The following is a 72089-nucleotide window of genomic DNA, read 5'->3' on the forward strand; positions in this document are numbered from 1 at the left end:
CCCAATGGGTACATAGCTGTCAAGTTTTCCCTTTTCTCGCAAAGAAGCCTATTCAGCATAAGGGAATTTCCCTTAAAAAAAGGGAGAACTTAACAGCTGTGAATGGGTATCCAAACAAGATTGGAAAGTCTGGGCTAGACGAGATGCAGGACCTCTTGCAATTAGCAGTCCGTGGGAAAATTCTACTCTATAAAATACATGGAAAACCAAGCTTCCAAGAGGATTTGGCATCACTGAGTAATACCTACGAATAGAAGCAGTGGGAGGCTCAGTGCAGGGATGGAAACATCCCCAACATGATGGATGCTAATCTGGGACTTCAGCAGGGCACTGACACTCATTTATCCTAACGGCCTAACCCTTCTCCGAACTAGCCAAATTCTTCCTATAAAGTCCCCTTGGAGTCCACTGGACCCATGCATTCAATTCCCTCCTACTAGATTTTTTCAGCCAAGGGATAGACAGGGATTGAGAAGGCATGTAGTCAGTTTCACCACTGCAAAGATATTGTCTACAGCCTCATTATGTATCCTGCCCTGCATGTCTGTGCATCAGGCTGGTCCAAATAACTAATCCGAAGGACTCAGAAAATCTTCTAATCGATAAGGAGTGACCTTTAGTGTAAAGCTTTGCCTTACATTTATGTAGAAAAGGTGCAGAAGTTGTTTCCATTTGATGGAAGGTTTTGATAGAATTGCTGCTTCACAACTTTGTGAATGGATATATTACATGAACAGAAATAACTCATTCTGTATGGGTTTCACCTTTCTAGTTTCACCATGCTTTCTGAAGACAGGTTTATTGTGGGGCTGATCCAGCGTGCGACCTCATCTTTCTATGCTGCTCATGTGTGCCCTGCTCAACACGTGGGGAATCTGTTTTCCACATTAAAACAAGGACTATTGGAAGTGAGACAACCCTCCTAAGATGGGCTCATTAGCACACATATTTAGTTCAGTGTAGTTGTTTTCAAGTACCAGCACTACATCTGCCCTTCATGCTCTGAAAACTCAATAGCATTTCTTTGGGATATAATTAAATGCCGAATTTCTATGAAGTGTAGCCTCTCTCAATGGCACTGAGTCACACGGCAGAGTAAATATCTTTCTGGATGATAAATATTCTCTACAGAACTTCTGCCAAAGTGAATTGGTTGTTTCTTACTGGTTTTTGGTTAAGTTAAAAATAATGTGGCAATGATTCAACCAGTACAGAAACATATGGGGACGAAAGAAAAGGAAACAACTCTAGAGGCTTATATTTGCTTTCCATTTTTTTAAAAGCAATGTCAGTTTTCTCGCCCTGTGCAATTTGGGGTACTTCTGTAAAGATGATGAGGCAAATTGCATTGCAGTGCCACCCTCTTCCTTGAGTGCTTCAAGGGTAGGACTTGCCAATTAAAAGGATCAATACAAGATGTTACAGTGCCCATTTTCACTGAAGTAAGGTGTCCTTTCTTTTCTTTTGTTAGTGATGGAATGCATTACATTTTCCTGGAAATCACACACAGCGCTAAAAGGAGAGAGTATTCCCCCCCCCCCCGCCGCCGCCCCTGTGCTGGATTTCTTTAATGCTGAAAGTGGAGGTTTGGGGTTGCTTCTAATGTTAGTGCTAGTCAGAATAGACTCAAAGTAAAGTTCATTCATTTAAGTGGATCCACACTGAGTTTAACTTGGTCAGAAACAACCTTTGGAAATGCAGTCAGGTTTGTTCTGGGTTTGTTGGGTTTGGGGGCAAATTCTGATGTTGCCTACAGGCCAGTAGTGCTGCTTTTACTTGATGCTTTTTCATGTAAGTCTCCAGTGGTTTCTGCTTCTGCCCTGCAAATATATGGAAAACCAAACCCTGATTTTTCAATTAATGCCTTGAGCTTCTGGCTGCCCAGGGAAAGGGGAGCAATAAAAACCTCTCATGCAATCCTGTCCATTTACTCAGATCATCACTAGAGGCCAGGCAGTTAACAGCCTGGAGACAGGGCCTTTTCTGTGTTGGTGCTGTGCCTCCGAAACACCAGTCCAGCAGAAGTCAATCTGGTGCCTGCAGTGTTATTTGATACTCCCGTATTTTTGTTGAAACTGTACTGTTTCTGCTTCCTATTTCACTTGCGATTTTAATCTAGATCATGATTTTCTGATCTGGTAAAAATAAAATTACTTGTGGAATTCAACATCCTGTCAGTGATAGCATTCTAGCTTGCCAAACAGAACAATCTCCCTTCTGCTCCCCCCACATGCTCTTCTTGGGGTTCTCATGCCCCACCAAAAAACCCAGTTTTGGGGGTGCCAGGAGAGGGAGAAAGCCCCATTTGTGCAAGTGGAAGCCCTCATGCAAAGTTTGTGCTGATGGGACTCTGGGAATCCCACCCTACATGTTTAAGGGATGGGAATTGCACCCTATATGTTTGTTTATTTTTATTGTCTTGGAGTTTTTAATTCTGGTTGTTTCAATTCATTACATGCTTTGTACTGTCTGGAAAGCAGAGTACTGTATAAGTGTTTTAACTAAATACAGGAGCATTTGCTCATGCTTCCTCCCAGTTGGCATATACCGTGTTTCCCCCTTTTTAAGACACCGTCTTATAACTTTTTTCCCTCAAAAAACCACATGGTGTCTTATTTTCAGGGGATGTCTTATTTTTATTATGTTTTTATGGTACCTATGGTTCCGGGCAGTGGGGCGGCAGGCCTCCTCGGCATGGCCAGGAAGAGGCCAGGCCGCTGGCTCGGCGCTCCGCCCGGTGATGCCTTTCTTGTGGTTTTTAAAATCTTTCTCCCACCCATCCCCCGCCAACCGCCCTGAGGTTCCTGCTGCTTTATTTTGGGGGGGGGCGTGTTTCATGAAATAAACACATGAGGATGAGGAGGGCTGAGGGATCCCGCCTGGCCTTAGACAGGCCACCCGCGCGCCTTCCACCCACCGCATGAGGCCGGCCTCTGGGGAATGCGGGGCCCGGGCAAGGCAGCACCGAGAGCCCCCACGGCCGCCGGGAGACGTGACACAGCCGCCGCCCGCGCAGCCATCACCCTCGTCGCCGCGTCCCTTTCATGCCTCTTGCTCAAAGCGAGGCGCGGCGTTCACTGTGCTTGGAAGGAGCCGGGTGCCCATGGCTCATGCAGCAAGGGCCCTCCCGACTCCTTCCCAGGCGCCCCTTTCTCCTCCTCCTTGCCGGTTCCGGGCGGTGGGGTGGCAGGCAGGAAGAGGCCAGGCTGCTGCGGCGCTCTGAGCGTTCGGCGCTCTGCAAGGCGCTGCTGGGCGCTCCGAGCGCTCGGTGCGGCAGAGCGCTCCGCTCTGCAGCCGCCGGTTCCGGGCGCTTGGGAGGCAGGCCTCCTCGCCGGGTGCTCCGGCGGCGCGGAAGGGGCCAGCAGCGCTCCCGCCGCCGCCTGTTGCCCCGGTGGTGCAACACCGCTCTGCCTTGGGCCATGCAGCTCACGACGCTCCGGCGGCGCGGAAGGGGCCAGCAGCGCTCCCGCCGCCGCCTGTTGCCCCGGTCTCACAACACCGCTCTGCCTTGGGCCATGCAGCCCACGATGCTCCGGCGGCGCGGAAGGGGCCAGCAGCGCTCCCGCCGCCGCCCGTCACTCCAGTCGTGCAGAAGCGCCCGCGGGCCTCCCGCCGCCGCTCAGCCTTGGGCCATGCAGCCCCCAGGGGCGAGCAGCGGCCTCGCCTCCGCCTGGCCCAGCAGCAACAGCAACAGCAGCGGGAGGACAAGGACAGCGCTGCTGCTGGGTCCCGCTGCCTCAAGGCGAGCGGCGCTGCTGCGTGGAGGTATGGCTTATTTTCAGGGGGTGTTTAATATTGAACAAATGCTTTAAAAGCCTGCTATGGCTTACTTTCTGACTACGTATTAAAAAGGGGGAAACACGGTACTAAATGCATACAAGCCAAAGCTTTCACCTATTTACCCTTGGGGATTTCTTTGTTGGCTTTTCATTCTTTCCCTTCCTCTCCCCCCCCCCCCCGCTTGACACCACTAAGGCCAGGCACCTCCAAACTCAGGCCTTCAAATGTTTTGGGACTACAATCCCCATCATCCCTCACCACTGGTCCTGTTAGCTAGGGATGATGGGAGTTGTAGTCCCAAAACATATGGAGGGCCGAGTTTGGGGATGCCTGACTAAGGCCATCCTAGGTTGTTTGCTTGAGCTGTTGCGGGTTTGAATCCAACAACATCTGGAGGGCCACAGTTTCCTAATCCCTGCACTTTCCTCAGGTTGAGTGCTGCTGCTGATCTTATCACCTGTATGCTTCCTTAATCTTTCCTCAGCTGCTGTTCCAGTGAAAGTTGTCTCCAGACTTCTGAATATCGCCTTCCCCTCTCAACCCCTCATCTTTGCTGCGTCTGATCTTTCAGTTGGCTTTAATGTAAGTACCCTAGGAGAGACTTGCCTTTTATTACAGACCACGCTGTTTTTTGACCTGTTACTGCCTTTGGAGCCACTGACTTGCTGGCTTGTCTCTTGTGCTCCTTGGAAATCAATCTTTCAGCAACACCGGCAAAGATTGCCCAGCACATTTTCAGGTAACTAGACTAAAGGAAAGGCAATTGTGAAATTCAGACCACAAGTTGGGCTCATTATTCCGGATCAATCTGGAGACAATGATATTCACAAAAATAAGCTACTATACCAATAAGCTGTCTATATAAGCTACCCCATCGATAAATGGAGCAGTGGAGGTTGTGCCTTTCAGCTAAAATCTCAACACTATCCAATCTGAAACCATACCTGTCCTACTTTGTAATATTTACGAAGCACTTTCAAACCCACTGGGACATAAACACCTTGTTTTGTTGCTGCCGTTCTTAAACAGGAGCAAGGCAATGTTTTCTCTTTTGATCTTGCCTCTCAATTCTTTTTAAAGCCTTTTAGCATCCCACAGCCTCCAGAGCCTCTCACACAAGCCTCCTTTGTTAACTTTGCTGCTAACTAATTTGTTGCAGCTCCAGGCTAGGTGCCCATCCTTGTACCTTTGGACTCCTTTCCAGGAAATTCGTAATGGAAGAACAGGTCCCCCCCCCCTCATCTCCCTCTCGCTTTTCCCTTTCTGCCTCTGGGACTATTAAACTACTATTTTGTCATGTTTACTTAATAAAACTCAGTTCCTTGGAAAAGTTCTGATCTTTTTCTCATCTTTGGGCCCACCCAAGTCTGTGACTTCCAGCAGTACCCACCATGTACACCAGTCAGGTTTTCCACAAGTTGACGTTTATTCTGGTTCAGCAGTAAACAGCAGATTTTCTTGGGGAAAGTGGTGGAACAAAAGAAAATCCTATTGGGCCCATGCCTAGAAGTCATGGAACAAAGGGAAGACATGGCAGAACAACCCTGAGTACTCTGCTGCCTTGATGAAACTGTCTGAATTTATTTGATGCTGGCTCTTTTTGAGTTTTGTTTCGAGTGACAGCTTCTGAGCCAGCCCTACCACTCAGACAGCAGCAGCCTGCCTCTTAGAACACATCATTGAGCAAAGTTCCCATTAATGCTCTGGAAGAACTTATCATTTGAACATGGAAAAGTGTTCTGCAGCTGTGTTTAGAGAAAAGGTGGCCCGTGAAAGAGTGGTAACAATACCGCAGATATGGGGAAGGAGTGGAGAACCAAAGGCCATGCTTTGTGCAAGGCCCTTCGGTGAGTGCATGATGAAAGACTCCTTTATAAATGCCCCATGATGACCTGATCATAAATTTGCTTTCCAAGAGGGACACTTGGGAGAAATGATAGTAGGGCAGTGGTGTGTCTAAGAGACCTGCACTCGTTCCTGAACTGGGATGCCAGCAGGTCCTGTTTTCACAGCTACCACTCTTTCCATACACTTCCCTTATCTCTAGGTTGGCTGTATGACCCAGAGACCCAGAAAGGTCCCAGGATGTGGTTCAGTTGCTGACCCCTTAATCTAATTGTTTATAAGATACAAAGGAACAAGCTACTGGATGCAGATGGAAATATTGTGCTCCCACTGTCTTATCCAAAAGCTTTTAACCTTTATATTGCTGAAGCTTGGAAACAGTCATTGACTTAGATGAATTATTTCCAAGGTAAAGGCCACTGACAGCTGTAAATAGTTGCCGTTTCTTGGAGGTCTTTACCAGGGACAGCAAAGCATGTGGCAGCATAACAAGCCTTGATTATGATAATTTCCCTCTGTTTATGATAGCAATAAAGGAGGTGATCCTTATTCTAGTAAGTATTTCTACTGCTGCTCAGTGTCAGTCAGTATAGAACAGCCTTTCCCACACAGTGACAACACCAGTCTCATTCAGAGAGGAAATGAACACAACATCTGCAGGAGGACATGGTGCATTAGCACAGTCTCTGAAAACAGCCTACCTTCTTTGACTTCTTCTTTTGAACCAAAAGTCATGGGAGCAGCCTTACGTACAAAGTTGTTCTGGCAGTGGCAGTGAAGTAGCGTTCAGAATTCCCCACTGCCATCACCCTGAATAATAAGAGTATCTCACAGACAGGATGTGCTTTGCAGAAGTTATTTTTAAAAAACCATAGGTCAGCAGCTCATCCACCTATACACAGTGGGTCAACCACAGCTGCAATATCCAGAGAATTGGCTGCATCATCTACAGAAGCTGGCCTGCGCAAAATTGTGAAGTCTGGACTTCCAACCTGAATAGGTAAAGTCCAAGAAGAACTGCCACATTATCTTCCGGTTGCGTGAACCAAGCTTGTAATGAGCTTTCGAAAAAGACACTCCAGTGCTATCAGTCCACAAGGTGACATGACTTTTAGTATACGTAGTTGGTGGAAATGCAGGAAGTTACATGGTTTGTTAGAGGGGAAATAAACCCAAATAGAGTACTGGTATGTGGTTTGTATATACAGTAACACAATTTTGAAGCTTGGCAAAATTGATCCCAGAGAGCCTCAAAAAGATTCATGTAAAGTTATTTGCATAGTCACATTTAAAAGCTGCAAGCACTTTTAGTCAGGCTTCCCACGGACTTTTGGCTGCCCACTGTGAGAACAGAGTGCTGGCCTAAATGAGACATTGGTCTGATCTAGCAGGCTCTTCTTGTGTTCTCATTGCAATCTAGTTATCAGAAAGCAGAGCATTCTCCTTGTTCTCTGTGCAACTTACTTAAAAAAGGGCTGTGTGTATGTGTGTGTCCCATGAGTTAGAAATACAGCAGTGAAAGAGGAGAAATTCATCGTGTTAGACAATGTATCGGTGTGGATTTCAGTGCAAAGTCATTTCTTTGGATTGCAGTTTGCAAGTGTAACAGTTGGTGGCAGCTTTGAAACAATTTTTGCTTTTCCAAGTATTGCTGCCATCTGCATGTCTTCAAAGAACAACAACAGAATACTAAATCACTCTTTTTATGTTGATTTAATTGAATGGAATGATACAAACACTCTCTGCTTTCTTGGACCACTTGTTACAAACAATTCTGTGAAGTGAAATTTGATGGTTCACATTTACCAAAGTGTCACAAAGTGCTTCTGAGCAGAAGGGAAGAGCTAATGTCAAAAATAAGTTGTTGTTGTTGTTTTAGAAAGCAAGTGGAAGCAATAGCAAGCTAAGTGAATTCTGTGTAGGACTGTTTTAATGTCCATTGATCTTACCTACTCCAAACACGTGACAAAGTCCAAAGACTGGTTTTTGTGGAACACCCTACTATCACTTACAGTAGTTTGTGAGTCTGTCCTTTAAAGTATACAGAAGTTAAAGGCTGAATAAGACAAAACTAAGCCCTACTGAGTTCAATGATAGATGTATATAGCAAGGATGGGGAACTTGCGGTCCTCAATATGTTCTTGGACTTCAACTCCTATGAGCTCCAACCAATATGGCCAAAGGTCCAGGATGATGGGAGCTATAGCCCAGCTACATCTAAAGGACCACAAGTTTCTCACCCCTGATATATAGGAGTGCAATCTAAGCAACCTGGTCTCATGAAGGATGTTAATATCAAAACAAAGAATGCTTAGGCTTTCATTAGAAAACCAGTAAATGTCTAGCCTGAGAGCTACTGGCCCTGCTATTAGTTTGCAGAGACAATGCAACATCTATAATAATATAATATGGGCATAAATGATTGGCTGTGCATGCCATCTGAGGGCTGGACATGCTGTTAATGCCTGTTCCTCTTTTGCATGAGCAGGGTGGGAACTGTTGCTGCTATAGCTGCTATTGCAGGCTTCCCACACCAGTATACACCCCAAGGCCTCATGGGAACAGTTGACAACTTTTCTTCCATTTCTGAGTACAGGAGTGCAGACACTTTTTAGTTATTGTGGTGTTTTTGTCACAGAAACATTGCATTTTCCCAACACTTATTGCACCAGGTGAGGGGTGGGCAAGATTTACTCACAATTAGTACTTCTGTCGGTGCTGTGAATGCTAGAGGTGTGATACCCAAAAGGTATATGCTTCTTAGAAATATTGAAATTATACACTTTTCATAAAATAAAATGCTAAAATTTGTGCAATAATGTCTGTGAATAAATTTTTAAAATGATGATCACAGGATCATAACACAACAATGTTGATAATGGAACTTTGTCTTAAAGAGTTCCAAACTAGGTTTCCCCCCCTTTTTGCCATTTGACTGTGAGTGTACTAAATTACCATTGTTGTTCGATTATACTACCAGGATACTGTAATGCACTGCTTAGTTTGTCAGAAAGCATGATGTTCAAACTTGATAATTGGACTCCCTCTGGCAATGTCACTCTAGACACCCCTGTGCATGACAAGCTGACAGTGTGGCTTCTACTTTAAAAGAAACACAGCAGCTGTATCCAATTGGAGGCACTAAAAGGCTGCTAAAGGGATGGTGATTGGTGAATGACTTGTTTTCCAGAAGACTGATGACCAGAGGGATGTGGAAATCATTGTGTTGAAGGCAGCTAATTTGGCATCATCACCAGAAGGTTTAACAAAATGTGAGTTATAATGGTGGCTGATGTGATGGACTTCAGGTCAGAGCTTGCCATCTGGCTTAGCTCATTGGTGGTGGCTGTTGGTAGGGATATGACCACTGATCAACAGATTAGCAGTACAGTGGTACCTCGAGTTACAAACTCCTCAGGTTACAAACGCCGTTAACCTGGAAGAGTTACCTCGAGTTGAGAACTTTGGCCCAGGATGAGAACGGAAATTGTGTGCTGGCAGCGCCGTGGCAGCAAGAGGCCCCATTAGCGAAAGCTCGCCTCTAGTTAAGATCAGTTTCAGGTTAAGAACGGACCTCCGAAACGAATTAAGTTCGTAACTAGAGGTACCACTGTACTGCTAATCTGCTGACCAGCAGAAAGCTATTGCAAGCACTTTATTGAGCTTGGTCAGTACCTAATTTCTAGAGAAAAAGATGCCTGGGCAACAAATATTTCTAGAAGCACCTTACTCTGATTGAGAGACACAAACCTCTGATGCATTTAAATATACTAAAGAGTAGTTGGAGAAGTTACACATAGTTGAACTCTGGCACTGAAAACTTATGCTCAGGCTGAATGATTTTGAGTCCTTGCAGTAATAAAACTCTGAGATTGTGGTCTGAGATTGAGACATAGGCAGAAGAAAAAAGCTGCAATGGACCCACAGTTTCTGCCAGCATCTGTTTCTGGAAGCAGCTGTGGGTTGATTGGTTCCAGTGGCAGCGCTGGAGCAAATCAACCCACAGACGCTTCCAGAAACAGATGCCAGCAGAAACTGCTGGTCCTTTCCAGTATTTTTCTTCTGCCCACATCTCCCTCTGTTGGCTTCCCTCGTCCTCCTCCCTTTCACTGTTTTCTCTCCCTCACTGCTGCTTCCTTGTCAGTCATGGCAACTAAGGGAGTTGGGTTGCTGCTCCATACTCTTTCCTCCTCACCCTGACCACTGTTTTTTTAAAAACAACACCAGAGTGTGCCTGGCACGCCTGTCAAACCTCATGCACATGCCTATGTCCTGGAGGAGGGCATGGCTGGCTGAAACAGTGCACAATACTGTTCCAGATCCCACCTTTGTCTGCATCTCCTAGGGTGCACATTCGCAAAGTCTGCTACAACTGCATTCAGAAAAGAATAGACATTTTCATTAGGACCTCCTAATGAATATCAGAAAATATTATTAATTCTCAATAGAGAGCCCAAATAGTGGAATTTAAAGAACTCTCCCTTGCCATTTGGGTTTGTTTTTTGGGGGGAGGGGCAGGGGGTTGCAAGTATGGCTAGAGTGTTCTTGTTCCTTACCAGCAGTGGGAAACATTGCCCTCAGCACATAACCAATCAGATTTCATTACTTGCCAACCTCATCAAGCCAAATTAGGTGAGGGTGGGAGCTCCTGCCCTTACTCTAGTACAACTAAAGGGGGAGGTGGATAAGTGAGATACCAGAACATCTGATACTTGTGTTTTCATGAAACCCCCTCCCCCCCATAGCATCAAAGCCACATTTGCAGGATCAGGACGGCCAGTGCAAAACAAGAACTCAGGTGGTCACCACGGTAATAGGAGGTAATGCGTGTCTCCAAAAAGCTGAGCCTGAACTATTTATGGAGGCTACTTCTAAAGGCTGCTGATCCTGCTTGGCCAGCTTTATAAATGGCTAAAATGTGTAAATCCAATCTCAAGGAGCAATCTGTGAAAAAATAATATTCTCTCTACCACCAGCAGCGCACTCTTTTTAGGTGATATAGCAAATACAAAGAACCCCCGGGGATTAAAAAGTGAAAACTTAAAGGCATCCAATTCAAGGAAAGATGCTTAGTTTCATATACCAGGGATAACAGAAAAGTAAAACACCCAGCAGTTAATGATATTTTTTGCTGAGAAATCCCTTTGAAAAACAGTGAAGTCTTCTGTGGGCAGCAGAGAGAAAAGCAACAATTGTCGCAGAACACTTAGTACTAGTCATTCGCTGGAAGAGTAGGAAAAAGGGGAGGAATTAAGTTCAAGGTACTGTGCTCTGAATTAGAAGAAGAAAAAGTAGTATGGGCTGGGGGAGCAGGGCAAAATAACTAGCAACCTAGAATTACAGACTACCCAGAACTTTCATCACCCTCCAAGCCAGCCTCCCCAAACCTACCCAAAATACACAAACCAGGAAACCCAGGACGCCCCATCATCTCAGGTATTGGCACCATTACAGTGGGTGTTTCTGGCTATATGGACTCTGTTCTGAAACCATATGCTATCAGTGCTCCCAGCTACGTACGTGACACCACAGATTTTCTGAGGAAAATACAATATTTGAACAATCTTCCTAACAATACTATACTAGCCACTATGGATGTGGAATCTCTATATACCAACATCCCACACAATGATGGTTTACAAGCCATAAGGAACACCATTTCAGATAAAACCACAGCGGACTTTGCTACCAAACTCTGCCACTTTGTCCTTACCCACAACCACTTCAAATTTGGTGATGACCTGTTCCTCCAGATCAGCGGCACAGCCATGGGCACCCGCATGGCCCCACAGTATGCCAACATCTTCATGGCAGATTTAGAACAACGTTTCCTTAACTCCTACCCACTCAAACCTCTCCTGTACCTGCGATACATTGACGATATTTTTATTATCTGGACACATGGAAAACACACCCTGGAAACCTTCCACCAGACATTCAATGACTTTCACCCCACCATCAACCTAACAATGAACCAATCTATGCAAGAAATACATTTTTTGGACACTACTATAAAAATACAGGATGGACATATAGACACCACCTTATACAGAAAACCAACTGGCCGACAAACATATCTACATGCTTCTAGCTACCATCCCAAACATACCAAACAATCCATCGTATACAGCCAGGCCTTACGTTACAACCGCATCTGTTCCAACTCTACAGACAGAGAATCTCACCTAAGAGATCTACAGCAAACCTTTTTAGAACTAAAATATCCACCTGATGAAGTTAAACAACAGATCAACAGAGCCAGACAGATACCTAGAGAGAACCTGCTGCAAGACAGACCCAAAAAAGAAAATAACAGAACACCACTAGTCATCACATACAGCTCCCAAGCTAAAACAGTACAACGCATCATCAGAGATCTACAGCCTCTCCTGGACAATGACAGCTCCCTTTCTCAAGCTCTGGGAGGAAGACCTTTCATTGCCTACAGACAGCCACCCAATCTTAAACAACTCCTCACCCACAATAATACAACCACCAGACTTAACATGGACACTGGTACCAGAGCCTGCAATAAACCCAGATGCCAACTTTGCTGCCACATACACCCAGACAACACCATTACTGGCCCCAACAACATCCAACATACCATCTCAGGACTATTTAATTGCTCATCTTCTAACATTGTGTATGCCATCAAATGCCAACAGTGCCCTTCAGCTCTCTATATTGGACAAACAGGCCAAACCCTACGCCAAAGGATAAATGGACATAAATCTGACATCAGGAACCAGAAGACAGAAAAACCAGTAGGAGAACACTTCAATCTCCCAGGACATTCTATACAAGATCTCAAAGTAGCTGTCTTACTACAAAAGAATTTCAGAAATAGACTGGAAAGAGAAGTTGCTGAATTGCAACTTATCACCAAGCTCAAAACCATGGAGGGACCTGGTTTGAACAGAGATATCGGATTCTTATCTCATTATACATGATAAGCGATCTTCAGCCATCTCAACCCTTGCTTTTTCATGCAAAACCATTTGCAGTCGTTTGCGGTCATCAACAGCTATCAGTCAGTCAATCACCCATTTCCACCACCCTTCTGAGTGATCCCCCCTCCCCATCCCCACCCCTCCCCACCCCTTCTCTACATAAGTGCCTGGAAACTTCCATTTCACTGTATCTGAAGAAGTGTGCATGCACACGAAAGCTCATACCAAAATAAAAACTTAGTTGGTCTTTAAGGTGCTACTGAAGGAATTTTTTTTATTTTACTTCGATCCAGACCAACACGGCTACCTACCTGTAACCAGAACTATGGAAGGCACCACATTGAGCCGCATGAAATGGAAGTCCATCAACCTCACCAAGAAACTTGCCCAGGTACAAACTGACATCCTCTTTCTATCTAAATGCAAAAACCTGGACATTGTACCTAAGGGTCTTAGAATTAAGAACCCTCTTCAATCAACTTATCCCACAGAATATGCCAGAAAACTATGCCACACTTTATCTAAGAAACTGCTGAAACATCTTATCGGCGTTCTGTATTCCAAACAGAAGTTAATAAAGGAGGAACTCTCTGCACTGGAGAACTCCATCAGGAATCACCCGGCCTGGCAGAAGTTCCACAAGGAAAAACAAACCATTTACCACTCTCAACTGGAGTTACTGAAGAACCAGAAAAATAAAAAACTCTGCAACCTTTCCAACCTACAAGCCACCAATCAAAACAAGATCAACAACATTGTCAATCTTTCACAGCAAACACTCAGCCCAGCTGAGGAATCCGTCCTTTCACGGGGACTATCATTCTGCCCTGCCAAATCCCAACACATGATTCAGTTCTGCGGGGACCTGGAAGCATTTTTCCGCCGTTTACGCCTGAAGGAGTTTTTTCATCACACACAAGAACAAGACAAAGTAGAACAAACTACATCCCCACAACACAACACCTCTCAACTTACTGGGGAACAACCATCACCCTCCAAACGCATCAATGAACAGAACATTGACCACCAACTACCACCGAAAAGAAGTTACACAAAAAGGGACTCCACATGGACCCCTCCTGATGGACGCAATACCACACTAGATCTGTACATCGAATGCTTCCGCCACAGAATCCAAACGGATGTGACCAGAAAACACCATCGCTTACTACAAAATCTAAACCATGCTGAAAGGAGAGCCATAGAAAATCTCAGGAACAACCCAGACATTATAATTAAAGAGGCAGACAAGGGTGGAGCTGTCGTCATCATGAACAAAACTGATTACATCCAGGAGGCCCACAGACAACTTTCCAATACTGCCTTTTACATGAAATTGGACTCAGACCCCACACAAGCATACAAAAAAGAACTGAACAAGATTATTAAGGAGCTACCCCTACACATCCAAGAACAGATCCTCACAAACACACCAGCGGAACCTCGGCCAGGAACTTTCTATCTTCTACCCAAAATACACAAACCAGGAAACCCAGGACGCCCCATCATCTCAGGTATTGGCACCATTACAGTGGGTGTTTCCGGCTATATGGACTCTGTTCTGAAACCATATGCTATCAGTGCTCCCAGCTACGTACGTGACACCACAGATTTTCTGAGGAAAATACAATATTTGAACAATCTTCCTAACAATACTATACTAGCCACTATGGATGTGGAATCTCTATATACCAACATCCCACACAATGATGGTTTACAAGCCATAAGGAACACCATTTCAGATAAAACCACAGCGGACTTTGCTACCAAACTCTGCCACTTTGTCCTTACCCACAACCACTTCAAATTTGGTGATGACCTGTTCCTCCAGATCAGCGGCACAGCCATGGGCACCCGCATGGCCCCACAGTATGCCAACATCTTCATGGCAGATTTAGAACAACGTTTCCTTAACTCCTACCCACTCAAACCTCTCCTGTACCTGCGATACATTGACGATATTTTTATTATCTGGACACATGGACAACAGACCCTGGAAACCTTCCACCAGACATTCAATGACTTTCACCCCACCATCAACCTAACAATGAACCAATCTGTCACAGTGGCCGGAGTGGGCTACTTCAGAGTAACGACGCTACGCAGCTCTGCATTTTATTCTTTTATTGGTGCTGCGTATTTACAGTGCTGAAGTCATTGCTATTTACACGGAGTGATGTGGTCAGTCGGTTCCAGAACCTCCGAATGGCTTTTGGCGCGTCTTTCTCCAACACAAAAGCTTTGGCAGACCCATCCTCTTTCCCCTCCTCTTTCTGCGTAATTCCGGAGTTGGGGGGATGGGTCTCCCCCCCTTATTCGCCCCTTCCTGTCCCACCTGGGACCCTGGCTCCTCTACCTTGCCTGAGCCTCGGACACGACTTCCTGCTTCCCCATTGGAATCGGAACTCTCTCTGCTTTCCCCTGTGCTCGGGGATGGGCTTGAACTCAGGAGGGGAGGGACTTCGCGATATCCCCTGTCCCTCACATCCACCCCCCTCCCAAGCTCTCCTTCACCCCTCCCCAGGTCCCCCCCAGGTGTTGGTGACGACTGGAAGCCCAAGAACTCAGTGCTTTCCGAGCCCGTTGGTGTGAACACCTCCCCCCAGTCCTGCGAGCCCCCCCCCTTCCGCCTGGGAGGACGGGAATCCCAAAAAGTCCGTGGCGTCAGAGCTGGTAGGGGTAAAAATGTTCTGCCAATCTGCTCCTTCCTCTGACTGGGTGGATCTCGGTGACACCCATACCTCATCCTCTGGTTCCTCAAACTCCGCTTCCCAGCGCCATGGTGAACTGCTCTCCCGTGCTTCCTCCCCCTCCCCCTCCCTTTCCATGCGCCATGGCTTGGGTCTATGGGGAAAGAGGGCGTGAAATTCTTCTACCAGGAATTCCTCCTGTATCTGAGTGGCTGGGACCCATTCATTCTGGGACGGTGGAGCATCCTCCCATGCCATGAGGTACTCCAGGCCCCCCACCCCCCTCCTTGAGTCCAGGATGGCCGTGGCCTCATTGAGTTGCTCCCTGCCTTCTCTCTCCCCCCCTCCCTCAGGGGTTTCTTCGCTGCCTCGGAGCCTGCTGCTTTCCCTGTACGGCGACAGCAGCGATCTATGAAACACTGGGTGCACCCTCATGTCCTCTGGCAGTGCCAGCCTGTATGCCACCGGGTTGACCTGTTGCGTGACCGTGAAGGGGCCCAACCTTCTGGGCGCCAGCTTTTTGCACCTCCCTCTGATGGGAAGGCCCTCCGAGGACAACCAAACTTTGTCCCCCACCCTAATGACCTCCCCCGGTCGCCTGTGGCGATCTGCCCCCTTCTGGTACGCTTCCTTGGCTCTCTCCAAGTGTTCTCTGAGCTGCTGGTGCACCGTCTCCAGTTCCTCTGCCCAATCCTCAGCCTGTGGGCCCTCCTCCTCCTCCTCCCCCTCCCTCTCTGGGAAAGATCTGAGGTCGCGCCCGTAATTGGCCTTAAAGGGCGACACCCCTGTGGAGACGTGCACCGCATTGTTGTAGGCAAATTCTGCCAGTGGCAGGCGATCCACCCAGTCCGTTTGCCGCTGGCTGACATAGCATCTCAGGTACTGCTGCAGAATGGCGTTGACCCTCTCCGCCTGTCCATTGGTCTGCGGGTGTCTAGCCGTTGACAAGCTGACCTCCACCTGCAGGAGGTTCATGAGCCGCCGCCAGAACCTGGAAACAAATTGGCGGCCACGATCCGAAATAACCCTTAAAGGTAATCCATGCAGTCTGAATACGTGATCCACAAACAGTTTGGCTGTCTCTTCTGCAGAGACCGCCCTGGCACACGGTATAAAGTGGCACATTTTGGACATGAGGTCCACCACCACCAGCACTGCGGTCTTGCCCCTGGACGACGGCAGGTCTGTGATGAAGTCCATGGACACTACTTCCCACGGCCTGTGCGGTGTGGCTAAGGGCTCCAGCAAACCTGCTGGTGGCGCTCTGACCACCTTTGCTCGCTGGCAGGTGTCACAGCCCCTTACATAATCCCTCACATCCTCCCGCACCCCTGACCACCAGAAGTGTCTCATGACTAGGTGAGTGGTTTTGTCCCTCCCAAAATGACCCGCCGTTGGGTTGTCGTGTATCTGCTTGAGGACCGTACGTCTAAGCTGGGTGGTGGGCAGGTACAGTGCACCCTTGTAGAAAAGCAGCCCCCTGCGTTCTGCAAAGTCTTTTGCCTGCTCCCCCCCTCTCAGTTCTCTGAAGATGCGGTTGGCAAATTCATCCGCTGCCGTCAGTGCTGTGAGCTCCGCCTCGCTCACCACTGCTGCTCCGCAGGACCATGCTGACGGGGGGAAAATGTGCCTGGGTGCCGGTGGCAACTCCTCCTCCATGTACTCTGGCTTGCGGGAGAGGGCATCCGCCCTGACATTCTGCTCTCCCGGGATGTAGTGTATGGAGAAGTTGAAGTTCGAGAAGAACTCTGCCCACCGTATCTGCCGCTGGTTGAGCACCCTGGCAGTTCTCCAGAACTCCAGGTTCTTGTGGTCTGTGCACACCTGGATGGGGTGCTTGGCGCCCACCAGGAAGTGTCTCCAGTGCTGGAACGCAGCGTGGATCGCAAGAAGTTCCCGATCAAACACTGTGTAGTTTTGCTCTGGCTGGGTCAACTTCCTGGAGAAGAAGGCACAGGGTCTCCACTCTCTGTTGGCGTCCAGTTGCAACAAAATGGCGCCCACAGCTTTATCAGAAGCATCTGTCTCCACACGTAGGGGCGCGTCCTGAACCACGTGGAACAGGTTCTGGTCTGAGGCGAACACCCTCTTGAGGCTTTCGAACGCTGCTTGCGCCTCTGGTGTCCACCTGAACTTCTGCTTGCCTCTCAGGCAGTCAGTGATGGGAGCCGTAACGCGAGAGAAGTTCTTGATGAACTTCCTGTAGAAGTTGGCGAAGCCTAGTAGGCGTTGGGCATCTTTGCGCGTCCTGGGGCTGTGCCAGTCCAGGATGGCCTGCACCTTGTCCTTGTCCATTGCCAGCCCCTTGTCTGACAGCTTGTAGCCCAGGAAGTCCACCTCCTTGGTGTGAAACTTGCACTTCTCCAGCTTCACATACAGGTGGTTCTCCTTCAGGCGCTGCAACACCTCCCTGACATCTTTCACATGCTGCACTGGGTCATCGGAATAGATAAGGATGTCATCCAGGAAGACCAAGCATTTCCGGAAGAGGAGGGACCCCAGGACGTGGTGCATGAAGGCCTGGAAGCATGCTGGGCCCCCTTGCAACCCGAAGGGCATCACCAGATATTCAAAAGAGCCCAGAGGCGTGAACATCGTGGTTTTCCATTCATCGCCTTCCCGGATCCTGATCAAGTTGTACGCCCCCCTCAGGTCTAGCTTGGTGAAAATCTTGCCCCTGCGTGCCGCTGTCAGGAGATCATCCACTCTGGGCATGGGGAAAGCCACTGGCTCTGTCACTGAATTCAGCCGTCTAAAATCCACCACAAGACGGCGCTGTTGCGTGTCTTTCTTGTCCACCCAGAAGACCGGGCTGCCCCCTGCTGCCTTGCTTTCTCTGATGAACCCCCGCTTGAGGTTCTTGTCGATGAAAGCGCGCAGATCCTCCAGTTCCTGGTCTGACATGGCGTACAGCTTGGCTGGGGGTATAGTTGCCCCTGGCACCAGGTTGATCTGGCAGTCAAAAGGCCTGTGTGGGGGTAGGTGGTCGGACTCCGCTTCACTGAAGACCTCCTGCAGGTCCCAGTACGGCTTGGGTATCGCCTCACCCCCTTTGACGTGCATGGTGGCCACCGTGGCTATCGGAGGCCCCTCCCCTGGTTGGTGCTGCATGCAATGTTCCAGGCAAAAGTCCGATCCAAAAGTGATGCATCTCTGGTGCCAACTGATGGAGGGGTCGTGGCGCGCCAGCCAGCTCATGCCCAAGACGATGGGGGGGTCTGAGACGGTGGTGACGTTGAATGCCAGTGTCTCTGAGTGCCTTCCCACCGTCATTTTCATGGGGGGGGGGTTGATGAGTGATGGCCCCTCCCAGCAGCTCTCTGCCGTCAATGGTCGCCACGTGCAGCGGAAAATCCAGCTGCAGAAGCTGGATCTGGTGCTCTTCTGCAAAGTTTCTCGAGAAGAAGTTCGCTGACGCCCCACTGTCAATTAGGGCGAGGACCGTCAGGGGATAGCCATTTGGGAGCGTGAGCGTCACTTCTAGAACCACTCCTGCTCTGGGAGGGGTGGGCTGGCTCTGCTCCTCTCTGTGCGGGTGGGTGGGCTGGGGCTGTTGTCTGCTGACTGTGCCTGGCTGCTGCCCCTTGTCTCCTGCAGCCAGGCTTTCCCGTTTCCCTGCTGTGGTGCTGCGTCAGTGGGGGAGGGCACAGCCGTTCCCGCCTTTCCTTGCCACTCCCTGCGATGTGGGCAGTCTCTGACGAGATGCTGGGGGGAGTTGCAGAGAAAGCAATTCCCACCCCTTCCCTCCTTGCGTCTTGGCGCCGCTGGGTTTGAAAAGCCCGCGCGCGCGCGCTATCAATCTGCATGGGTTCCTGGTCCTGGCTGGCCCCAGGCGTGGCTTGAAAGGGTTGTTGGGGGAGTGGCTTCTCCTGCGACCGTGGGAACCAAGCCCGCTTTGCGCGCGTTGCTTGCTTGTCGCTCCACCGGGATTCCTGTCTCACCCCCACCGCCAGAGCCGCTTTGCTCAGCTGATCCATATTACTGGGCTTTGGACCTCTCGAGAGCTCATCCTTCACCTCCTCATGCAACCCCAAGTAGAACGCCGCTTGCATTGGGGGTGACTCTAGTTCCCACCCCAATCTGTGCACCAGCATGGTGAATTTCGCCCAATACGCGCGAACTGTCATATTTCCTTGGCGTAAATTATGAAGTTCCTCCTTAGTCTGGTCCATATGACTATCTGACGAATACATCGTTTTCAAACCTTCTAGAAATAGTTTGACATTCTTCATGCAAGGATTCTTTGTTGCGATTAACGGTCTTAGCCACTCCCTGGCTGCCCCGGTAAGGTGCTCCACAATAAACGCTACCCTGTGCTCATCATCAGGGAACTCATCGTGGTGCAGCTCAAGAGCATACACAATCTCAGTCTCAAAGCCCTGATATTCCCTCGGGTCTCCATTGAACTTGCTTACTAGGGTCCCGGCTCTCCTTCCTGGCAGCACTTGGACTTGGGGTGCCCCTCCCGCCTTGTTTTTCTCTGCATCCAGCTTGTTTTGGAGGTCTACCGCCACTGCCCTTAATTCCTGCTCTCTTTCCTGTAGCGCTCTCACCTGTTCCGCAAGTTGTAGCCGGTCGTCCTGGACCTTCTTAGTCTCTTCTTTAGCTGCCTTCAATTCCCCCTGCGCCTGCAGCGACAGCTGCTGCAGTTCTTGCTGGGCTTGCTCCGCGATCTGCCGCCATCTCTCCGCCTCTGACACGCTCATCCCGGCAACTCCAAAGTAGCCCAAAAAAGGATTCGGAGGTTGCTGTCACAGTGGCCGGAGTGGGCTACTTCAGAGTAACGACGCTACGCAGCTCTGCATTTTATTCTTTTATTGGTGCTGCGTATTTACAGTGCTGAAGTCATTGCTATTTACACGGAGTGATGTGGTCAGTCGGTTCCAGAACCTCCGAATGGCTTTTGGCGCGTCTTTCTCCAACACAAAAGCTTTGGCAGACCCATCCTCTTTCCCCTCCTCTTTCTGCGTAATTCCGGAGTTGGGGGGATGGGTCTCCCCCCCTTATTCACCCCTTCCTGTCCCACCTGGGACCCTGACTCCTCTACCTTGCCTGAGCCTCGGACACGACTTCCTGCTTCCCCATTGGAATCGGAACTCTCTCTGCTTTCCCCTGTGCTCGGGGATGGGCTTGAACTCAGGAGGGGAGGGACTTCGCGATATGCCCTGTCCCTCACACAATCTATGCAAGAAATACATTTTTTGGACACTACTATAAAAATACAGGATGGACATATAGACACCACCTTATACAGAAAACCAACTGGCCGACAAACATATCTACATGCTTCTAGCTACCATCCCAAACATACCAAACAATCCATCGTATACAGCCAGGCCTTACGTTACAACCGCATCTGTTCCAACTCTACAGACAGAGAATCTCACCTAAGAGATCTACAGCAAACCTTTTTAGAACTAAAATATCCACCTGATGAAGTTAAACAACAGATCAACAAAGCCAGACAGATACCTAGAGAGAACCTGCTGCAAGACAGACCCAAAAAAGAAAATAACAGAACACCACTAGTCATCACATACAGCTCCCAAGCTAAAACAGTACAACGCATCATCAGAGATCTACAGCCTCTCCTGGACAATGACAGCTCCCTTTCTCAAGCTCTGGGAGGAAGACCTTTCATTGCCTACAGACAGCCACCCAATCTTAAACAACTCCTCACCCACAATAATACAACCACCAGACTTAACATGGACACTGGTACCAGAGCCTGCAATAAACCCAGATGCCAACTTTGCTGCCACATACACCCAGACAACACCATTACTGGCCCCAACAACATCCAACATACCATCTCAGGACTATTTAATTGCTCATCTTCTAACATTGTGTATGCCATCAAATGCCAACAGTGCCCTTCAGCTCTCTATATTGGACAAACAGGCCAAACCCTACGCCAAAGGATAAATGGACATAAATCTGACATCAGGAACCAGAAGACAGAAAAACCAGTAGGAGAACACTTCAATCTCCCAGGACATTCTATACAAGATCTCAAAGTAGCTGTCTTACTACAAAAGAATTTCAGAAATAGACTGGAAAGAGAAGTTGCTGAATTGCAACTTATCACCAAGCTCAAAACCATGGAGGGACCTGGTTTGAACAGAGATATCGGATTCTTATCTCATTATACATGATAAGCGATCTTCAGCCATCTCAACCCTTGCTTTTTCATGCAAAACCATTTGCAGTCGTTTGCGGTCATCAACAGCTATCAGTCAGTCAATCACCCATTTCCACCACCCTTCTGAGTGATCCCCCCTCCCCATCCCCACCCCACCCCACCCCTTCTCTACATAAGTGCCTGGAAACTTCCATTTCACTGTATCTGAAGAAGTGTGCATGCACACGAAAGCTCATACCAAAATAAAAACTTAGTTGGTCTTTAAGGTGCTACTGAAGGAATTTTTTTTATTTCCCCAAACCTTGTGCCCTCCAAATGTTCAGCTCTCTTTGGCCCCAGCCAGTGATCAGGGATGATGGGAGTTGCCGTTCAACTCAGTTGGCTGCTCTGCAAAGAAACATTTATGAGTATGCTCAGAATGGAAGAATGATTGCAATTCAAAACTCATTGTGCAAGAGCAAGATTACGCTTACTATTTACTTATCTTTACTGAAGATTGAACAGATGTTTCCAGTTTCAACTTGAGCCATGTCAGCTTTGCTTGTTAGTGGTTCTCCTTGCTACGGTACAGTTTCTGTGCTTTTACCTCTGTAAGCATGAAACCACTAGATGGCACTGCGCAAGGATGTTTTACAAACCCCAAAAGAAACTACCTCCTAGTCCTGATAGGAACTCAAAAGGAAAACCCAAACTAAAGGGTTTTTCCTCCTTTCGTTGTGTGCAAGGAAGACGGAAGCATAGCTGTGATTGATTCAACGTTTGCCCTCCGAGAGCACCTATTGGGGGCAGTAAATTGTAATGCAGTACTGACAGCACAAGTTGTGTGCCAACGAAAACAAACAGAAAGACAAATGAAGAACCTGTCCTCATAATTCTGGCACAAAAATTCTGCATGTATACTAAAAGCAAAAGGATGAAAGATCATTAAGCGCCTTCTTTCTCCCCCATCTCTCTCTCTGATTCCCACCCCCACCCCCCGGAACCCCCACCCCCCGGAACCTCACAGCAGTGTCTCGCACCAAATGTAACTGATCTGCGGAAAGGACTCTATGAATTGAAAACAGACGTTGTATGCACCCTTGTTAGCTAGGAAAATCCTTTAATAAAAACTTTTTTTAAAAAAAAGAGGACAAGTTGTGTGTGTGTGTGATTGATTTACATTTAAGATTACATTTCTATCCCACCTTTTCTCTAAGGAGTTCAAGGTGATGTACATACCGTATATCTCCTTCTCCCCATTTTATCCTCACAACAACAACCCTGTGAGTTAAGTTAGTCTGAGAGTGAGTGATTGGCCCAAGATCACCTAGTCAGCTTCATGGCTGAGTGGGATTTGAACCCTAGTCTTCCAGGTCCTAGTCCAGCACTTTAACCAATACACCACACTGGTGTGGGCGGGTGTGTATCTCCCATATCATATATCCTAAGTACCGTATGTGGTTGCTATCTACTGATTAAACTAATCGAAGTGCAGCTTAGCTAACTAACTGTGTCATCTGATATGCCTTTGAATTATGACTCAAATGTATAGGGACTAAGAACCAATCACTGAATGAAGTCTGCACTAGTTACATGCAACAGGTTAATGACAATTGTGCCATGCAGCAAACCTGATCAAAGACTTACAGCACTTTTGGAATAACCCAGTGATGGCCAAACTTGGCCCTCCAGCTGTTTTGGGACTACAATTCCCATCATCTCTGACCACTAGAGATGATGGGAATTGTAGTCCCAAAACAGCTGGAGGGCCAAGTTTGGCCATCACTGGAATAACCTCTTCCATTTTTATTTATCAATCCTGACATGGCCATGCTGAAATATAAATGCACTTTGTTTCTGCTTGTCTGTGGAGCATTGGAGAAGTAATATCGGTGCAGACAAACCATTTCCTTGCTGAAGAGGAGGAAATTTCAGGGTACTTGCAAGTACATCAACCAACCCCAAAGTATACATAATAAATAAGCAATACATTACAGTTTATAGTTCAACCCAAAGCAAAAACTAGCCAAATTTACTCCTGTATCTTAGGACAGCCTACCAGCACTGCATACATGTGTCTGTTTTGCCACATATTTTCTAGCTTCGTGAATGGCTTACTGATTAGTGAAATTTGATTGGATGTTAGACAACACCTTGATTCTAATTTTGAAATAAGTGCTCTAATATTCAAGGGTGAGGATTTGAGAAGTTTACAGGCATATTCTGTTCCATGCCTTTCTGCATCAGTCTGCAGGTGTCCCTTCCATTTTTCTACATAAGATAAATTATTCTTCAAAGGATAATAAGGATGCCATTTTTTACATGGCAGGGAAATCTGGAACTGCATAAAGAAGACAGTATGCCATACCTCCTAAGCTAGCCTGCTGCCTTCAGGTGTATTGAACAACACTGTCCCATCACCAGTTTGTTTATATATATATATATATAAAGATTGCACTGCCCATCTGGTTGTCTTCTGGAGGTGAAATGAGGGGATATTGGTGGCACTTTGTCGTTTGCTGCAAGCAACAAAATATCTTGGCGCAGCCCTACAGAAATCTCCAGTCACTCCTTTATCCATGTAGATCAAATTTCATTAACAATGAAAATAGAGGAATTGTTTCCCTTATCTGAGATCCACCAAGAGTGCACTCCTACCTACTTCTACTCAGAGATAAGTTCTGCATAGTTCAATGGGGCTTTCTCCCAGGAGAATAGGTATTGGAATGCAGCCTAAGTAACCAGAAGCCAGCATGACATACATTCTCAACACACTTCTTAAAAACAAACATTTTAGCACAATCACACGGATTCTCCAACCATGGAACAACTGTTGTCATGTTCAGGAGAAATCTCAAGTGTGCAATCAGTATCTTTAAAGAAAAGGGACAAAAATACAGAAATTGTGGCTAGGGATTATTCATTTGCACCTGGGTAATACAAACTGCATGTAGACATGGGGAGTGGTTTACTCCTTTTGGAACACTGCCCTAGATGAACTGATGCTAGTTTATCAGCCATACAGAAGAAAAGTACGACAGAAAGTTTAATGCTTGGGAAAGTATATGTTTCACAACATACAGGGTTTTCAACTAAACCTCTTGCACCAGTTTTAATTCAAAGTATCTCCCCGGGTGGGACAGTCACTCAAAACTAGGATCAATTTCATTGATTAGCATCTTTTCCAAAAGTCTGAATGGGCAGTTTTTCATTCCCTGCATGTTCCAAGCTGATCTGCAAGCAGACATTATACTTACTTACACTGCAATGCTTTTGTACTGGGAGTTGTGCAGATTGCATAGGAAGACAAATAGTTGCAAAAACTGATGGCAATCTTTTCTGAAAAGAAATTCATTCGCAAGTCTAAATCAGCAAATTCCCTGCCAAATTGGAATTTCTTGCTATACGGAAAGCAACAGGAAAATGCACTGGACAGTGTTGATTAACATTTATGTAATGCAACATTGTCTATCCTGCAGCATTGTCTATCCTGCAAATGAATGAGAATAATGCCCAATAAAGAGTTGGTGTCATCTGATACCCCCATAAACAAACCAGGACAAATGATCCTTTAAAATGTCACCTGGAAGTGACTTTAAATTTCATAATCTTCCATGTTCCGTAAATATGTGGTCATTTTCATTTTCGACTGCTTTCAGTGCCCAGTATACTGATCTATGTAAATTACATAAATCTGACTGTTTATTATAGTCCAAGGTAACATGCAGCTGAGGCATCAGGTAATGATCAACGACACATTTAAACTTAGTGGTTGACATAGTCTCATCATATAATGTGATACATTGAGATAACCTGTGAGAAGATTACAATAACCTGGAGAGGCTTACCTTGCTATAGGCCAGGGGTGGCCAACTCCCAAGAGAATGCGGTCTACTCACAGAGTTAAAAACTGGCAGTGATATACCCCCTTTTGGGGGGTTCAGGTCAAAGTTGTTGAGTTTTTTCAGGGAGGAGGTAAAATGTTGAGGGTTTTTTAGGGGAGCCACAGTTGTTTAGCTTCTTTGGGGGGAGCCAATGATCTACCGCAGACGTCCAGTGATCTACCGGTAGATCACGATCTACCTGTTGGACATGCCTGCTATAGGCAGTTGAGCTTCATGTATTTCTTTCTGTTACAAAACACTGAGGACATACAGTACTAATAAAGAGGCTAAAGTGTTTTATCTGCCATCTGTTTCTGGATATTTTGTCTTACCATTTTATGACAATCACTCTGAATCACCATCAATTCATCCAACGACATTTTGGAAGGAGGGAGATTTTTTTCCCCTTTTTCTTCTTCTTTGCCTGTAGGCATTTGGAAAGGCAGGGAGATTTCAGACTCATGTATATTTCATAAAAGTATACTGGAAGCTGCAGATGATATGCCATTTGAGGCTACATTATGAGAAGCATTGTGTGCTGCACATAGGAGGTAGTAACAGCGCAACTGTTCTCAGCCCAGATTATTGTTTCCACTTCTGAGTAGCTACATTTTAGGAATACAGATATACCACTTTTCATCACAGATAATTCAGAAAAGAGAAGCAAAGCTGTTAAAAAATGTGTGTGTGTGTGTGTGTGTGTGTGTGTGTGTGTGTGTGTGACACATGAAGAAAGCTTGCCAGGAACTATACCTTTGATTAGTGCTGCTTCAAATCCCTGCTGAGAAGCCCATAATTTTTCAGTTCATTTGATTTTTCAGTGAATAGGTTTCCTCCAGAATTTCAGGTTCATGATGAAATTCATTGAATTATTGAGTTTGTGCACTTTGTAGAGTGAGATCTCTCTCAATCTCACTTTCTCGCACACACAGAGAAATAGAAAAAATGTATTTTGGAAGATAGAAACATTTGGATTACTGTTGGGTACATATATTTGGTACTGGGACTTAAGAGCATTGATTATGATAATGATAATGAAGGACACTGAATAGGGCAAATTAAAGCACATGCATGATAAAGAAGACTGATTTCCTTCATTTCTCCACTTGTACTGCTCCACTCAATTTTACATCAGCTCACACAAGTCTATTTTATTAACACCACCTCCCTTCCTTGTCACCCCTTTAATTTTCTCCTTTCCTTGATATCCTTTGATTAACTAATTGAAGCTTTCTTCTCCAGAGTACAAGCTGACCCTATGTATTAGTACTTTGTGCTCAAAACTTTCACACTTATTCCCTTGTTTTCTTTTGTTGCCTTTTGCTTCTATAATGCCATTTCGTTTAATTGATTTCTGTTTCCAGCTGAACTTGATAGGCTCTTTTTTACTCAATGAAAAGTTTACATTGATGAGTAATACAACTGGGAGTAATACTCTAAGGAGCAATGGATCTTAAATTCCATTGCTGTCAAGAACAAATGCTCAATGCCCAAAGATCACACAGATCACATGGGGGGGGGGGAAACCACATAATATTTTATGAAAGCCACAAAGGAGAGACCCAAAGTGGCAGAAATCAAACTCAAGTCAAGCAGTTCAAGCTATAGCCTCCATTATGAGGCCAAATGAGGACACAAACAAATTTGATGTGAATGGAGATGGCTCAAAAAGGAGCTCACATTTGTCATAGCAACATTCTATGGCCCTGAGGTAGACATGTACTGCCCTCCACATGCTGTTGGACTCCAACTCCCATCAGCCCCAGGCCCCCAGCCAAACTTGCCAGTGGTCAGGGACGATCAGGGTTGTATTCCAGCAACATCTGGAGGTCACCATCTTGGCTCCTCCTGGCCTAAGAAGGTAACCTCACACTTTGATGTGAGCAGCTTTTGAGGCGAGAGTTTGTGCAGCCTTTGACGTAGGCCTCTGTGGCTCAAGTGCCATATCACTATCATTTCTTATTTATTCAAATGGCTATTCTGCCTTTTCTTGCCTAGCTCTCAAGGCAGATCTCCACATCAATGGAACACAATTATATATTGATATGATTATCAAAACATAAATATCAGACAGAAAAGTTTATGAAAGGAAGAGTGTGTGACTAAGTTTTTAGGAGTGCTATTTATTTATACAAAATGTTTATATACTGATATTCATCAAAAACATCAAGTGATTTACAACTATTTTACATAAAACCCACCCATTAAAAACTATGTAAAAATCAGAAATCATCTGACTTTTATGGAAAGATAGAGTCTTAATTGCCTGCATAAGCCTGAGGGAATATAAATGTTTTCAGCAGGCATTTAAAACTCAAAACAGAAGGCGGCTACTAATTTTTTTTGGAAGAAAATGTCTTCTCACCCCTGAACAAAGGCTGGAACTGTTTATCAGAAAATTATCTGAATGTTCATAAAAGACTGTCTTCCATACTCTGCGAATTTTTCCTTTGAGGTGAGACCAAATCCTACCATCTTTGAATTCTGGTTCCCAGGCTTCGACGACCTGACTGCCTTCCTGATCCATTATTACCTTTGCTTTGGGTGCAATTCAGCATTAGACCTGATCCTGCTTTCTCTTCTGGGCACTGAGTTCCTGCAAATGGTGGTCCTGTCCTGGGAAAGAGCTCATTTGGCATGAATAGCTATGCATCTGCAGACTGAAGAAAATGAGCAATGAGTAGGGGTGGGGTGGGGGAAGTCTAGAAGGGATGAATAAGTAATTAATTTGGATGATGTTAAATTATTAAATTATTGAAAATTGAAAATAAAATATGGGGGGGATATGGAAAATGAGCAATGGCAGGAGTGACAATCTAAGCCAGATTCAGAGGAGTCAAACAATGTTTTTGCATTGCTATGCTATTAAATTGTCACAATGCAGCACCAGCTAAGCCAGGCATCCCCAAACATCGGCCCTCCAGATGTTTTGGACTACAATTCCCATCATCCCTGACCACTGGTCCTCTTAGCTAGGGATCATGGGAGTTGTAGGCCAAAACATCTGGAGGGCCGCAGTTTGGGGATGCCTGAGCTAAGCTATAGTGCAGGCATAGGCAAACTCGGTCCTCCAGATGTTTTGGGACTACAATTCCCATCATCCCTGACCACTGGTCCTGTTAGCTAGGGATGATGGGAGTTGTAGTCCCAAAACATCTGGAGGGCTGAGTTTGCCTATGCCTGCTATAGTGGGACTGGCACAAGTTGTGACCCATCAAGCTGAACATGTCACACCCTCTATTCCAAGAGTAAAGGTAAAGGACCCCTGGACAGTTAAGTCCAGTCAAAGTCGACTATGAGGTGTGGCACTTATCTCACTATTCAGGCCAAGGGAGCTGATGTTTGTCCACAGGCAGCTTTCCGGGTTATGTGGCCAGCATGACTAAACTGCTTCTGGTGCAATGGGACACCGTGACGAGTGCCAGAGCGCATGCAAACGCCGTTTACCTTCCCGCCACAGCAGTACCTATTTATCTACTCACACTGGTATGCTTTCAGACTGCTAGGCTGGCAGAACCTATCCCAAGGACTTGATAAGCATTTTATTTTCTGCTTGCAAATGTAGAAAGGAGGGAGCCACAAATAGTGACCCGACAAGCCACAACACATGGCTCATGACTGAGAATCCAGCCCAGGGCACCATTATGTTAATGCCTCAATTAGCCCCTGGTTGAAATGAGATATGGCTCTAGCATTCTTTTCAGTCCTATCCTTCACTGATAATTCCACTGGGACATCAAGACTTAAATATATTTAATGTATTAATTCCAGGGCTGCTGGAAGCTAATTTAACATTTCAGAAGTAATTATAAGTGAAAAATAGCCCAAGTCCAGCATTGCTGAAATAGGTTCTCCCCATCAGAAGAGGTTGAGAAAATGGACTTAATAGGAGAAAGATGGTTTCTCTTCTTAGAAAATTGTAGTAATGAATGTTTTGAGAACCATCCAGATGGTAACAGACTCATTTAATGAATGGGAATTACAAGTTCAAGGGGTTGGAAGTGCGTTTTTGCTCTGTACAGGGGCTGTGGAATTACTCACTTCTCATGAGGAGAGGCTCATTCATTCATTCATTCATTCATTCATTTCGCAGAGCCATTGAATAAAAGCAAGGGTGGCCCAGATGACACCAAGGAAGGGAAAAAGTTTATAACTGGATTCCACTAACAGAATTGACAATAGAATTTAGCCAGCGGGGCCTTTTTATTGATGATAGGAAGAAACTGGAAAGTAGTGTGCTCATATCATCTGTACAGAAGTGGCAGTGGGGTTTTTTGTTGTTACTTTGACAACCTGGTCTTTTGTCTATACGTAAGCCAAAAATTTTGAATTTGAGTAGAATGAGTTCCCATGCATTTCAATGGGACTGAGACTGCAATCCAGTAAGTACACTTACTGTACTGGAGAATTTCCAGGAGGAAGGTCAGGTTAGGATGCAATTCTAATCCCACTTACCTGGGAGCAAGGCCTACAGAATTCAACAGGGTTGTGTACACCTAGCAGTTTGAACTGTGTTTTTTAAAATAAAAAATCAATATAAAATCATGTTAATTAACTGTGGGTGTACTGAAGTAAATCAGTACTGAGTGCTGATTTCCTTAAGAAATCACGTGAATAGGCTTTTGTTTTGTTTTGTTTTATATGGGTGGTGATGTTTTGGTGAATACCATCTATCACCATGCTGCTTATTTCTGTTGTTGAAACACTCCTGGTGGGGCAAGACACTTTTGCTTTTGTTTTTGAACCTGCTCTTTTGTGGAAGTCTACTGTATCAGAAAACCTGTCTCAAAAAATAGGGTGGGTGGATGGGTGTGGCCAAAAATCCATGTCTATGGTGTATTTAAAGTTTCTGTAACTCAGTTGGGCTTCTGGTGGGGCCAGGTGAGCACACACATGCTACTATTTTGTACAAATTTGATATATCAGAAAACTTCTATCTCGGGGGGGGGGGCAGATAAAAAATACTGAAATATGAACAATGAACCCCAGGTTTCCAGAACTCTGGGAGGCTGTGAAAGTACTAACTGAGAGGAGGAAACAGTAGCGCATGATGCAAATACTTCCCATCCACTAGAGTAGACAGGAAACATTGAGATCAAGTTCCGTTTAAAGTGCTTATGTGTGGAAGAATTTACACAAAAGCATGCATGGAAAAATAGGGTCTGTGTGACCCACTCGGGTATAAGCATGGCCTGGGACACACTTCTGTGGAGACCTGGTTTAGAATTGTACTGCTATTCTGAGACAGTAGAATGAACCAAGAGTCTTGTGGCACCTGAAAATTTTATTTTGGCACAAGCTTCCATGTACCGTAGTAGAGGCCACTTCCCTAAGTGCCTCTAGTCCTCAAAAGCTTATGCTATAATAAAATTGGCAGAAATCACTAGAGAGTATCCAACTGAATGCAGTTTACATGAGAAGGACTTCAACAGCCCTTAATTGAAATCCAAGTTCTTCAACCAAATTGAATTGCACTTGCTTATATATCAACTAAGTACGTTTCAGAAAACTTTTTAAGCACGTACATAGATCCATCATGATCACTTCCATAAGGGAGCTAGTATGTTACAGAAAAGAGGATAAATACAGTGGTGGCATCACCCTTCATGGATCACTGCCTTGTCGTGGCGAAGGGGCTTAAATAACTTAGAGAAGTTATGTTCTGACCAAACGTGATCCACCTGGAGAAGGAATTGGCAAGCCACTCCAGTATCCCTGCCAAGAAAACTCTATGGACAAAGACAACAGGCATATAAAAGTTATGACGCTGGAAGATGAGCCCCTCAGGTCGGAAGGCGTCCAACATGCTACTGAGGAAGAGCGGAGGACAAGTACAAGTAGATTCAGAGCTGATGAAGCGGATGGGCCAAAGCCGAAAGGTCGCTCAGTTGCGGATATGCCTGGAAGCGAAAGGAAAGTCCGATGCTGTAAAGAAAAATATTGCATAGGAACCTGGAATGTAAGAACCATGAACCCTGGTAAGCTGGATGTGGTGAAAAATGAGATGGCAAGAATAAATATTGACATCCTGGGCATCAGTGAGCTAAAATGGAAAGGAATGGGTGAATTCAGTTCGGGTGACAATCATATCTACTACTGTGGGCAAGAATCCCGTAGAAGAAATGGAGTGGCCCTCATAGTCAACAAAAGAGTGGCAAAAGCTGTAATGGGATGCAATCTCAAAAATGATAGAATGATCTCGATACGAATCCAAGGCAGACCTTTTAACATCACAGTAATCCAAGTTTATGCACCAACTACCGGTGCTGAAGAAAGTGAAATTGACCAGTTCTATGAAGACTTACAACACCTTCTAGAAATGACACCAAAGAAGGATGTTCTTCTCATTACAGGGGATTGGAATGCTAAAGTAGGGAATCAAGAGATAAAAGGAACAACTGGCAAGTTTGGCCTTGGAGTTCAAAATGAAGCAGGGCAAAGGCTAATAGAGTTCTGTCAAGAGAACAAGCTGGTCATCACAAACACTCTTTTCCAACAACACAAGAGACGACTCTACACATGGATATCACCAAATGGGCAGCATCGAAATCAGATTGATTATATTCTCTGCAGCCAAAGATGGCGAAGCTCTATACAGTCAGCAAAAACAAGACCTGGAGCTGACTGTAACTCAGATCATCAGCTTCTTATAGCAAAATTCCAGCTTAAACTGAAGAAAGTAGGAAAAACCACTGGGCCAGTAAGATACAATCTAAATCAAATCCCTTATGAATACACAGTGGAAGTGAGGAACAGGTTTAAGGATTTAGATTTGGTGGACAGAATGCCTGAAGAACTATGGATGGAGGCTCGTAACATTATACAGGAGGCAGCAACGAAAACCATCCCAAGGAAAAGGAAATGCAAGAAAGCAAAATGGCTGTCCAACGAAGCCTTACAAATAGCGGAGGAGAGGAGGCAAGCAAAATGCAAGGGAGATAGGGAAAGATACAGGAAACTGAATGCAGATTTCCAAAAAATAGCAAGGAGAGACAAGAGGGTCTTCTTAAATGAGCAATGCAAAGAAATAGAGGAAAACAATAGAATGGGGAAAACCAGAGATCTGTTCAAGAAAATTGGAGATATGAAAGGAACATTTCGTACAAAGATTACCATAATAAAGGACAAAAGTGGTAAGGACCTAACAGAAGCAGAAGACATCAAGAAGAGGTGGCAAGAATACACAGAGGAATTATACCAGAAAGATATGGAGGTCTCGTACACCTCAGGTAGTGTGGTTGCTGACCTTGAGCCAGACATCTTGGAGAGTGAAGTCAAATGGGCCTTAGAAAGCATTGCTAATAACAAGGCCAGTGGAAGTGATGATATTCCAGCTGAACTATTTAAAATTTTAAAAGATGATGCTGTTAAGGTGCTACACCCAATATGCCAGCAAGTTTGGAAAACTCAGCAATGGCCAGAGGATTGGAGAAGATCAGTTTACATCCCAATTCCAAAGAAGGGCAGTGCCAAAGAATGCTCCAATTACCGCACAATTGCGCTCATTTCACACGCTAGCAAGGTTATGCTTAAAATTCTACAAGGCAGGCTTAGGCAGTATGTGGACCGAGAACTCCCAGAAGTGCAAGCTGGATTTCGAAGGGGCAGAGGAACCAGAGACCAAATAGCAAACATGCGCTGGATTATGGAGAAAGCTAGAGAGTTCCAGAAAAACGTCTACTTCTGCTTCATTGACTATGCAAAAGCCTTTGACTGTGTCGACCACAGCAAACTATGGCAAGTTCTTAAAGAAATGGGAGTGCCTGATCACCTCATCTGTCTCCTGAGAAATCTCTATGTGGGACAAGAAGCTACAGTTAGAACTGGATATGGAACAACTGATTGGTTCAAAATTGGGAAAGGAGTACGACAAGGTTGTATATTGTCTCCCTGCTTATTTAACTTATATGCAGAATTCATCATGCGAAAGGCTGGACTAGATGAATCCCAAGCCGGAATTAAGATTGCCGGAAGAACTATCAACAACCTCAGATATGCAGATGACACAACCTTGATGGCAGAAAGTGAGGAGGAATTAAAGAACCTTGTAATGAGGGTGAAAGAGGAGAGCGCAAAATATGGTCTGAAGCTCAACATCAAAAAAACCAAGATCATGGCCACTGGTCCCATCACCTCCTGGCAAATAGAAGGGGAAGAAATGGAGGCAGTGAGAGATTTTACTTTCTTGGGCTCCTTGATCACTGCAGATGGTGACAGCAGTCACGAAATTAAAAGACGCTTGCTTCTTGGGAGAAAAGCAATGACAAACCTAGACAGCATCTTAAAAAGCAGAGACATCACCTTGCCTACAAAGGTCCGTATAGTTAAAGCTATGGTTTTCCCAGTAGTGATATATGGAAGTGAGAGCTGGACCATAAAGAAGGCTGATCGCCAAAGAATTGATGCTTTTGAATTATGGTGCTGGAGGAGACTCTTGAGAGTCCCATGGACTGCAAGAAGATCAAACCTATCCATTCTTAAGGAAATCAGCCCTGAGTGCTCACTGGAAGGACAGATCGTGAAGCTGAGGCTCCAATACTTTGGCCACCTCATGAGAAGAGAAGAATCCTTGGAAAAGACCTTGATGTTGGGAAAGATGGAGGGCACAAGGAGAAGGGGACGACAGAGGACGAGATGGTTGGGCAGTGTTCTCGAAGCTACGAACATGAGTTTGACCAAACTGCGGGAGGCAGTGGAAGACAGGAGTGCCTGGCGTGCTATGGTCCATGGGGTCACGAAGAGTCGGACACGACTAAACGACTAAACAACAACAACAACAGTGGTGGCAGAGGCAATCCCAGTATGTTGTTGTTCCAAATGAAATCTGCTTATGCTGTGACATTTCTATGGGCTAGTCTCCCGTTCAACGTATTTAAGAGTGCATTGTGAACAGCTTTTAGTACATTCTGTCTGAATGCTGGATGTGAGATCTCCCTCAGGAGGATATTAGAAAAAGTCACTCTCTGGAGGAAAGAAGCAAGTGTACATACTGTTTTAATAAGGGGACCAGTGTTTTAGGTTTATTTATATTGCTGTATGGGAATACACTTTTGTACCTGATACCTGTGTTGTGATATCCTGAGGTTTCGTGAAAATAAATAGATCTGATATCTCTGACTGATCCTTAACTCTCATTACTGGCTTATGCATTCTAGCCTGTAGTAACATCTGCACACTGGGAGCAAGTACCAGACCTTGACAGAGTCATGATTCTATTTGAAGAGTGGCGTATTCCACTGGAGGAAGCCTCAAGTACAAAGAAAACATTCTCAGTATCAGAATTAATGTCACCAGAAACCAACATTTGTCCTAACACTCTGAGGTATGAAGTGCATACATTTCCCACAAAACCCCCAGAACTTAGTGCCCCTTTCCACAGTAAACAGCTTCTTGATTATGGAAAGAGATGGGGGCAGGGAGAGAGAGAAGTATTTGATTTCTGGACAACCTGAGGTCTGGGTGTACTGGATAAATGCTGGACCTGAAGATTAGTGGAGCATTTTTTAAAAGAACAGTCCTGTATGTTAAAAAGCTATTGCAAATAAAACAACAACAGGGATGGGCTAGATAGAACCATTGTCTCTTCTGGACTTGCTTCCTTATTTGCATGGGAAAGCATTCAAAAATTGTGCCCCCCCCCCCCTGCCGTGCTGTTACCTAGAGAAGTATGGTCCTCTAATAGCCCCTCAGCATTCCACCACCTCATTCCACTGCCTGTGTAGACCCAGATGCAAACTAACTCTTTTTGAAAATAACTTCTGAAATGCTATTCATTCATTGTTGTTTAGTCATTTGGTCGTGTCTGATTCTTCGTGACCCCATAGACCAGAGCAGGCCAGGCACTCCTGTCCTCCACTGCCTCCCGCAGTTTGGTCAAACTCATGTTAGTAGCTTCGAGGACACTGTCCAACCATCTCGTCCTCTGTTGTCCCCTTCTCCTTGTGCCCTCCATCTTTCCCAACATCAGGGAGTCTTCTCTTCTCATGAGGTGGCCAAAGTATTGGAGCCTCAGCTTCAGGATCTGTCCTTCCAGTGAGCTGTCAGGGCTGATTTCCTTCAGGATGGATAGGTTTGATCTTTTTGCAGTCCATGGGACTCTCAAGAGTCTCCTCCAGCACCATAATTCAAAAGCATCAATTCTTCAGCGATCAGCCTTTTTTATGATCCAGCTCTCACTTCCATTCATCACTACTGGGAAAACCATAGCTTTAACTATACGGACCTTTGTCAGCAAAGTGATGTCTCTGCTTTTTAAGATGCTGTCTAGGTTTGTCATCACTTTTCTCCCAAGAAGTAGGCGTCTTTTAATATTCACTCATAAGGTAAAGATAAAGGTACCCCTGACCATTAGGTCCAGTTGTGGATGACTCTGGGGTTGTGGCGCTCATCTCGCTCTATAGGCCGAGGGAGCCAGCGTTTGTCTGCAGACAGCTTCTGGGTCATGTGGTCAGCATGACTAAGCCGCTTTTGGTGAACCAGAGCAGTGCACAGAAACGCCATTTACCTTCCCGCCGGAGCGGTCCCTATTTATCTACTTGGACTTTGACGTGCTTTTGAACTGCTAGGTGGGCAGGAGCTGGGACCGGACAACGGGAGCGCATCCTGCCGTGGGAATTTGAACTGCCGACCTTCTGATCAGCAAGCCCGAGGCTCTGTGGTTTAGACCATACTGCCACCCACTAGGAAGTAAATCAAATTCAGTGTATTTTACAAAACCTTTGTTTTAAAAAAACATTTTCACAGCATTTTTTAATATGTTTTTAGATCCCACCCCAGCTAATTCACTATTCTTTTTTCAGTAAACCCTCGTTACATGTCACCTTAGCTTAAGACCATGCTAGGCCTTTTGTTTTACTCTACAAATGATGCATTTTATCCTAGCAGGTTTAGATCTACATACTAGAGAATGTAACATTTTCCTAAGCATTATGCTGTAACACCTAAGGCTCAAACCTTACCTTTATTTAAAACAAATGGCATGGTGGGGATGGGAAAAGCTTCCACCAACCTTATAACCCTCAAAAGTCTATTGTGTATAAAAAATGAGCACACGTGATTTGTTTAATGAGGTTTACAAAGGCAACAAATGGCAAACTTATCCAATAACATTGTCACATGTGCAGCAAGTTGTTGTTGTTTTAAGTGCTGAAGATTGATACATATTGCCTTTGCAAAATTTATACAGGCATGTCATATGTTTCAAATGCACTCTGTTGCCTTATGAACCATCTGAGCCTTACTGTATTGCTAGAGAATGAGGAAAAGGTGTGGTTACATGGAGGTTAAGCTGTAAGCGAGCTCAGTTTCTGACATTGCACGATATAATTGCTGGTCACAGGGCACTTCTGTTAAGGCATCAGCCTTAGCTGCCAATTTCCTGGCTTTCCTGGCCTTAATTCTGATCTTAAACTAGCAGGGTTCCCCCCCCCCACACACACACACTCAGGCTGGGTTTTTCATTGAAAATTGCTGCTTTTTCAGTGGAAGTTTGAGGCTTGCAGTGGACCTCAGGAATATCTCTATTAAAACATTCTCTCTTATAAACTTATAATGACTTTTTAATATAAAAAAACCACCACCAAAATTCTTTTTTTTCTCCAGCCTAGCTGTTTCGAGGCCTGTATTCTGGATCCATTCCAAAGTGTAGTGTATTTTTCCATCTGTCAACTGCAATGGAAAATCTCGGACATTCACAATAATCTATTTAATCATAATTAATATTATTTTTAAACAAAGAAAACAACAACTGCAATTTTCCCCCACCCTCTGAGGGAAGTCTGCGTGACAAAGATGGACACAGAGAGGCAAAAGGGTATTCTGAAATGTAGTTAGCTTTAGTTCAAAAATAGCTTCTTCCCATTATTATCAGGGAAAGCTCTAAATCAGGGGTGTTTATGGACTCCGATTCCTATCAGTCCTAGCCAGCTAGTGGTTAGGGATGATAGTACTTGTAGTCCAACATTTGATGACCCCATATTCCACATCCCCACTTCACAGCTCCCAATGGCTTCATATATATGTAAAAAGCACTGGAGACAAAATGGAACCCTATGGAACCCCACAGCAAGGCACTGAGTAGAAGCAGCTGGTTCTGCAGTTAAGAAAGGAAACACTGGAATGCTCCCAATCCACAGAGCCATTCCAGGAGGTCACTATAGTCAATGGTATGTAAAAGCCCTAGAGCAGGGGTCCCCAGACTTACCGCGCGGCGGGCCGGAGGGCAGGGGAGTGCGCGCGCAGCGGGCCGGAGGGCGGGGGAGTGTGCGCCCGTGCGCATGCGCACACGCACACAGGCGGGGAAAAAATCGCCGAAAATCGCTTGTGCGCATGCGTATGGGCCTCCCCCGACCCAGAAGTGCACCAGAAATGACCTCTTCCGGGTCGGGAGAGGCCCATACGCATGCGCACAAAGGATTTTCGGCGATTTTTTGCCGATTTTTTAGATCGTCGCTGCGCCGCGCGCCGTGAGAGCGGGCGGCGGCAGCGGGCGGCGGGGGTCGTCGCGGGCCGGATTGGAAGGCCGATTGGGCCGCATCCGGCCCGGGGGCCGTAGTTTGGGGACCCCTGCCCTAGAGAGATCAAAGAGGAATAACAGGGTCACATTGACCCTCTCCTTCACAATAAAGGTAAACAGAGTGACTCAGGGTTTTGATAATCAGCTACCTGGTCACCTCTCTCTTGGTCATTCCACACAGACAAGTCTACCAGACAAGAGTTGAATTTTGCTTCAACAGTAGTGGTACAACAACAACACAATGCAACAACACAAACTTAGGGGGCACAGGACAGGCCGCTGCAGGGCACACAGCACTGGAATTTGGGGTGGGGTGGGGAGTTCAGGAGCAATCTCAGGGGTCCTGCCACTGCTGCCCCCAATACACACCCTAGCACCTACTAGCTGATAGGGTTGACCCTTCCGCCATTTTGGATTCCTTTCTAGGCTGCAGTACCAGGAAAGGTCTTGTTGCTGCTTCTTTCCTGCTGCCCGACCGCCCCAGAGCTGCTCTGTACAGCTTCTCAAAACCAACAAATTTGACTTGCACAGGGAGGAGCACAAAGTTTTAAAATTGCAGATCCATAACTAGCAATACAGGCATAGTATACTCTCGGCCATTTTCATAACTGACAGCTATATTACGCTGGCAGCTGTATCGACATGGCCTTCTATCATCTTGTAGAGTATTGACACTGTTCTTGGAATTTATTACCACAGAGAGTTTGACTGGAAAATTAAATAATAGGAGAGAGAAAGAGAGAGAGAGTCTCTTGACTGGTTAATATGATTACATGACTCACACTCTGGCACAGCTACACATAGGATTAAGTCCCTGAGCTTTGTAATCATCTGGAAATGTCATTACTGACAGTTATCTCCCCTCCCCAATTAGACCTTGGCAGTCACTTCCTGTCATCCAATTAGAATGTAGCAGTTTCTCAATAGTGCCATGCATTTAACATGTCTAGATAAGGAATAGGCAATGTTGCAGCATTCACCCTGCGAATAACGTGCTTGCTCAAGCTTGATGCCTCGGAATTTTACTTACATGATATATCAAAAGGAAGTTGCCTGAAGAGTGCTCTCTTCCCAATTGGTTTGGAATGAAGGTGCTTTCAACCAAAAATAGCCCACGCCCCAGTTCCACAGGCAGTTCCACAAAACTATTAAATAGATTATTAAGGAGGTCAGCATTAAACTCAGAGTTGATGACTTATCTCAGGCAAATGGTTACTGTCGTCCTTGTATTATTAACACTAGCTGGCCTTACAGGGTGGTTGTAAGATAGAGTTGCCCGGGCATAGCCGGGAATTGGCCATCGAAAACAGTGTCTGGGTGGAAATCTCCAAAATGTCTGGACATATGGCAGTCCATTTGGGAAAACTAAAAAAAAAAAAAGCTCAACAACTATCAATGTAAGACAACAGGTGTGATGTCTTTTAATCCTAAGAAGTGCATGGCGATGATAATGGTTTCTACTTATATGACAATTTAGAAGGTTCAGGACCTACGGTAAATGGAACTTGTATGTTTGCAATGGACTATATTATCATTTCCGTATTCCCCCCCCCTGCCCCCTGCCCCAGATAGCTTTTGTTCAAAACCCTAAACCCAGGATGTCTACCATAATAAAAATGCATTTGTGGTTAAGGAGGGAAGAGTTCAACATGAGCACCTATCACCACAATTCATAGCTGATTGGATAAGAATTGGAGGTTGTGGTATTGTCAGCATGATGGATTAGGAACACACACACAAATCTTTTTACCTCCTCATTTGTATTTTAATCAGTCAGCTGCACCTGATAGACTTTTCCAAATGGTCTTTTCGTTTCTCATAAACAGCTTGGAAGCTTACAAGTATATAATATAAATATATCAGATGCTGCTTGATTGGCCACATCCAACTGATTTCTTTTTCACAGGTGACAGTTCTCTTTCTTTCTCCTCACAGATAGCAATGTGGATGTCCAATTCTCTCTCAACTAATTAAGGCCTTGAAGAATCATACATTCATTTCAGGTTTCTATGCACTTAGTATTCTTAGTATGGTCTGGTGTCAGACTGACCTTTTTGAATATTAGCTTGCACATTCTGAGAACGTTTCTTAAGAATTTCTATGCTTCTTTTCTCATTTTAATGGTTGTGTAGATACCTATTGATTGTGGTTACAGCATGGCAGCTATCTTTCTTGTGTTTTATTCACAACTGACTCCCTATACTCATTCTTTAAGCCAGTATTTTGTTTTTTGCTTGAATTTCATCTTCAGGCTTTTTAGTGTTTGTTTGTTTGTGTGTGTGTGTGTGTGTGTGTACACTTTCAATTCCCACTTGCCAACAATAAAACAAAAAAGATGAATTATCTTTATTGGTGTCAGTGGTTTATAAAGTAATGGCCACTGGTACCATGATTCAGACACATTCTGTTTATTTAGCTAAGTCAATGGAGATATTTGCCAAAGAATTCAACTTAGTTTGTTGACTAATTAGGTTATTATCTGCATGCTGTAAAAAGAGATGAATAATTCCCTGACAGATATTTTAAAAAGGCATCACTAAATCTATCTTGGTTTTTTAATACGAGACCATGAGGTGACCATTCCTTTGGATCTCTGAGACTGGAAAATACCAGAGGTCACAATGAACTGATGAGACAGTAAAAAAACCAACTACAGTGTCTGGGATGTACCAATTCAAACGGTGCTTTGGGGGGGGGGGAGGATTCCTATGGCAGGAAGTTGTCTCACTAAACATTGTACCCTACCAAAAACAGAACTGCTTAAAGCCCTTGTATAAACAGGGGAGATAATGAAGGGTTTAATGAAGAATAGCAGCTGCCTTTTCAGCTTCTTGTGTTTCTTGGGGGAGGGGGATTGTTTCTTCCAGTTGACACCCAAGTAGATGATATGTGACACAAATTCTACAATGTTGGAGTACTCAGTAGACATCAAAGGTCATGAACTAAGACTCCTCTGTCCACTGTCCAATGCCAGTCTGTGAAGAAATCTAGAGGAAATATGAAAGATATAGATACTCTCTAGCAGTGGTTTCAAGTTGATGGTGTTTGGACCGGGGGGGCGGGCTGTGTACCCCATCCAGGGTGTCCGTGGCACCATTCACATAACAAAAACTACCATACATATATATGGTATATATATATTCTCAAAAGTAGGGGGCATGGCTTGGCTTTTCAATAACAGGGGGTCTGCAGTACTTAGCTAATTGGGAACCACTGCTCTATATGATCAAGGCTCACACTTATAATACTGTTCTATATAGTACTCTTCTATAAGTGGCCTTGATGGTGCATTAAATGTTAGGTCAAATGATATTTCACTTGAAACTATGCTGGGTAATCAGAGTCTTTTCAAAGAGAACCATTGATCTTAAGAGGCAGTTGCTGAAGGAATGTTGTCATCTATGAACATCAATTAATTAATTATTGAATTAGCCTCTCAAAATAATAAACACCATGAAGGTTTTGCTTTATTCATATTGAAAACGGTGACATTTACACTCAGTCTCTCTATGTGTTTTGAAATCAGAGCTTTGCAAACTACCAATTTAGGTTCAAAAACATTTTACTACATTCAGTCTGTTAGATGTCTTCATGGTTTACAGCCCAAGCTTCGACTTAGCAAGCTCTCTCTATTTGTTTGTCATCTTTGCTTCATTCTCAGAATTGTTTAGCAGGGGGAAAATACTTAATTTTACATTTTAATTAAAACAAAGAGAATGATTCCCCGTTTCCATTCTAGCTGTTGAAAGAAAATACTCCCTCCTGTGTAATCTGACTCTCTTAATTATCTTATGAAAATTGATCTCCCTTTTACCTGCTCAGACTTTGTTCTTTCTTTCTTTTGCAGTTAGAACTACCATAAAATGTGAGAAGCATTTATGAATGCAGCTGTACTTTGCAAAGGGCATAAAGCTATGTCCGTAGACTGAGAATGAACATTGACTGGTCCGAGAAGGAAGAACGGGGGGGGGGGGGAGTCTGAAAGTTACTGAGTTGAACAGAAAAGGTTCTGTTTCCTCTGCTGACTTATCTGCACATTAATCGCCAGCATGGATAAGCTGACACTTACTCATGTGTAGAAAATGTAGTGTACAACATTTAATGGAGGTGCATTAAGCAAAGAAAAGAACCCTTCTCTCACCTGCCGAATATTTCCCTTTTTTTGCCATGACAGTTGTGACACATAGAAGATACCGAAAACAGATGAAGTGAGGATGGATCTTCATACTTCCTTTCTTCAGAGGCCATCTCTTCTCAGGTTCCCAGCTGTATGGGCTTGTTTTCAGGCTCTGGTCTGCGGCTTGCATAGTCTTTTCTGATGCTATGGAGAAATAGAGTTGTATGACATCAGTTTTGGGATGGGTGAAGTGGAAGCTGGGGCTGTTGAAAGGCAGGGGCTCTGTGAAATGGAAGGGGATAACCCAAATTTGGATATGCACAGAAATAAGCAGAGCTATTTTCCAATTCTGGACTATTTCTCCATTCAGCTTATTTCTGAACTAAATATGAAGAGGGTCTGTGCGCCTAGAAAATGGGACTATTTATGTTTCTGGACAGTGTGTTTTGTTGGGAAGAAAGGGCACAATGACCCATTAGATGTGTGTATGTAGCATTAAGTATAATTGCATAGATTTCCTGCTTCGAAAACTGGAAGAGTACAGCAAATTACATGTATTAAATGAATGTCAACTAACTAAAATCAAATGGAACAGCACCGAGACGCAAGACTCTTCTGCGTTCCTTGGTTCATTAAGTGTGCATTATTTATTTCCTGTACCATCTTTGTACATTTGCAAGGTAGCATAACAGAAAGGGGTCACTTGCTTGAGAGAAAGTGGGGGTAGGGGGGAAACAGCAGGGACATCATGAGCCCAGGAAGTCACCATGCTTGAATGTCAATGCTGCATGCATAGTTATTTCTGGCATTTCCACTCCCAATGTAGTTAACAATGTATATTTAAAATAAAAAAATAAAACCAAGTAAAGGTAAGGTAAAGGTAAAGCTCATCTCGCTTTATTGGCTGAGGGAGCCGGCGTACATCTTCCAGGTCATGTGGCCAGCATGACTAAGCCGCTTCTGGCAAACCAGAGCAGCGCACGGAAATGCCGTTTACCTTCCCGCTGTAGCGGTACCTATTTATCTACTTGCATTTAGATGTGCTTTTGAACTGCTAGGTGGGCAGGAGCTGGGACTGAGCAATGGGAGCTCACCCCATCGTGGGGATTCGAACCACCAACCTCTTGATTGGCAAGCCCTAGGCTCAGTGGTTTAGACCACAGCGCCACCCGCATCCCAAGTAATGAACTACAAATAGCAGAAAAGAAGAAAAACAAAAGCCAACAACAAAAATTTGCACCAGCAAAACCAAACCAGTTTCAATGAGGTTTTAATCTTGCACAAGCTCAGTTGGTTGGTTGGTTAAAACGAAGGACCTTCAGTTCATGCAGGAGAAACAATAACACTCAACTCCAGTCGTTCCAAAGACAAGTCCTCACAAGCTAGAAGCAGCCCCGCCAGTAGCCACAAGCAGTTGTGGACTTGGGGCTCTCAAACAACATCCGTGCACTGTGTGATACTAAAATTTGACACCCCCCTCACCTCTTGTGCTCCATTCTACAGCATTGTTTTGCTGACCCCTGGGGCACGGCACCCAGTGCAACCGCACCAGTCTCAGTACCCCATAACCACCTCTGCCATACACATCACTTCTGAACACGTGTGGGGTGTGTGGGGTCAAGAAGAGTTCCTCCAAATATTATCTGGGCATATGGAATAGGCAGGTTGATGTAGCTCAGGGGCAGCCAGGGGGGTTGCCCTCCAAATGTATTTGCACTCCATCAGCCCCAGCTGACGTGGGCAGTGGTTTGGCAGATGTAGTCCAACAACATCTAGAGCAGGCACGTCCAACTTCCAAGAGACTGCGATCTACTCCTACTATAAATAAACTGGCAGTGATCCACCCATTGAATTGACCAGAGTTGTTGAGTTTTTTTGCGAAGGCTTCTTCAAAGTTGTTGAGCTTTTTGGGGGGGAGGATTGACTAGAGTTGTTGAGCTTTGTTGGGGGGGGGGGTCTGTCCTCGGTGTAGCTGGCATTTCAGTTTCATTGTGAAGTCTCTATGAAATGCTGCATGTTAACTTTTTTTCTTTAAAATGCTTGGTGTCTCATTTAAATTCGGCCTTGTAGAATTTGGAACAGCATCAAACATGACAACCAATAAGAGGTTTTGCTTCGTGAGAACATTTTAAAAAGCCAAGATATCGTACACAATTTATGGAAATAATTAAATTGCTTTTTGTTAGCATCAAACTATATTGTGCAAAGTGCAAGGGCTTTTTTTATTGTACTGCTATGCATCTGTTTTATTTTTCATAAGTTGCCAAGAGAAGAAAATCATAAATCATTCCTTTTGGTACTACACTAAAGTTAAAATGACTGTCATAAGTTTATTTGCTTAGACAAACTATTTCATTAATCAAGGTAGTGCTAGTCTTAGCTGAGCCTCAAAGTCCAGTTAGCTGAAATGCCAAATGACTAAGGGGATGATATATCTAAGTAAATAAACTATATGAAAACCTTTTGAAAAGATCCATTAAATCCCACTATTACATCTGTTACTTGGTATTCCTATATTTATGCCTCCGCGCTCTGCTGTTTCATAGAAAGACACCCTTAGAGCCTTTCAATATGTGTGTGATTTGCTATTTTATGCTTGTATTGTTATATAAGCAGTTCATACATTCAAATTTATTTATGTGCAAGTCGTCATTTGTGAGGTTGCGTGCAATCAGTCTGTTAGGTTTGTTACCTTTAGTTGCTACATCACTGAATCTGCAATCCTGAAATAGTTGAATTCAAGTCAATTTTCCCCATTCAAGTTGGTCTGTTCCTTCCAACCATTAAAAGTTTCTGCCTGCATATGCTATTGATGTTATTGCGGGGGCTGGAGAAGCATGTTCTAACCAACCATCTTTGGGTACCATTCACTTCAATTCTGCTAGCGATTACAAAGTTTAAAACATGACTGATCAGCTCCCTGCCTCCTTTCACCAGGTGCTGATCACAAGGGGCAATAAAAGAAAGAGGTGGCGTCAGCACAGTAGTTTTACTCCCTTTCTAGCTTCAGATGATAGAGTTAGAACTGCAGTAATATAAGACCATCCAGATCCTCCCAAAGCAGTGGCTCATGTGTTCAACAGGACAAATGGCACCTTAAATGCACAGGGAAGCAAATGCAGGTTTTCCTCTGATCCCCCGCACCAACTTCTCCCAGCATGTGCAAAATTTGTATATCATGCAACTAGCTTCTAGCCAGCTTCCTATATGGAGGGAAGTTGTGGTGTGGTGGAATGTTTGTACAATCTCCCCTACTGATTTTTTTTTAATCTATTTATTAATTTTTCCAATTAAAACACAATTATATTACATCAATTATTTCCATTATTTCAAATTATACAAATACATATCAATTGAACCAAATATGCCGAGGCAGTGAGGTACTGAGCAAGTGAAGTAGTTTCGAGGACTGGACAGGTAAACCTCAATGCCAGTTTGAGAGCCCTTGTCACCTTGCAGTAGTGCTGCTGAGACATATCCCTGCCACAACATCCATCACTGCGGTGTCACTGTATCCCAGCCCTATGTTCAGTACATTTGTCCTGCATTAGTGGCATAGTAATGGGGGAGGCGGGAGGGGCGCGCCGCCCCAGGCGGCAGGCTGGGCAGGGGGCAGCAGGCTGGATGGGGCTGACCACCTCTGACGGCCACCGCCGCCATGTGACGCGGCCGCTGCCATCGAGGAGAAGGCCTGATGCAAGCGAGACTACCTCACTCCGTGGCTTGCTCGCGGGGTTTGCTGTGCCGCCGCGTCGTATGCCTCCTTCGGGTTTGCCACCCCGGGCAGCCCGGCGGCTAGCTACGCCACTGTCCTGCATTAAGAGTCTCTGTGACCATGGGACAGGGGTAGGGGTGGGATTGGCTAGAGCGCCTTTTAGGCACAACACTTATTTATCACTGTTTGGATCAAGAACCAGCCTTTAATCCCAGACTGTGATGCAAATCTTAAGATCTATATAATAGACCGGGTGTCTGTGTGTCTTATTTGTACATTCTTTCAGTTTCCCAAAATGTAACATTCAAAAATTTGTACAAACAACTTACACATTCTAATTTGACTTCTTCTTCTTCTTCTTCTTTTTTAAAGGTATATGTCTGTGCCTAAATATTTAATGTCAAGACAGGTAAGAGAAAAGGCAGGCTGCAAAAGCAGGAAGCTGGAGCAGAGAGAAATCAATTCTATGAAACTATTGCTTTTAACAACTTGCATCAGTCATGTGCCAAGTGGTGAATTATTTCCCCCGCATTACTTAGCCCCAGCAGCATTGTCTGACCCAGCAAGAATCACCATATCTATTCTGACCCACCCCAAAGCCAACTGCAATTTTAGCTACCTCCCCCCCAATTCAAAAGCACAATTAGCTTTACTTTGAAACAGAAATGAATTGTGCAAAAAACAGTGAATTAATCTCTTAACTTTTATGTGAATCCGTTATGTGTGAATATAAAAAGACAGCCCAATGCTATATTATATGTTTACATAGAAATGATCCACTGTGTTAATGGGGTTTGCTCCCTAATATGTGTGTATAAGGATTGTGACCTTATATATTATGGTCTTCATTTACATATTCCTGCTATATATTAGTGTGTTCTCTATATATGTAGAACTGCATCCATAGTTACCAGACATGTGACAGGACCCCCCCCCCCAAAAAAAAACCACCCTAAATGCTTCTCAGAGTCCTCTTTAGCCCTAGTTTTGGTGACTGTGAGCATCCACCAGGACCACATAACACCTGTTGTAAAGGATCTACATTGGCTCCCAGTATGTTTCCAAGCACAAATCAAAGTGTTGGTGCTGACTTTTAATTCCCTAAATAGCATCACTCTGTAAAGCTGAAGGAGCATCTCCACCCCCATGAGATCCAGCTCCAAGGGCCTTCTGGCAGTTCCCTCACTGCGGGAAGTAAGGTTACAGGGAACCAGGCAGAGGGCCTTTTCGGCAGTAGCACCCTCCCTGTGGAACACCCTCCCATCAGATATCAAGGAGATAAAGAACTACACAACTTTTAGAAGACATCTGAAGGCAGCCCTGTATTGGGAAGTTTTTAATGTCTGATATTTTATTATGCTTTTATACAGTATTTGTTGTTGTGGCTGGGGCAACCCAGCCAGATGGGTGAGGTACAGATAAGATGATGATTCCTTCAGAAAGCACCAAAGCCAGATGTCCAAAGTTGAGACAAGTGGAACATTTGTTATTTAATTAACACACACACACACACACACACACACACACACACACACACACACATATATATATATATATATATATATATATATATATATATATATATATCCTACCTTTCATCTTTCAGAAAGGCACCCAAGGCACTTTATAACCACAGGAATGCCATAATTTATTTTATTTAGGAAGATTGTTTCACTGCTTCATCAAAGAGCTCCCTAAGAAATGCAGATTTAAAAAATTACCTTGGAAAGGGGCAGAAATTCAGTGCTTTTCCATACACAAGGTCCCAGGTTCAATCCCCAGCATCTCCTGATAGGACTGGAAAAGACTGTTGTCTGAAACCATGGGAAACTGCTCCACTGTTGATAGTACCAAGCAAAATGGGCCAATGGTCTGAGCCAATATGAAACAGCTTTCTGCGATTTTACAAAGAATTACGAAGCAGGTCTCTAGTTAGGCTAGAATGTATTTGCTGCCCATGCCGGCAGCCTGCCTTCCAAGGAGTCAAATGAGAGTGTTACTTCGTCCTCTATCATAACGTAAAAAAACAGGGAAAGTGGTAGAAGTTACGATTGCCATCTTGTCAGACAATGGTTTACAATCTATTATAACCTGCCAAAGTTGGAATATGTCTTTTTTATTTTGCTGCACTCAGTTAAGCTGTCAGCCACTGCTCCCTACTAAATATCAGACTTCATAGATTTGAAAGGTGGACACCATTGTTTTCAACAATCTATTTGCAGGAAAGAAATGAACTAGCCTCTTGTGTACTTTCTTACTGGGTTCCCTGCCTTGTAGTCCCCCAGACTGCAATTCTGAAATCTCTTTTTCTAAAGAGATCTCTTTTTCTAAAGTTTTGGTTAAGACTGGAATCAGGCCAGTTCCCTCCCACCCTTGTCTTTCTCCAAAAGAGAAATGGATTCATCATTTTGATTCTAAAGGGCCGTAGCTCAGCGACAGAGCACTTCCTTTATATGCAGATAGCTCTACGTTCAATCCCTGTCACTTAACATTAACACAGATTTCAGAGATCGCCACTGCCTCAAACCTTTTGTCACTTGGAGTAGGCTATGAAGCTAGCTGGTTTGGCTCAGTATCAGGTAGCTCTGAATATTCATTCAATTTATTTGTCACACTTATATACCACCTTTCTCAAATAAGGCTCCAGGGCGGTGTACCTCAATAAAAATACAAAAATACAAAAAGGACACACATACTGCAATAATAAAAGACAGATCAAATGTAAGAAAAACTAATCCATGGTTTGTAAGAAAAACTAATCCATGGTTTGAAGGCACAATAGGAAAAGGCAGCATTAAAATATTGACACCGCTGAACAAATCCAACTAGAGGAGATCAGCTAACAATATGGCTCACAGGTTCAAACCTCTGATTCTGCTCACTACACAAGCTTGACCTCTTGGAACAACTGGTGCCTGTTGCTACCACTGCAGTTAACCGACTGTAATTGATGGTTCAACCTGGCCATTCCCCAAGTCTGTTGCCTAGCTGCTCTTGCCCCTGTCGTGTGTCTGGTGCCATTATTTCAGCGTTAATAGGCCTTCAGTACAATGGAAGAAAACAGCAGCGATCAGGTATCAACAATGGCAGCAGAAGTGAGTGGCACAGATCCAGAAATCTAATTTTGGGCAGCCCTTCCACTGATAACAGCTGCAGAGAGCACTCCTGTCCATTGGAATTAATTAACTTAGAAGACTCATTTATGGAGAAATGCAGGCTCAGCCAGTGGGGCGGAGGGGGGGGTCATACAGCATTTTTTGGAACAGTTCTCTGGTTCTGTCCATCAAGCAGCATGGAAGTCACTGCCATGAGATAATTTTTTCAAGATCCTGATGGAATTTACTTTTTAAAGCAGCCATAAAAAGCTACAATCCCATTGAACTCAATGAGACATGTTTCTGTGCACATGCTTATAGGATTGCACTGTAATCTTCCATCAAACTGGGTGACTGGCTGTTCTGAGTGTCCTCCTTCTGAGAAGTTTTTTTACTGCCACAGAGCCTTTTTGTCTTATAGTGCCACTGGAAAGTAGTTTCACAATCAATCCTCACCAGGAATTGTAGCTCTCTGGAGGAAATTGGGGCCTCCTAACCAGTGGCGGAGGAGGGGGCGGGGGCGGTTCACCCCAGGTGCCACCTCTAAGGGGGGGGTGACAAGAAGGCACCCCACGGGGGCTTGCCCCACCGCCCCAGGGCACGTTGGCGCGAGCCGCCGTTATCGCGCCACCACAGCCACATGCGGAGGATCCTCCGCTCGCAGCTGCAGTGGCGGCAGGATCCCACCGCCGTTTTATGACGCTCAAGTGGCACTGTCAGCAAACGCCGTGTGGCACATGCATGGCACCAGTATGTACTGTGCATGCATGGCGTTGCACGCCAGGCGGTTTGCCCCACCCCCAACACCCCGCACCAGGTGCCGGTTAGCCTTCCTTCACCCCTGCTCCTAACAACTCCCAGAATCCTTTGAGGGACACCATGACTGTTTAAAGCGATATCGTAGTGCTTTAAATGAATGATGTGAATATGGCCTTAGAATTCATCCATACTAGAAAACAGATCAGGAAACAGAAGCATTTGTTTCACAGCACCCAGAATAAGCAATCATTAAACACAGTCATTAAACTTCTGAGCAACTCTTATAAATTTTTCTGTCTGCATTCATGTCTCTCTCTGTTTCGACTCTCCTTTAGCTGCAGCCTTCATGCGAGCCAACCTGTCCTTTTCTATCTGCTGCTCCCAGCCTGCCAATCTCTCTAGCTCCACCCAACCTTCCATTCCCCCACTGTCAGTCAAGCCCATGGACTTCCCATCTGTTGCAATCTGAAAAGCAATCCTCCCCAGCCCATTAAAGAAAAGAAAAAAAGCCAACAGGGATTTAGGTGCAGGCTACATATTAATTGTAATCTGCCATTCAGCTCTGAAATAAAGGGGTTCTGTGTTCAATCTCTGAAATTGTCCTTTTGAATGGCCTTAGAGAAGCCATGACCCTCAGTCCTGCTAACATCAATCCTATTGAAAACAAAAGGGCTTAAATTAATTGCAGTGCTCCATTGACTTTAATGTCAGCTCATCACAATTTACTTTAACAGGACTGGGACTCTAATCTGCCAGCCTTGGGTTCTCATCTGTTAAAAAAGAACAAAAATATTAGGAATTACTACTTCCTAGGGTTATCGTGATGCAAAGCAAAATAAGACGAGTTGCTCATTAAAATGGTTATATAAATTAATAACAATGGTTGCCGCAATTCATAGCATGGTGCAGTTCTTCAGCTATTAAATGCCCCCCTTATGGCGCCCTCACTCTCCTTCCCTCTTCTGTTGTGTTGTGTTTGTTGCTATAGCTACTAGCTATAGTACCATTCTAGTGACTTGAATGGTATGCTTGAAAAATTATATTTTTCAAGCATATTTTTACCCCTTTGTGACATTTCCATGACTGCCAGGCACCCAGCATGGTAACTGGTACACTTCCATTGAACTGAGTGTGTTTTAGCAGCATGGCGTTCATTGACTTTAATAGGAATCCGAAGCTTGAAATGTTGCTTTGATATGTAGGGTAAATGCTAAAAGTCTAGATTAACAAAAACCCAGCAAGACACTACACTTGTTAAATATATTCTTCCAATGTAATCATTTCAACATTTACTCTTTGAAACCACTAGAGTGATCCTTTTCCGCACAGATAATGTAACATCTCTTGATAGGCGCGGGAGAACTACAGAAATCCAAGAAAGAATTCCCCCCCCCCCGTTGTTCTGGAATGGGAGAATGGGACGGTATCGGGGGCATGCTAGGATGCCTTGTGTAATTTTTGTTTGTTTGGGGCTTTTGTAGGGCTTTCAGATGTTTTAAATTGATTTCTGGCTGCATAATTGCACAGTTGCACTGAGGAACAGTCATTCAGTTGCAGCAGCAACATTACTACTACTACTACTACTACTACTACTACTACTAGGATACTTGGCAGCTAAGTTATTATTATTCCAAAAAGGTCAAAATGGCTTGGCTTGCAAAAGCAGGAACATAGGACACTGCCTTTTACTGAGTCAGACAATTGTTTCAGGGTGCTAGGACAACTGGGAGTGCATAGCAGAGAGACAAGTTGAGATGGCGAAGATCCAGGAGGGAGACAAGCCAACTGAAGGAAATCTGGAGTTGTCTCACTGCCTGGTGGGTTGGTTTGTTTTCTCCTTTTGATGTTTGCCCCATCATGTGTGCATTAAAGCAGCTGTTTCAGCCTGCATCTGGGGGAAGGGCAAAGTCTTCTTCACAGTCCCTGACTCAGCTCCTCCAGAGCATCATCACAACAAACAGGCACCTATTGATTTAAGTTCCTGAAAGAAGTGCTATTTCACACATGCAAACTTCTCTTTCCATGTTGGCTGATACATCAAGTGGTGATTTGCATGTGTGAATCACCGATACAAGTTGGGGAAATGTACCATGTGCTTTGCATGCAAATGGTCTGACTCAGAAGAAGGCAGTTTCCTATGTTCTTAAGTATACATCAAATACAGATAAATTAAGGGACATGCATGCATACATGAACCAAAACCAAGGCACTCAAAGAAGAGATTCACCAGGTATTCTGACATAACTAGTAAGGAAACTTTTTCATCTATAGCACTGCATTCCCTTCATTAGATTCTGTGTGAGATTGCCATGTGCTAGCTACCTTATCTGACCCTTATTTGACTCCATTTCATTGGTGGGAGAAACAATCCTTTATAAATATACATTAGAATGATGCTGTGACTACAGTAGCTTAATTAGACAATTATTTTTTAAAACGCTTGTGATATACTTGCACTAAAATCCTTACATAACCACACACTCATTATTAACAACACCAGCATGTTGATCTAAAAGGTAATTTGAATAAAAGAAGAGACAGAGAAATCATAATAAGAAACTTTCTGTGAGTCATATGAAATACTGGCATAAACTTCCCTGTTTATGGGAGAAGAAGTTTCCACACTGCTGAAAAAGCTTCTGTGAGGTCAAAATAAAATGGCAGCAACATTCAGAAGGATCAGGGATCAGAGATTCAGTTTTCTTAGCACAGTCATGAGCAAAACAGTATCCTGAAAGGAGACAGCTCCACATACTACACACTTGCTCCATCATTTAAACCACTTTAAATGATTTGCATCCATGTCAACATCTAAGAATAACCTTGCTGGGGGATATCTAAATTGGTTCAGATATTGACTCTGATCTACCTCAGTTGGTTAGAGCACAGTGCTGATAATGCCAAGGCTGCAGGTACGTTCCTCGTATGGGACAGCTGCAAATTCTTGCATTGCAAGGGGTTGGACTGGATGGTCCTCAGGGCCCCTTCCAACCCTACCATTCTATGATTCACACACACCATTTGATGCAGGATTATATTCAGACTGGACTGTGTGGAGGAGGATACCACATATTCACAAACAACGAATAACTTGAAGCTCGGCTAATGGGCTTTCTGCTGAATACAACCTTTTCTTAGCTGTTGATATTATTGTACTGGGAAACATGATCTTTGAGTTAAAAACAGACGCAAGGCCCAGCCCCTGGAATATTCTGTAGAATATTCACGTGAATACTGTAGCTAAAATTCAGCAAGGAACCTCTTCAATTGTGTAGTTTAAGAGTTGACTGTCAGAGCCAGCCCAGCCATTGGACAGTGTCAGGCCACTGCCTCGGGCTGCAGAAGCCCCCAGTTGGCAACTTCCTCAGGTGCCTCGCCTGCCCTGCCACCTCCACCACTGGCGAAGAACACCACCGCCAGCAGTGCCATTTCCGAGGAAGATTTCATCCATTTTGTGTGAGATCTCAGCCAAAGTAGCATGATCTTGCTTGAAAATGGCACCACCCGGCAGGGCACACAGCACTGACAGAGTGGGCAGTGTTAGTGCCAGCAGCAGGTATGATGTTGGTGGCAAGAGCAGCAGGGCAAGGCAGAACAGGCAGGGCAGCACTTCCCATTTTGCCTCAAGCAGTGAAATGGGATGCACTGCCCCTGCTGACACTATAAAAATTAGCAGTCACCAACAGTGCTAGGCACTGTACAATATGTGACATTAAACCACATTATTTCCATCGCCATTACAATAGCTCTGAAGGCTGAGCTAGGATTATAAATAGGTTATAAATTTCTATATTGCAAATGGGGTGCTCAAGAGAAGAGTGGCTTGCCTAAGGCAACTCATTGGCTTGCACCTTTGTGGCTTCATAAATCATGGTTTATGAAGCCACAAAAGTATAGGCCAATGGGTTGCCTTGGGAACTCAGGAAGGAGCATCAGAAAATGCTTAAACCAGGCACCCCCAAAATGCGGCCCTCCAGATGTTTGGGCCTACACAACTCCCATGATCCCTACCTAAGAGGACCAGTGGTCAGGGATGATGGGAACTGTAGTCCAAAAAATCTGGAGGGCCAAAGTTTGGGGATACCTGGCTTAAACCATGGTTTATGAAACCAGGAAGGAGTTGCAAGGTCCTCTTTCATCCCTTCTCTCCTTGGGTGACTGCTTCGGTGCAGTGATCCTAGCTTGTTGTAACCCTACAGTATGTAATTACATCTAAAACATGGAGCCCTGGTCTAATGTTGGTTAAATAACCAGAGTAATAGCCAACACTGAATGAGAGTTCCCCATGTTGGAGAGCTCACTGTCCAATGTTCTTTGACAGACACTTTTCAAATATGGTGGGAACTGGGATTCAGAATAAAGCAATCTGCTTATTCAATATTTTTTTATAAAAAAAACCCAACAACTTAAAATTCAGGAATACTTGATGTGATTTGGTTTAATATCAAAGCAGCTCACAAGAATCACATTAGAAAGCAACATACATTGCAATCAGTATAATACCAAACACAGTAGGATATAAATAAAGCAAAGAACATCAACAGCAAATTCACCAAAGCAATTAATTCAATTCAGTAAAGTCATGGTAATTATTGTCACCTATAATCAAAGGTTATCAAAGCTTCTCACCTTGGAGTATCAAAGTAATGTATATTAACATTATAGGTTTTACAGTCAAATCCCATGGTTTAGACAAAATGAGTCACACTCAAGTTTCTTGAGACGTATCCTGGGGCTCCCAAGTTCAATCAAGTATGAGACAATGTGTGGAACTCTTGCATAATTCAAGTGAGCAATATATTTATCGTAATATTCAAATCAGATTAAGGAACATTGAAAAACAACATGTAAATAAAATTTGCTCCCCCAAGTTCTATGGTTTAAATACAACAGATAGCAGGGGCACTTATATTTCAAAGTTAATAATTCCAGTCCAAGGCAGGGCCTTTACGTTAGCACGACTAAATACAACCCCCCCCCCCAGCTTTTGTCAAGGGCAGATATTTAAACATCCACAGAAATGTTAGACATTGCAGATGTTTTTTGAATGTGCCGGACATTGTAGAACATATCATTTCCTACTGTCCATTGTACAACTGTCTCCCTTTTTGGGGGTCGTCTAACATCACAGCACAATGAAAATATCAGATTCTCTCTGTCTGACATTAACCCAGAAGTAACTGCAAGGGTGGCTGAGTTTTTTTATCAATAGTATCTCTTAGAGTGGTGAATAGCACTATTTAGTGGGAAGAAACGCCAATAAAAATCCTTATTATTGCATATTTTTACATGGCTGTTTATTTGTATATGAAATTTTTATATATGGATGTTTTATGATGGCCTATATTTGTAATGCCTAATAAAGGTTTTTCAAAGTAAGACAAAATGAGTGTTGCTGCACTAATTGTTTTTTATTTGCTAGGCTTGGGTTTATTTTTTAAAAGTTGAAAGTTGTCTGTCTGTCTGTCTGTGTCATCTTCTTCAAAGTTGTATCTTCTAAGCTAAGAGTTAACATGATTAACTACAATGCACAATCACAGAAATGTTTATCTTTGCTTAATTAGTGTCTCATTACCATGAGAAATTCACTTTTACAGTATTTTAGCTTATAATTGCTCGTGTTCATACCTTAGCTCGGAGAATATTTATAATTTATTTCTTATTTTCTGGCTCAAGGCAAGAACTAGACCAGCCCATTCTGATACAAGACATCACTTTTGCATTTTAAATTCCCCCTCCCCTGGCTTTCCCCCTGGGAACACCTAAGAGAACTCTTCATTTTATTTCTAAGTCTCTAAGAGAGGGGGGAAAGATTTCAGAAATTAATATACCTTTATGTACTCTTCTCATGAAGGAAAGAAAAAAGTATATAGCTATGAACATTGACAGGCAATGTACAAAACGCCCTTTTAATGCTGGCCGTTTGTACGCATTTAGCAACACTGGAAGACAATGCCTAGCCAAAGGGCAGCATAAGTCACAGACAGGCTGAAACTGAATGCAAAAATATGGAGATGACACCGAAGGATTCTGAGGGTGTAGCAACTCGTGATCTGGACAGTTGCTGATGCATTGCGACAGCTGCTTTGCTGAATATTTGGTGGCTGTTATTGCCCAGTAACCCACAATGCTCCACACCAAAATAGGCTTGCAAAACCAGCCCTTAGGTTTCGCCCTTGCTAATACAAAGAGCGCCACACGTAACAAGAGTAAGGGTGTACATGTGATGAAACATGCACAATATTGAGTGGAGGTAGTAGAACAGCCGCTCAGAAAAGTGTCGGCCCGGGTGGGAGATTATGAAAATGTATTGCTGAATAAAGGAATGTCACAGGTGGAAAGAGTGATGTATATGCATAAGGTGAAGCGAAAGGAAATAATAGAATAATATGCTTTAGAAACGGAAAGAAAGGAAAGAAAGCTAATTCCTGAGGGTGGGTGGAAGAATAGGAGGCCTTTTGACTAGCATGGAAAAAATACAGACCAGAGGAAGACAAGAAGAAAAGAACGTTTTGTTAAGTTAAAGACAAGAGCTTGATTAAATCTTTGACTATGTCCCTAATGAATGTCAGGCAACTGGGCTTCCCCTTTATTTGCAGACCAGGGGTTTGCTGCAAACTTTAATATATTCCAATTGATCTGCCTGTATTTTGAATTCTGCACTTTTAATTAGCTGCTTGATTTAAGAGCTGCTGTTGGGGAAATTAACCGTCATTGCTGCCATATTACAGAAACCCAGGTATGTCTAGCGAACGGGTTCAGAAACAGGCAAATTCACCCAAATCACCCATTCCTTTCCAAAAGATCTTCACGAGAAGAACAAACAAGTCAGGGGCAAAGGCAACACTGGTATGGGAAGAAACCAGTTTCCCCATTCTGCACCGTCCAAGCGCAATACCCATCCGTGCTCTTGTAGGTCTTCTTTCAATCTGCTAATATCCCATGCATGGAAGGTGAGAATAGCTTTGCCGTGATGGAGGCAGATTTATACAGGTGAATTGATGGGCTGGCTATGCAAAGTACTGAGAGAGTCATTCTGCATACATCCCCCTGTCCTTTTGATTAGCATCAATTGCTTTCAGGACTCTAACCAATTTCCAGCTGTACTAGTACTTAATACCATGTGTAAAACCAGGGCAGCTTCGTGCTTGTGGCCAGTTTATTGTATGGAGGCTGTGCCAGCAATGTGATGGTTGGAAAGTTTGTCCTCTGTTCATTTTTTAAAAACTTTTTTTGAAAAAAAACACAAATTCACAACAAATGTGCTTGGAACCCAATCAACACAGGTTGGAATCCAGCTTGCAAAGCATCTTGAGCTCTAGAATTTGAGTTTTGATCTCTAGGTAACAATGTGTCTTTTCAGTTAGTTACACAGATGACAAAACAGAACAATACAAATAAAATAGCACTCAACCAAGGGTGTGTGCGTGTAAATAATATTGGGTCCTGGTCTCACGTGTATTTTTATCTTTGCAGACAAACAGTTCTTTGCATAGGATAGGTGCTCAGTGGACATTGTTGTCCACTGCATGAATCCAATTGTTGTCTTTCGCAAAGTGAACCTAGCAAAACTGAGACATCTTCTAAAGCAGAATGACTAGCCAATTTTTTTATAATTAAACAGGATATTAGCTGAAAAGTTCAACAATGTTATATGTGGGAGACACTACCCACACATTCCAATCTGGACGACATGGCACAACGTCCAGATTGGACAGCATTCTGCTCACACAGAGTCTAATCCCTCAGGTGGAATCATCAAACATAGGCAACATTAAAATCACAGACCATGCCCCAGTAGAAGTCACCATTAAAATAGGAGAGAGAACACATAGTACCCCATCATGGTCCTTTAGCCCCATCCTAACCACAAACAAACAAATTAGAGAAAGTCTCACAAAAACCCTTCAAAATTACTTCAAAGAAAATGATGTGAACAACATAACAACCCCCCTCCTATGGGACGCAATGAAAGCAGTCACCAGAGGAGCTTGCATAAAAGAGAAAACACTCCTTAAAAAACAAACCTCCACAAAGATTAGTACAATGGAACAAGACATTACAACCCTCTCATCTCGCTACAAACAAACAGGATCCAAAAAACTTCTTAAACTCATAGAACAAAAGAGAAGGGAAATAGACTCCCTAGAAATCAACAAAACAATGATCAGCATTCTATATTCTAAACAACGCTTCTACGAATATGGAGGGAAAAACTCCAGACTATTAGCAAATAGATGTAGGAAAAGAACACTCAAAACAAGAATACACTGCATCACCAAAAAAGACGGCAACACAACATTCTCCCCCAAAGAAATAACTTCAGAATTTGCAGAATTTTACTCCAATCTATACACTTCCTGCAACCCACCTGAGAAGGAAATAAAAGAATTCATAGCAGGAATGACCATGCCTACCTTAACAGATGAAGAACAGGAATACATGGACAGGCCCATCACCCCAGAGGAAATAGACGAGGTCCTCAAAAACCTGAAACCACACAAAGCCCCAGGCCCAGACGGCTTCACAGCAGAATTCTATAAGAAATTCAAAGAACCCCTAATGCCACACATGACCCGCCTATTTAACGACATCATGAAAGGGGGGCCCATCCCCCAAACCTGGACCCACTCCAAAATAGTCTCCATCCCAAAACCACTGAAGGACAACCTCAAAGTTGAATCATATCGCCCAATCTCATTAATAAACCAAGACTACAAGATATTCACATCAATCCTGGCCAACCGCCTAAAAAACTTCTTACGCAACTTAGTAGCCCCAGATCAGACCGGCTTCGTCCCCGGTCGCAATATCACAGACCCCATCAGGAAACTGCTGAACCTAATCGAACACAGCAAGGCAACCAAAACCCCACTGACAATTATGTCTCTAGACATCCTCAAAGCCTTTGATTGCCTAGAATGGAAATACCTGTTAGCAGTACTAACTAGCATGAAATTTGGCCCAAACTTTCTACAAATCCTCAAACAAATATACTCCGAAGCCTCAGCAAAATGCAGAATCAACAACATAGACTCGAATAACATAGAAATCCAAAGAGGCACAAAACAAGGATGCCCACTATCCCCCTTCCTATTTATACTAGCCCTAGAACCGCTAGCAATCCGAATCCGCGCGGCCACAGACATCAAAGGAGTGGAAATAAAAGGCAGAACATATAAATTAGGGCTCTTTGCAGATGACCTAATGGTCACAACATCAGACCCCTTAAACACAGCACTCTCCCTAACCAGAGAACTCAACACATTTGCAACGGTGTCAGGCCTGCGAGTAAACTTTGCAAAATCAGAAGCCATGTGCTTCAATACCCCTCCCCACACCCAGAAAGAACTCACTAATATCACCAAAATAAAACTCTGTCACACCAAGTTCAGATACCTAGGGGTACAAATAACCAAAAATCTCAACAAATTATACCTACACAACTATAAACCCTTGTGGCGACAAATAAACAAGGACCTAAAGAAATGGAACAACATGAACTTCACCCTCTCAGATAGAATGGCAATGATCAAAATGATCACTCTCCCAAAACTAACCTACTTATTCCAAACCCTCCCAATCTGGATCCCCCCAATCCAACTCCGCAGATGGCAGAGAAAACTACACTCCTTCATCTTCTCACATAAGAAACCAAGAATAAGCACCAAATACCTGCACCTCCCCACCTCACAGGGAGGATGGGGAATCCCTAACATAGAAACATATTACAGGGCCAACCAAATTCGACATATAATCCCATATATACTGGAAGACGAGACAAAACAATGGATACACCTAGAGAGAGACACAATTGAAAGTACCTGCACCACAGCATACCCATTTCTCCCAAACAAACTAAGAAAGATCCCCACAACACTTAATAGGTACACACAAACCATGTTCAAGGCATGGAAAACAGAAACGGACAAATTATCCCCAACCACATCCCCACTACTCCCCCTGGTCTACCATCCGTTATTCCACCACGCAGCACAAAACATCCAAACTAAAACTTGGCAAACCAAAGGCCTATACCGCCTAATAGACTTTTACAAAAATAACACACCTCTGACAACACATGAAATACAAGATAAACTAGAAGACACCCAAATACCCTGGTTAGCACAACACCAATTACATGCCCTCTTAAACAAGCCAGCAATAAAACTAGCAGCAACAAGACCCCTGACACCCTTTGAAAATCTCCTCCTAACAACAAAGGGTCACGGCAAAGGGATGGTATCTGCAATATATAAAATACTGCTCCAAAATCCCACAAACCCCCCAGACACAATAAAAAAACAATGGGAAGACGACATAGGCTACGAGATTAACCCCACTCAATGGACCAGAATGTGGTCTAAACCCCCCTTTAAATCCATATCAGCAAAAAGGAAAGAACTCACTCTGAAAACCATCTACAGGTGGTACCTAACACCACGAAAACTAGCACTAATACGCCCAGGAACCTCATCAAAATGCTGGAGAGGATGCACCTCAACAGGCACATACTTCCACATGTGGTGGGAATGCCCCAAAGCCCAACAATTCTGGAGAACAACCGTAAGAGAAATAGGTAAAATAACCCAACAAACATTAGAACTTACCCCAGAACTGGCCCTGCTAAACATCTTCCAGGACAATAACGCCTATCTACATCACAAAGAACTCATAACCCACTTACTCTCAGCAACCAGAAGCACCATAACCAGACACTGGAAAGACCTGTCAGGAGTAAGCATGGACCAATGGTACCAGGCGGTATGGGAAACAGCCCTACTAGAAAAATTAACCAATAAGTTGAAATTGACACGGGGACAAATAGAAGAAGACGGCTTCACAGCAATATGGCTCCCCTTCATCACATACACAGCCCAACAAGAAAATGACAGAAATCCACCAACAGCATACAAATCAATTTGGCTAACCTGACCCAGAACACCCACCCACCCCACTCACATAAAACAGACCACCACAGCCAACCACAAAAGAAAACTATATCCTAGGCCAACCCCAACAAATCTCACCACCAAAGGAAAACAAATGCACAACAAAGAACCTGCACAACCGACGCTGACAACCCCCCCCCACACACATTAAGTAAAACAGAAACATTGCCACACCCCCTTCCCTTATCTACCGCTCCCCCCCTTTTCCTCCCCAATGTCTCAACAATTGAAACTGATCTGTAAAAATGTTATGAGAGACATTGTACACGTCTTTGTAAACTGAGAAAACCGTTAATAAAAATATTTTTTTTAAAAAAAAACAATGTTATATGTGTTACAGGATGCAAATTCACTGGATGTCACATCCTGTACGTTGGAAAAGCAAGCACCTTCATATCCGCTACAGAAATCACACACCTGCAATCACAGACAAGAATACAGGCTTCCACATACGTTAATTTAAATGACCACAAATTTTTCAGATTTGGAAACATTTCCATCATAAAAACCAACCAATTCAGAGACATTGAATACAGATTCAACTTGTCTTAATTTGGCGGATAATAATAAACAATCAATGCATTTTCATTCATTTCTGAACCCTCTAAGAACATAAAATCCCTTCCTAGATCAAATCAAAGGCCTCTCTGGTCCAGCATCTTGTCCTCACAGCGACTACCCAGATACCTCAAGAAAACCAATGAGCGAGCACAATAGCACAATCTGGCTTGTGATCCCCATCAGTTGGTATTTAGAGGCGCACTGCATCTGATACTGGGAGCAATATAGGCATCATAACTAGTAGTTTTTACAGTCTTATCTTCCATGAATTTATTTAATCCCCCCTTTAAAGCTTTCCAAACCTGTGGCCATTATTACTCCTTGTGGTAGCAAATCCCATGACTGAACTATGGACTGTGTGAAGTACTTCATTTTATCTGCCGTGCATCTTCCCACATTCATTCATTTGACGATTCCAGAGGGGGAGACTTATATGCATTTCTCCACACCGTGCATATGCCCCTATAGCCCCTAAGTGGAAAAAGTCTCAAATAAATGTAATCTTTCCTTATAGAGTTACATTTTAGTTGCCCTTCTCCACCCCTTTTCCAGCTGTCTATCCTTTTGGCACTTAAATGAAGGGTATATGGCTGGTGTCAGCTTTATAAGAATTCTCTCTATCACCAGCGTTCTTGGACCTCTGGCTCCCACTGCCTATTCTGAAATCTGGCTGTGTTATTGACAAAAGTGGAAGCCGGTAGGTCTACAATTCAAGCAATTTATTTACATAAACACAGTGCTTTTTTTCTTAAAAAAATGTTTATGGGTACTCTCATTTTGACTCAAGAAAATCACCATTGTATAGTTCAAATTGGGAAAAATAAATGCAGCAAATGGACAAAAGTACAAAGATTCACAAAATGTTTAGGGGTATGCGTACCCCTGCGTACCCCCATAAAAAAGCACTGCATATAAAACCATATACTGTTGAAAGCTGTTATGATGGACTGCAATGGACAAGCATTGTAGCAGGAGACTCATGCTTTGCTGGCTTTCGCAGACTGCTGTCGTTGCTGTGCTCTTACAGCTGCACTAAGAGGATGGGAGTGTCAAATGTAAATAGGCTGGCTCAAGTGGGTTTTGGGTTGAGAGCCGAAAGCCCCGCTTATTGTAGACTGCCTCTTTCAGACCCATTAACGGCAGTGACTTGTGCAGCGATAAGTGTTAAGAAATGGATACTGTGTGCAAACATCTTGACTACTTAAAGTGGTGACTTTCCACCTGCAATTAACAGACATCGGCCACACAATTATCTCTCTGTACAAAGAGGTACAGTTGCAATGTCAAGGTGGTTTATTGGGTGGAGGGGGGGAATCTGAGAGAGAAAAGTGTGATGGTTAACCATTATCACCCAGGCACATTGCTTGGGTTTTAGGGAAAGTGCCACTACTTCCAAGAATGGCCCCGAGGAAGAGAACTGCAGTCGTTGAAGGAAGCTGTACCCCTGCATCTGTCCTGCTGAGATTCCAGAACAGAAGCTTTCCATAGGGTTGTAGCCAATAAAGTTCTCCCTTTGGTGCAAGGATTTGAGTGCAGCAAAACTTTATCTTCCAGTATACCCTTCCCCAAACCTGCTGAGGAATCACACCTGTCCTCCCAGAGCTAGTGAGTGAGCCCCACCTGGCCCGCTTCTTCAGAATACCTGAAACAGATACATATTGAAAGGTGTGATTTCAAGGGTGGAGTAGCTTCAGAACAGGTGAGGGTCACCTGCCTCATCAAGCCCAGATGATGCAATCAACCTGCAAAGTACAAAAGGGAAGTAGAGCTGAGGCGCTGTGTCTGTTCAACTGCCCATGTTGATGGATTTTGGCTTGGATGCTCCTGGGCTGTGCTATGGGTTTGACTCTGGACTGTATTCTGACTGCTGGACTTCAGACTTGGCTACTTGGATTGACCTTGGACTGTGTTTCCTGACCTTGGGCTTTGGACTTTGGACTTAACATACTGACTTGCTGCCAGGTTCAGGATATATATGCACCACCTCTCTAGTTTAGAAATCAAGGTGGCTAACATTTCAAGCCAATAAAAATATGGAAGGATATAAAGAAAGCGAGATCCCAGGGTACATCACTGAGATTGAACCTAAAAGCATATCAGTAAAGGAAAGCATAACCAAAGTTAATAAATGGAAGCAGACATATTTCATTCAGAAGAACCAGCGACTGAGAAAGCCAGCAACAGGACCAAGTGGACCTCTCTTGGGAGACTATTCCAAATTCTGAGCACACCAGTAAAAAAAAAAAGTGGTTTGTACCATACATCTAATGGGAATGGGAAAGGACTGGGCCCAATCCTCACAGGTAAATTATAGTTCCTGTGCAATTTCATATGGGGGTGGAAAGCAGATCTTAATTACTCTGGCCTCTGTGTATGTAAACTTTAGAGCTTTAAAGCTCAATGCCGTTACCATGAAGTGGGTCAACAAACCAATTACATAACAAGCAATATCAACATTATAAGCCGTACGGTTGGATTAATTAAAAGAGCAGTGGGCTCTGTTTATAATACAACAAAGCATTGCATAAGTTAATGATCTAGCGCGCTCAGTTTTTCAGTGAGCAACAAAATGCAATACATTTAGATGAAATAAAATGGCAAAACCACAAGAGCAAGAAGGCAGCCTCCATCAGTAACTAATGCGCACTCTGCATACCAAAGCGGTTGCTTGCCATAACTCTTAAATATCATGGTCAGCCTTGTTGACCTTTTTCAGCTCGTTTCTGTAATAGAATTGTGTGAATCAGGCACCAGGTCTAAGTGGATGACATTAACAGCAGAGCCACTCGTGTTCTAATAAGGACTCTGGAAATCACACCTTTCAATAGGTCTAGCTGTTTCAGGTATTCTGTGCCTGGAAGAAACACAGCCATTTTCACAGCAGCTGTACCGGTAAGAAATGACCAATAAGCAGCATGCAATGTTTATTTATTTATGGCATTTATTTCCTGCTATTTGTCCAAGGAGCTCCAGGTAGGACAAGGGATTCCCCTTCTATTTTCACAACAGCCCTGTGAGGTAGCTTAGGCTGAGAGACAGTGACTGGCCCAAGGTCACCCAGTGAATTGAGTGAGGACTTGAACCCCAGTTTTCCAGGCCCTAGTCTGGCACTCTAACCACCACTGACTCCAATAATGACCACCCACCTGTGCAATCCACCATTGCAATGGGACTTCAAGTTTCTCTTCTCCCGCCTTTGGAGGAGATTTGTGGTTGGTGGGGAGAGAAGCCCTGTTGCGTAAGCTTGGGCTATCGCCCCAAGTGTTTGCTTCCGCTCCCCTGATGCTAACCACACTCATTTGGATATAAGCACCATCTTGTTGCAGCAGCAGCAGTTATTATGGAAGTCATAAAGTGAGCATCTGCTACTTTGTATACACGCAGCCTGCCACTCCGTTACTATAAAATAAGAAGGAAAAGATGCTGCAACACCCAGGGACCACCTCAGTGGGCCATGGCCCAGCCAGGCTGACCTAGGTGTGTGTTGCCACTGCCCCCGTCACCTGCAGCATTGTGGGAGACTCATTGGACTTCAGTCCAACTGCACCACTGAGCAGATTAAACTAACTGTTACACTACTGGGGTGCAGAAGGAATTCTAAAAGTTTAAAGTAATGTTATGCTGAACCGTAATTGGCATTTTAAATCATCTTAAATTAAAGACAAATAATTAAAGTTCTGAAAACCTCAGCCTAAAGGTATAGTGGGGAAAATAAACAGGGACTGATATGGTGAATATAACCGAGACATCTGGAAACACGGTGGGCACAATAAACAATTTAAGTCACATTGATGTCATTGAGGCTGTTAAACACATACTTAGTTTTGGCTGGATAGTGTGTGTTTTTTCTCCAGTGGATGTGAACATTTTGGGGCAGGCAGAAAACCAAGTCCATTTCACACATCAAAAGAATACTTTTAAATCTCTGTGCTTTAGTCAGTGGGAGGAAAATTGTGAATATATTTTTGTGCATTTATTTCCAAGTGCGCTGCCGGTAGAATCCTGCACAAGCAAAACCAAAACCAAGCAGAAGCAGCAGGATTGTTAAATATTAATAAGTCAGCATAATAAAAAAGTATATTGCACAAGGAGCTAATTAACTCCATTGCTTATTGATCTGCCTGCAAGTCATTCAGCAAGTCATATGCGGTGTTTACATTTTCTGTAAAGTGTATATGACTTAATATCAATCAAAGCTGTTTGCCGAAGCTGATGTCTCATGGTACCATATCAAGTAAATTATAAGGCAGCTGCTAACTGCAGCAAGGTAAATCTTACAATTTTGCAAGTCATACCCTGTATAGACGTGCAGAGTGTGCTGTTCTTTAATTACACTAACAGCCTGATTCTGTGCTCTGAAATAAAAGTTGGAAATGGTTGGGTGCGAAGGCTAGAGCAGTTGTTCAGCAATGCAAGCCCAACAACTTCTAGAAGCCAAACAGCTCTCCAATACATTTAGTGATAATTTGCATTGTGTACGAAATAAACATGATCTCCACCATCACAAAGGGAAAAGAACAATAAAAGGACAGTGGGCCAAGTATACTGTGAACAAAGGAATTCATACAATAATGAAGGTCTTTTGTGCAGATAAGCTATATTCAGTTTGCATAAACGTAGACAGTACAATATTTTGTGATGTCTCTTTTTAGTGATGCAACGACATGCAATTCCTTGGTTTTGAAATTATTGTTTGAAATGGGTACATAATTTCCAGTAATGAGACCAATTAGCATGAAGCATGTGTGTATATAGCCCATAGTTTTGCAAATTTATGCTACTGAGTGTCTTCATTACAACCGGGGAGTGAAGCTGGTGGGGCAGGGGTTTCTTTTCCGGAGTTGGAAGTTGCGTGATAGATAGAGCCATTGCTGCTCATGGTATGCACACACTCATTTGTCTGGCCAAACAGTTTTTAAGTTGCTGTTTTTGTACTCCTCCATTCAGGCCTGCCAGCTTGGCCCAAGGCATAGCTGCCAAGTTTTCCCTTTTCTCGCGAGGAAGCCTATTCAGCATAAGGGAATTTCCCTTTAAAAAAGGGAGAACTTGGCAGCTATGGCCCAAGGACCGTGGGTCACAATGGAATGTCAGTGGGTATGTTGACATAAGATGTGTGTGGTGGTGGTGGTGGAAGCCCCTGTCGTGTGTGCAGCCCTGGTGCAAAAAAATGTGGGTCCCTGGCCCCTTCATAGGGAATGTTGTAGGGGCTGGAGCACCCAGGGGCCCCCCACCCGGCGCCTATGTCTCCTCTATTTTCTTTTCATTTTCCCCCTAGCTATCTGCAGAGCTTGCCCTCTTCACATGTGAGGGCTGTTTCCTCAGTCAAACATGGCTATCACTTTCCTCCCCAGAATTAGACTGTTTGCAAATGTTGTTATTCACAGTGCAACCCATGCCTAATCAGAAACAAGTCCTACTGCAGAGTTGGAGGCAAAACACACAGCCATGTGCACATGTATTCATTCACCCTCATTCATTTGTGTGTGTGTGTGTGTGTGTGTGTGTGTGTGTGTGTGTGTGTACACACACACACACACTTTCTCTGTTGACGGATAGGTAGCTCAATTGGTAGAGCACGGCACTCTTAATCTCAGGGTTGTGGGTTTGAGTCCCACATTGGACGAAGGTTTCCTGCATTGCAGGGGGTTGGACCAGACAACCCCTCACAGTCCCTTCCACCTCTACAGTTCAGTGATTCTATGCAAGTCACACAGTTCTGTTCTTCAGGGGGGGAAAGAAAATCGGAAGAAAAGTTCTTTTGAATGAAAGAAGCATTGAAATATGGGTGATATCTGACATTAGTTATAAGCGGAGCCATCTCGTTGAAAGCACTGGGTCTACTCTTAATATGACTTGGCTAAACTTCACCAAAGTGTTTGTAGCAATCAAGTTCAAGAGCAGTGTAGCCATTATGGACATTTAAAGTGGAAGATGTGTTGAGAACAGTGCTGGATTACGAAATAGGCAGAGTAAGCCTATGGGGCCCTCCTAGAGGCCCCGTGACAACAGATCAAAATAATATTGATTTCATCTTGAAAGAAAATTAAAAAGGGATCGGGAGATAATTTGGGGGGAGGGAAGATTTCAACCGCCTAGGGGCCTCCACAGATTTGGAACCCATCGAAGGTTTGAAAAGGACAGTAGAGAATGTTACACAAAGGGACAACAGATCAAGGAGCCATGTTCAAACTGATCTATAGGAGAAAAAATAATAATAATACATATTGAATAATTTTTCTCTGAATGGTTTTAATGACTCTAATGTATTGCACTTTGGACAATAAGGCCACTGAGATGCACTGGCTGAGCTGAGGCAATGGGTCAAGAAGTTTTGGCGAATCTCTCTTTAAAAACAGAAATACAGTGGTGCCTCGCTTAACAAACGCCCCGTGTGACGACCCGTGTCCCACTCTGCCTTACTATCACTGCGACACAGGAATCCAGAGGGGAAAACACCCACCCTCTTCTCCTGCCGCCTCAAAAATAAACCCCCTTTTCCTAATGGGTTTCTAAGTAAGGAGAGCCTTCCAGCCTACGTGGCCTGGTACCTTAAGAAACTCTAGGCTGTCCCCCAGGAATAACCTCTTGCCTCCTGTAAAGGGTCTCCCTCAGTTGGATTCCCCCACTGTAGAAGTTTGCCCTAGGCACTCTGGCAACTTCTTGGCACCTCAGGTTACCCTTCTAAGCCTCCTCCGTGTAACTTCAGGACACAAACCACCACCTCCCTGCCTGAGGTGAGTTTGGCCCTCTCTTGAGTCACCACGGCTGTGAGTCCTGGTACCTCGCTGGAAAAATACAGACGGACCTCTTGTTGGCAAAAACAGAGATGAAGTTTTATTGTGTTAAAAACATAAGTGATTCTTTAACGTGTCATTTATTAATTAGCTTTGTTCCAGTTGTACAAAATAAACTCAGTCAAACATTTAACTTTAAGTTGTCCTAGCCTCTTAACTGTCTTCATACAAGCCACCACATAACACCACACCACACCTTCCTCCCTCTCCCTCCTAACTGACCAAACCGACTCTCCCTCTTTTTTTTAAAACCGGGCACAGTCCCGCCCCCATCAGAGTTCTATGCCAGTCAGGCTGAAGGTGGGTTAACTCTTTGCCAGCCGGACAGAAATAAACATTTCAAAAGTGCTTTAATTTGTCACATATCTCCCCCACCACAAAGACATTGCGTCGGCTTGCTCTTAACTAACTAGAGCAATGCCAAAGCAATGGGCTTGGGGTTATAAATCCTTCAATGCATTCTATAACACTCATATTACAAAGTCAACTAAATTAACATCTCATAAACTTGTACACAAATAAACCATGTTTGACATGTGTTAGATTATAACGCCTAAGCACAAATGTTCTGCTAGGGTTATCACCGTTTCATATAATAATTTGCACCATCCTATACCTCTCAAAAATACCTGGATAAGGCGTCCGCTATGATGTTTTCCTTCCCACTTATGTGCTTGACATCAAATGTGTAATCCTGTAACTGCATGCTCCACCTGATTAACTTGCTGTTGTTACCCTTCATTTGGTTTAGCCATTTCAGCGGTGAGTGATCGGTATATAGGGTAAACTTTCGGCCCCACAGGTAAGGCTTCAGTTTACCTACGGACCACAAAATCGCTAGGCATTCGAGTTCTATGGTGGAGAGGTGCTTTTCCCTCTCCAATAGCTTCCGGCTGATATATAATACTGGGTGTAAAAACCCTCCTTCTCCCTCCTGTGCCAGCACTGCACCTAAACCAACACCTGAAGCGTCCGTCATTAAATTAAAAGGGCAAAAGAAATCAGGTGCTTTTAAAATGGGCTCTGTCATCAGAGCAGCCTTTAAAAGTTCAAAAGCTTGTTGACACTGTGATGTCCAGATAATCTTGTCCGGGCGGCTTTTCTTCGTACAGTCACTCAACACAGCCGCGTGAGTGCTGAACTGGGGGATAAAACGCCTATAATAACCTATAGCTCCTATAAAGGCACGCACCTGCTTCTTAGTTTTGGGAGCCGGCCAGCTTCTGATGGCTTCCACTTTGTTAGTATCTGGCCTGATCACTCCCCCTCCGAGAACATGGCCTAAGTATTTTACCTGTCTTTTCCCCATCTGACACTTAGCCGCTTTTACTGTTAAACCTGCCGCTTTTATCCTCTGGAAGACCACACTTAGGTGTTGTAAGTGATCTCTCCACGATGGGCTAAATACCGCTATGTCGTCAATGTACGCAAGGGCGAACGTTTTCAGACCCCTTAGCATCCTATCGATGAGTCGCTGGAACGTGGCTGCCGCGTTCTTTAACCCAAAAGGCAACACTTTAAATTCAAACAACCCATCTCTAGTGATGAAAGCGGTTTTGGGCTTGTCTAAGGGATCCATTTCCACTTGCCAGTACCCTTTTGTTAAGTCAAGTGTAGATATATAATTCGCTTTTCCTATGGTCTCAACCAAGTCGTCCACCCGTGGCATGGGGTAAACGTCCGGCACGGTCACCTGGTTCAACTTTCTGAAGTCTACACAGGGACGAAAGGTATTGTCTGGCTTCCTGACCAAGAGCAGGGGCGATGACCAGGGGCTGTAAGAGGGCTCAATCAATCCCAGTGCAAGCATCTCCCTGATCTCTGAAGAGACCAAGTCGGCGTGCTCCCCCGTCACTCTGTAAGGAGGGGTAGCTATGGGTCTTGCTTCCCCTGTATCTATTTTATGAGTTGCTAGGTTGGTCCTCCCTGGGATGTTTGAGAAGATCTGAGCAAACTGAGCAAGGACTAATTTTAACTGCTCCTTTTGCTCTGGGGTCAGACTTTCATCGAATGACACCTCTGCTAGAGTTGTGCCCTTACTTAGTTCTCCCCACCCAGTTAAATGAATTCCTTGTGTCACCTTCCCCTTTACTTGCAACACCAACTTATTTCTGTCAAAATAAGGCTTAAGTAAGTTTACATGAAAATTTTTACATCGGTTCCCTTCCCCATCTAACTCTACCAAATAGTTCACCGCTGATATCCTCTCGACCACTTTGAAGGGACCGTCCCACGACATCTCCAACTTCTTTCGACGTCTTGTTCTTAACACGAGCACACTGTCACCAGGCTGGAAAGTTCTGTCTCTTGCGTGTGCATCATACCACTGCTTCTGTCGACGCTGTGCCTGCTGCAAGTTGTGAGCAGCTTGCTCCCGTAGCTCTTGAAGGTCGCTCTGCAGCTCCTGTAGATACGTCACAACATCAGGGCTGTCGATCTGCTCCTCCCCTGACCACGCTGCTTTCATCAAGTCTAGGGGTCCTCGTGGCTGTCGACCAAATAGGAGTTCAAAAGGACTGAACCCTGTGCTCTCCTGCGGCACTTCGCGATAACCAAAGAGGAAGTGTTGCAGCCTCTCATCCCAGTCGTTAGGATGATTGATGGAATAGGTTTTTAGCATCCGGCTCAGGGTTGAGTTAAATTTCTCCGTCAAGCCATTCGACTGCGGATGATAAGCCGTAGTTTTAACATGCTTAACCCCACAAAGAGTTAAAAGCTCTTCCATGGTCTTGGACGTGAAGGATGTCCCTAAATCTGTTATAATTTCCTTGGGGAATCCCAGCCTTAAGAACACCGACATGAGGGCTTTTGCTACAGTCTTTGAGTCAATGTCCTTTAGAGGTATTGCTTCTGGATAGCGCGTAGCATAATCCACTAGGCATAAAATAAACTTATTCCCCCTTTTAGTAACTCTGGAGATAGGCCCGAGGATGTCCACTCCTACTCTGGAAAAGGGCTCAGTAATTACGGGAATAGACTGTAACAAGCCTCGCGTTTTGTCCGCTCTTTTGCCTGCTTTTTGGCAGATCACACAGGACTTGCAATACTCTTTGACGTCTTTGCCCATCCCAGGCCAGTAAAATCTTGCTTGGATTCTATCACTAGTCTTTCTAATGCCTAGATGCGCTGCTGAGGGTGCGTCGTGTGCCATTTGTAGCACTTGCAACCGGTAAGCTCTTGGCAACACTAACTGTTTCTTCCTTTCCCAAACAGCAGCAGTTTTCCTCCTCCTAGAAATTCTATACAGTCTTCCCTCAATGGTGGTAAATAAGCAGGGGTTCTCCACAGTTACTTCTGCAGTAGGACTTTGTGCTTTATCCCACAGCTCTTTTATAGTTTCATCCTCTTTTTGATCACTCAAGAATTGGGCACCGTGCTCCTGGACCACTGGCACGCTAATCAGCCCTTCATCCTCACCAGGTTCTATGGGTGTCTCTATAACTGCAGGAGGATTACTCTCAGTGACTTGAGACTGTGACCTAGTTATCACTTGAATACGGTGCTTCTGACTAGCTAGGTCATTCCCTATTAAAAAGGGCACCTCCAATTCATTTAGGATTCCTACTCTCCACTTGCCACAAAATCCTTTGTAGGTAATATCAACTTCAGCTAATGGTACTTCAAAATGTGGGCCCCATATGCCTTTTAAACTATAGGACTGACCCTTGAGGTACTGTTCCTTTGGAACAAATTGGGATTTAACAAGTGAGACTTCTGCTCCTGTGTCCCTCAAACCAAAACAAGACTGACCATTTAATTCAATTGGCTCCATGTAATCTTGGTTGCACTCCTGCTCAGCCCTCCAGACCTGTAAGACCTTAGAAGTAGTCTCAGCTGGACTGTCTGATTTCTCTGAGCCTTCTGTCTGAGGCGAGCTATTTTCCTGTGACTGCATTACCAGTTTTACTTGTTTAGCTGCAGTAGGTGTAGTTTGCGACTTAACCAGCAGGGGGCACCTGGCACGTACATGGCCCTCACGATTACAGAAAAAACAAGTGATTTTCTTAGACCCTGTCTTGTCAGAAACTGATTCCCTGACAGGAAAATTTTCTTGCCTGTCTTTATTTTCTCTGTTTCTCCATGGATTACCCTTCTGTGAGTGTTTTGGGAATGCTATTTCATTGAAATCACCTTGTAGTTCGTCTAAGACCTCGGCAACCTGTGCCACAGTTTTCAGTTTTTTATCCCTCAAGAACCAACGTAAATTGCTAGGGATTTGCTTAAAAAATTGTTCTAAACAAATTAATTGTTTTAACTCATCAAAGTCCTTCACTCCACTCCCTTGAATCCATCTGTCAAGTAATTTATC

Source organism: Zootoca vivipara, chromosome 3, assembly GCF_963506605.1.
Source record: "Zootoca vivipara chromosome 3, rZooViv1.1, whole genome shotgun sequence".
NCBI lineage: Eukaryota > Metazoa > Chordata > Lepidosauria > Squamata > Lacertidae > Zootoca > Zootoca vivipara.